The 72,089-nt window shown below is 35.7% G+C and overlaps 5 protein-coding genes and 1 long non-coding RNA gene across 11 annotated transcripts; 3 read left to right on the top strand and 3 right to left on the bottom strand.

Moving 5' to 3' along the window:
* The first annotated feature begins 6,180 nt into the window (after positions 1-6,180).
* LOC139855252 (probable disease resistance protein At1g51480) lies at positions 6,181-10,923 on the top strand. Its single transcript, XM_071844490.1, has 5 exons — positions 6,181-8,832; positions 8,964-9,401; positions 10,201-10,326; positions 10,543-10,746; positions 10,882-10,923. The coding sequence occupies exons 1-5, from the start codon at positions 6,181-6,183 to the stop codon at positions 10,921-10,923; spliced, it is 3,462 nt and encodes a 1,153-aa protein (XP_071700591.1).
* Positions 10,924-22,230: 11,307 nt separating this feature from the next.
* LOC139855251 (uncharacterized) lies at positions 22,231-26,645 on the top strand. The gene is made up of 4 exons (XM_071844488.1): positions 22,231-22,383; positions 24,828-25,529; positions 25,761-26,516; positions 26,607-26,645. The coding sequence occupies exons 1-4, from the start codon at positions 22,231-22,233 to the stop codon at positions 26,643-26,645; spliced, it is 1,650 nt and encodes a 549-aa protein (XP_071700589.1).
* A 479-nt stretch (positions 26,646-27,124) lies between these two features.
* On the bottom strand, positions 27,125-28,080 carry LOC139851806 (uncharacterized). The gene is made up of 3 exons (XR_011760745.1): positions 27,957-28,080; positions 27,594-27,663; positions 27,125-27,300 (listed from the first exon to the last, which is right to left on the bottom strand). It is a non-coding gene; the product is annotated as an uncharacterized lncRNA (long non-coding RNA).
* Positions 28,081-28,148: 68 nt separating this feature from the next.
* LOC139855792 (pentatricopeptide repeat-containing protein At4g31070, mitochondrial-like) lies at positions 28,149-32,199 on the bottom strand. Of its 4 annotated transcripts, none has more exons than XR_011761565.1 (4): positions 30,340-32,199; positions 28,836-28,958; positions 28,553-28,615; positions 28,149-28,234 (listed from the first exon to the last, which is right to left on the bottom strand). XR_011761565.1 is itself a non-coding variant. In XM_071845037.1 (2 exons), the coding sequence occupies exon 1, from the start codon at positions 32,186-32,188 to the stop codon at positions 30,365-30,367; it is 1,824 nt and encodes a 607-aa protein (XP_071701138.1). In that variant the 5' UTR covers positions 32,189-32,199; the 3' UTR covers positions 28,799-28,958; positions 30,340-30,364. The 4 variants fall into 4 exon arrangements, 1 of the variants encoding a protein (XP_071701138.1); XR_011761564.1 differs by having other exon boundaries at positions 28,156-28,237; XR_011761566.1 differs by having other exon boundaries at positions 28,156-28,237; positions 30,387-31,878.
* A 5,766-nt stretch (positions 32,200-37,965) lies between these two features.
* Positions 37,966-44,224, top strand: LOC139852864 (probable disease resistance protein At1g12290). 3 transcript variants are annotated; one of them, XM_071842204.1, is made up of 2 exons: positions 37,966-38,145; positions 42,498-44,224. In XM_071842204.1, exon 2 carries the CDS (start codon positions 42,514-42,516, stop codon positions 43,273-43,275), a length of 762 nt encoding a protein of 253 aa, XP_071698305.1. In that variant the 5' UTR covers positions 37,966-38,145; positions 42,498-42,513; the 3' UTR covers positions 43,276-44,224. The 3 variants fall into 3 exon arrangements, with proteins under 3 accessions (XP_071698305.1, XP_071698306.1, XP_071698307.1); XM_071842205.1 differs by lacking the exon at positions 37,966-38,145 and adding an exon at positions 38,799-38,961; XM_071842206.1 differs by lacking the exon at positions 37,966-38,145 and adding an exon at positions 42,293-42,420.
* A 1,352-nt stretch (positions 44,225-45,576) lies between these two features.
* On the bottom strand, positions 45,577-45,972 carry LOC139855249 (uncharacterized mitochondrial protein AtMg00820-like). The gene has a single exon (XM_071844487.1). The coding sequence runs from the start codon at positions 45,970-45,972 to the stop codon at positions 45,577-45,579; it is 396 nt and encodes a 131-aa protein (XP_071700588.1).
* Positions 45,973-72,089: the final 26,117 nt, after the last annotated feature.

The following is a 72,089-nucleotide window of genomic DNA, read 5'->3' as shown; positions in this document are numbered from 1 at the left end:
GGAACGTGCAATCGTGATTATTATATATTATCATCATCATCATCATCATCATCATCATCATTAATATCATTATTAGTATTATTATTATTATTATTATTATTATTAATATTATATTATTATTATTATTATTATTATTCCTATTATAATTATTATTGTTATTGTTATTATTATAATAATAATAATAATAATAATAATAATTATTATTATTATTATTATTATTATTATTATTATTATAAAAAACTTAAAAGTTTTAAAACTTACAAAAAATTAGTGGGAAGCCTAGAGACAATCTGGGCCCCCACACCTCTAGCAATAGCAAAACCTATCCTAGTAAAAATATGAGCAGCAGCACCGGCACCAATATCTTGCGCCATCGAACTCTTCTGAACCCGCTTTAGCAAAGAAACAGCCTCCTTCTCTAATTCCCCAAGGGAAGAAAATGAGAAAGGAATGAAACCATAACCAATTGCCTGACAACTAGATTCGTACTTGACCCGCTTCCGACGAGCCGCATCAATCACAGCACGTCCAGGGACAAAGTCAGAAAGCCCAGACTGTGTCAAAGGAGATGTGACGATCGCTCCAAATCCATATGGACGAACACGTCATTCATTGATTTCATTGCGAGGTATTTGACCTCTATGTGATACATTTTGTAACATTGTATTCGTTTGAAAAGGTATTTCATAAATGAATATATAAATTCCAGGTTTTTAACATCTGATGATTTCTACGTATAGACAATCACCATTTGATGGTTTACAATAATACATCTGTTGACAATACAGTCAAAATAAGATACATGGTAATGGTTTGGTGAATGCAAGTTTCTTGTATATAGCATGTATGACTCCAAGCACATATCTTGTATCACGTATAAGCAAACAGCGGAAGACTTCTAGAATCCTGAGAATAAACATGCTTCAAGTGTCAACACAAAGGTTGGTGAGTTCATAGTTTTAATATTACACATAATCCGTATATCAATGTGGATTACAAAAGTTCAGTTGTTTTATTCAAAACGTTTATCAATAGGTTTTACATAAAAGGTGGATCACAAGATTTCAGTTGTTTCATCCGAAACGTTTATCAATCGGTTCTACAAAATTGAGCACCCTGGTAACTAAACTTTAATGCTTATATTATTTGTACCCTTTGTATAATCATCTTAATAATACACGCAAACCAACGTGTACGCTTCTCAAATAGCATACGTCCGTTAAAAGGCTAGCGCTCTAGCTCGGACGGGGATATCAAGCCCTATGGATCCATATACAACTATTCGCGCCCACCAGTTCTTATAACTGGCAGTTACTAGTTACCAAAGCTAAGGGATTTTCGGTTCAAACTCAGTGTAGAATTTAGTATGTACTTGTATCAATTGCGTTTAAAATAAAGTGCATATATTCTCAGCCCAAAAATATATTGAGTAAAAGGGATCATATGAAAACTCACACTTTATAATTATTGTAAAACAGTTATTAAAGCATTTGCATGTATTCTCAGCCCAAAAATGTAAAGGGTAAAAGGGATCATATGAAACTCACACTTTATAATTATTGTAAAACAGTTATTAAAGCATTTGCATGTATTCTCAGCCCAAAAATGTAAAGGGTAAAAGGGATCATATGAAACTCACACTTTATAATTATTGTAAAACAGTTATTAAAGCATTTGCATGTATTCTCAGCCCAAAAATGTAAAGGGTAAAAGGGATCATATGAAACTCACACATATAAATATTGTATATACAATATTGTAGGAAAGCACGTAGACGCATCGGAGATGATAAACACGAGGTTCGATTCACAAAAATACCCCTGAACATTACCCATAATTTCCTTGGCAATAACCCATATTTTCCTTAGCTCTAGCTCGCTAGGAAACTCGTTTTGAAAATTACTTGGACAGCACTCCGTCGTAATATTTTTTTGTACATTATTATTTTTGTATCGCAAAAATAATAACACTAATAATAATAATAAAAAAATAATAAGATTAATAATAATCTTATTAATAATAATAATAATAATAATAATAATAATAAATAATAAATAATAAATAATATTACGGAGTATATATATATTTGTGTATGTGTGTGATTTAAATCGAGCGAAAACACTGAAATTTATAGATGTGGCCTGAAATCTGGAGTCATGCGACTCGCATGGAAATGGCCTTCTGGCCATGCGACTCGCATGAGGACCAGGGACAGCTCACATTGTTTTGGCTCCTAGCTTGTCGACATAATATAAAATATATATAAATATATAAATAATTAATATAATTATTTATATATTATATTTTATTCTTGTGCATAGTAGACTAGATATTTTTGGTCCGTTGCGTCGGGCGTTTCTTCTTGACTCGGGTCCCGGTTCCGGATTTTCAGACGTCCTTGCGTACTATTTTATATCGTGTACTTTGCGTTCCGCAACTTGTACTCTTGTCATTTTTAGACGTTCTTCATCAATAATTTGAACCTTTTTAATTGTATCTTGTACATTTGAGCATTTTGGACCTTTCCGTCTTCAATTCTTCGTTTTCGCCTTTTGTCTTCGCACTTATTAAATATAAACGAATATTATTTGAATATGGAACAATTACAACTAAAATCCTGTCTTTCTTGAGGGATAATGCTATGAAATATATGTTCCTTTTTAGCCTTATCAATAGCCTTAAATTATCCCTTAATTATATCACTCAAAGTGTATCTTAAACTTTCGAGTGTTTTGGTCATTTACTTCTATAAATCATCGTCTCGCTATTTGTTAAAATATATTTTTATAATAGCGTTTTACTGTAGCAAAGTTACTGTAGCAAAGTCAAATTTTACTGTAGCAATTCACTGTAGCAAAGTCAATTTCACTGTAGCAAATAGTGATTTTCGAAAACACTGTAGCATTTTGAGTAATGTGGCAATTTGAAAACACTGTAACAAATTAGTGTTTAACTGGTTCATCTTAAACGCTTTAGTTAACTTATCTAAATATCAATTGAATCAATAAACGAATGTTACTATCGTTTATTATATATATGTATATATCTTTTTAATATACATAAATCAGTTTTTAAATACACATTGGAAGTTATTTATAAATAAATTTTAATAATAAATATTTCAACTTATCATATACATTCAAATAGATATTTAAACCAATAAGTTTAATGTACGGTATCAAACAATTAATACATTGTTACCTTTTCATGTTATAGTATATATGTATCTATTTACATATAATTGTTCGCGAATCGTCGAAAACAACCGAAGGGTATTTAAATATATAAAAGTAATTCAAAAATTTTGAGATTCAGTTTTACAGACTTTGCTTATCGTGTCGGAAATGTTAATCATACAAAGATTAAGTTTAAATTTAGTCGAAATTTCTGGGTCATCACAGGAGAAGACCCAGTCAAGTCAACACAAACATCGCGACCACAATCCCAGGAATAAAGTAACACATCTGCAGGTCTGAGGGCCCTGTCGTTCCCTCCAGACAACCCAATGTCAACCTCCTTTCTCGTTGAAATCCCAGATCGATAACAAACATCAACAAGGGAATCCCGAACAATATTATGTCGATGCTTAATACCCGAATGCAGATTTTGGGAATGCAGATAACCCGAGATAGGTTGAATAAAAGGTTATGGCTATCTCAGGAGAAGTATATTGAACGAGTGCTTTCACGTTTCAATATGAACAATGCCAAACCTGTTAGCATTCCATTAGCCAACCATTTCAAGTTAAGCAAGAGTTCTTGTCCCTCGTCCAAGGAAGAGATCGGGGAGATGTCTTCAGTACCATATTCTTTAGCAGTTGGAAGTTTGATGTATGAGATGGTGTGTACAAGGCCCGATATTGCTCATGCAGTGGGAACGGTGAGTCGTTTTCTCTCCAACCCCGGGAAAGAGCATTGGAATGCAGTAAAATGGATTCTCAGATATCTTAAAGGTACAAAGAATCTATGTATTTGTTACGGGGGAGCTGATCCAATCTTGGAAGGCTATACAGATGCGGATATGGCCGGAGATCCTGATAGTAGGAAATCTACTTCAAGATTCATTTACACTTTTGCAGGGGGAGCCGTTTCATGGCAGTCAAGATTACAGAAGTGTGTTGCATTATCCACAACTGAAATAGAGTATATTGCTGCCGCAGAAGCTGGAAAAGAAATGTTGTGGTTAAAGCGTTATCTCCAAGAATTTGGAATCAAGCAAAAGGAGTACAAGGTATATTCTGACAGTCAGAGTGCTCTAGATTTGAGCAAGAACTCCATGTACCATTCCCGTACAAAACATATTGATATTCGCTATCATTGGATACGCGAGGTAATTGATCGACAACTGTTGAGACTAGTGAAGATACATACAAAGGAGAATCCTGCGGATATGTTGACAAAGGTGGTGACTCGAGAGAAATTGGAGTTATGCAGAGACATAACTGGAATGTTCGTGGATTCGGCTAGAGGGGGAGAATTGAAGGTTTCCAGCCTACAATCTAGAAGCCCACCTTCTAGATGTTCAAAGTAGCCTTCTTTGAACACCATGTAGAAGAAGCAAACTTGAACACGATGAAGGCCGCCAACTTCCGCCAACCTTCCTCGTTCACACCATTCACCGGCATAAATTTTTCCCTATAAATAGAGATGCAAACTTTCATTGTAAATCATCCCAAAATCACTCAGAGAAGTGTAATCACAACCTAAATAGTGTGTGTGAGTTTGAGAGTTTTTGTGTAAGAGTTTTGTAATACTCTGTAATCTATTCTTGTGAGTAATAGAGTTATTTTCTCTCAAATTTATATCTCCTAACGTCCAGGCGATCCTCTCTTCCTAACATTTAATGATAGACTTACACAAAATTTAAAAACTTTTTGTTATACTTTATTAAGAGATAGTTTGAAATAAAGTATAAAATGATGATGGAACAAGTAAAATTTATGAGGAAGTGCTTTATAAAAAAAATAATAAGAAGAAGTAAAAAAAATGAGGAAGTGTAAACTCTAAAGGGTGGTCGAGTGGTTCGAAATTTTCACAGGACCCAGGTTCAATTCGCACAAACTTTACTTTATTATCATCTCCCATTCACAAACGGCAAACCCCACTTCTCAATATTCACAAATATCTTTATCTTCTCAATTTCTTCATCTCAATGATACGTTACATTCAAATAAATCACGTGCCGAGCATGTGACCTCTTAAATTGGGCAAAGTGTGCAGTGCACGTGACCTTCTCCTTCAATTCAAGCTACTAGTCGATGCAGTTCAGATCCATTTGTTAATTTTGTTGCAAATGGTCGGTAGTTAGATTGTTAGTAGTTAAATACGAATTGTAACATGAATGTAATTAGTTTTTCAGCAGTTAATCTCATTCTTCCCTCTGTAACAATTTCAATTTCAATCGTTCTTTCTCAAATTATAGAACTTTCAGGTCAATTCGATAGTTAACTCCGGTCAATCGACCTAGGTTAACGTATCACTCAAGGACAAGGTCCCCCAAATCGTAATTCAGTAAATAAGAAACCTAATTTCACCGCACCAAATTCTTTATCGTCAAGCTCGTCGAAGACGACGTACACACACCGCCTTAATTATTAATTTTCTTGTCTTCAAAACGGTGATTTAAGGAACGATCATAATCAATGTATAGTAAGACGGTGACGGTACGGTTTAAGGAAAAAATTGAACGATTTTGGAAAGAATTCTAACATTTATCCTGTATGCTTGAAACATCTTGAAAAACGCTTGTGTTAATAACCAAAGATTTTTCTTCACGAGTTCATCATCTATTACATTACAAGAGTATACAGTTCTCCTCAACTTTATAACTCGTATCTCTAACAAAAAGTAAGGTAGGTAGGTAGGTAGGTAGGTAGGTAGGTAGGTAGGTGTAGGTAGGTAGGTAGGTAGGTAGGTGTCTCAGTAATAAAATAGGATTTTTGATCAAAATCTTCATTCTAGTACGTACGTAAACTGCATCTCAAGCTAATAGTAGGATTTTTGAAGATGACTAGATATGCGCACCAAGATACAGTTTGATCAATTTAGCTTCGACGTAGACCAGTACTTATAATGGACAATGAGAAAATTGTCAACTAATTTGATCAGCATAAGCATGAAAATGCGTACAAAGAGAAAATACTTTTACTCTAATGTTTGTGTAAAACTACAGATTTGGAAAATGGATCTTGCAGCTCCAGTTGTCACACCGGTTGTTGAATCTATAGTGAAAGTCATTAAGCAACACGTGGGTTACATGGTTTCCTCCACAAACAATGTTAATGAAATGCGTACAAATATGGTGGAATTGAATGACATGTCAATTGATATGAAGAATAAGCAGGAGATAAATGGTGCAAACGGTCTTGTAGAACCTGCTCATGTACCAGCTTGGTTAACAGAAGTCGAAAAAATATCCGAAAAAGTGGGAAATATTCCGGCCGGTGGGATTGGATGCTTCAACATGAAGGCGAGATACAAGGCAGGTAAACGGTCATCTGATATCCTCAAGGTTATTAAAATACTCAAGGAAAAAAAAACTGAAATCGAATGGAGTGGTGAAAAAAGGCCACTTGGTAGGGTTTGGAATACGAAGTCTTCCACCTCTGAACCAGTAGTAGCAACTGATACTGATACCCAAAATGTAATCAAGTCCAGTAGAGAGTTGATGTTTGATGAAGCATTAAAAGCACTTGAACCAAATGATAAGAGCCAAATGATGGCTCTGTGTGGGATGGGTGGTGTGGGGAAAAGCACGATGATGGAACAACTGAAAGAAGTTGTGGAGGATAGGAAAATGTTTGATTGGGTTGTGAAGGTGGTTATTGGGAAAAGTAAAAACCAGATAATGATACAAGACGCTGTAGCAGAGTACATCGGTGAACCTTTAACCGAAAAATTTGAAAAATCAAGGGCTGATCGTCTTTATGAAAAATTTAAAGATATATCAAAAGATGGTCAAAAAAAGATATTGATTATATTAGATGATCTTTGGGAGAAGATGGACCTCAAAGATATCGGGTTAAGGGGGGCTCCTTTGCCAAAAGGTTTCAAGTTATTACTTACATCTCGTGATGAAAGAGTTTGCTCTGAAATAGGTGTCGAACCTAATTTTATCTTCAGAATTGATCTCTTAGAAGAACCAGAAGCGAAAAAACTGTTTTGGGAAATTGCAAAAATAGATTCGGAAAGTGATCACGATCTCATTGGGATTGGAGAAGATATTGTAAACAAATGTGGTGGTTTGCCCATGGCCATAAAAACCATTGCTTCTACTCTTAGAGATAATAAAGATAGAGGAATATGGAAAGATGCACTTGATCGTTTCCGTAACAAAAGCTCTCTTTATCTTGAAAATATTTTTGAGATTAGCTACGACAATCTCAAAGATGATGATGAGAAAGCAACTTTTCTTCTTAGTGGCTTGTTCCCTGATGACCATGATATTCATATAGAAGACTTGACGAGGTATGGCTGGGGATTGAAGCTGTTTAAAAATTCGAATAGCATACCGACAGCAAGAACACGGGTGAACGCTTGTGTTAAATTTCTCATACGTTCAAACTTGTTGATTAAAAGTGATATCAGAGGATGTGTCAAGATTCATGATCTCGTACGTGATTTTGTTTTAAGCAACTTTTCGAATGTTAAGCAAGCTTCACTTGTTGTTAACAAGGATGATGATATCTCAGATCAACTTAGAAAAGATTGGTACGAAAGATTATTATTAAAGTGCGGAGGTATGGTTGAGTTTCCTGCAGATTTTAATCAGCCGAACCTTGCACTTCTGAACCTAATGGACGGGGAGAAGCTAACCAAGTTTCCTGAAGATTTCTATACAAGAATGCAGAAGCTTCAAGTGGTGGCTTATGCGGGTATTCATAAACCGTTGCTTCCGCGACACTCAACCACCCTTCGAACACTATGTCTTAAATCATGTAAATTGGTAGGTGATATCTCTTTCCTCGGAGATCTTGTTAGCTTGGAAGTACTGAGTATTGCTTCTTGTGCCATCTCGTATCTACCATCCGCCATCGGGAAGTTAAAAAACCTGAAGTTACTTGATTTGACCAAATGTATGGACCTTTATATTGATGATGGAGTCTTTCAAAGTTTAGAAAAACTTGAAGAGCTCTATATGAGTACTTTATGGGGGATACCTATTAGGTTCACAGAAGATAGTTGTGAAGGGCTCAAAATGATTTCAAGTAAACTCGTTGCATTAGAAGTCGAATTTTTCAAAAATATTCTCCAGCCGAAAAATGTGTCCTTTAAGAAACTTGAAAGGTTCAGGATATCAATGGGTGTTCAACTGGGAGAGTTCACATCTGAAAATACATTAAAACTTTACGCTAGCTGCAAAGAGATTCAAGAATGCAAAATAAATGAGCTGTTTGAGAAAACAGAGGAACTTGAATTAAGTGTGGACGGAATGAGTTCACTTACAGATATTTCCAAGCATCCTTGTCAATATTCCTTTTGCAATTTAACGGTCCTTTTAGTTTATAAATGTGCTGACTTGACATGCATCTTCGCTGTTAATGTTATAAGTAGCCTGACGAAACTTGAGAGACTCACAGTATCAGAGTGTCCTCTTCTTGAATCACTGGTACAGGGTGAGAACAACGGAGCTAAGCCGGTTAGATTTCACAAGCTAAAGTCTTTAACTCTGAAGAATTTACCAGAGTTTGTAAGATTGTGTGATGGTGACGAAATCATGGATTTACCACAACTTATGAAGTTGAGTCTAGATGACCTTCCAAATGCGACTTGTATGTTTTCTGAAAATAATGAAACTTCTTCGACAATCCAACTACTCTTCATGAACACAAAGGTAAATATATTATTTATTATGTTAGTTTTACATAATTTGAATTCAGAAAATCCAACTCGTCTATAAGAGGGAGTTGGTATACAAATCTTGTTTGCTATTTATTGATATCACAAGGGTTAATATTTGTGTAGGTTCTGATTCCGAAGGCGGAGGAAGTTCTGTTGAGAGAGATTCGAGTGGAAAATTGTAATAGTATGGTGAATCTTTTTCCAAAGAATCCAATGCAATTACTTACTCATTTAGAAACTCTTGTAGTTACCCACTGTTGTTCTGTTGAAGTATTATTCAACATAGACCTGCAGAGATGTGTTGGTAAAATTGAGAATGTTAATGGCAGAAGCAGCTTAAGAAGTATTGAAGTTCATGACTTAAAGAACTTAAGAGAGTTGTGGAGGATAAATGGAGATGATAATAATTCTGGTACCATCATCCATGAATTTCAAGGCGTACAATCATTAGTAATATGGAACTGCCCTAAGTTTGGAAGTATATTTACGCCTACAACCATCAATTTTGATATGGCAGCACTGAAATACATCAAAGTTGAGAACTGGTGCCTAAAACAACAGGTATGGCTGTCATATTTCCGTACAATTATTATTTCCTAAATTTCTATTTCTATTTCTATTTAACGAATTGAATTAATTATGATTAAAACACCTAGAGTTATTTTGTTTTCACTACTCTTTTGGACATCTGGTTTGTTTTTTTTTTTGTTTTTTTATTTTTTTATTTTTTATTATTAAATATACAAACCAATTGAACGACGTATTTTATATGATTTTTTGAATCTAAACAATCTTGTACTTTAAAAACATATAAAACCAATTATCTTAAAATTAGAATTAGTTACAAGGATAATTTCTTTGCATCAAATTACTAATAAGGTTCATAAAGTTTATTTTATGTTAATCATCCTTGTAGTTGCGATCTTATGTGATCCTCAATGTAACGTTAAATATACATATTAAAGTACCTTCAACGTAATTTTCAAATTGTATTGAATCAATTTTTAGTTTTTGTAAATGTATTATTCTACACGGGACTATTTTAGTAATTATGTCTTTAAAAAAGTTACATTAATTTTTTTTATTAATGAAATAATCAACAAACATTACACTGGAAAACGACCCGCGTAACATTAGCAACCCACAAGTATTATCAATACAATTTTTTTAGGGGGGCATCTAGTAATTTTGGCCCACATAGATGGTTGTGTGTTTTTTTAATTTCTGCAAATCTAACACTATTCGAAGGATACGATAACTACTATATGTTGGGTTTAATGTGCCAAAAACTTTAAAGTTGAAATGAGAAGATACAAAAATAAAATTAAGTTATTTATTTTGGGTGATTTCTTTTATGCAGATTATTCCTGAAGTTGTAATCCCATCATCTCTCTTACACACTTTCCATCAGCTTCCTAACATTCATTTGACAAATTATGACGTGGAGGTGGTGTTTGACATGAAAAGTCAAAGTAGTAGTGTCTTGGTAAAAACTAACCCCAATCAACTACCATGCGAATTAGATTTGCAGAATATGAAAATGACTCATGTGTGGAAGTGTAACTGGAATGAATTTTTTATTCGTCAAAATCAACACCCAATATCCTTATTCCATAACATCACAACCATAAGGTTATTTAAGTGCGATCGTCTTAAGTACTTGTTTTCACCTCTCATGGCAACACTGCTTTCCAACCTAAAGGTAATCGATATAAGAAATTGTGATGGTATAGAAGAAGTAGTTTCAAACAGAGATGATGAAGATGAAAATGAAAAGATAACACCATGTACTACTTACACCCTCACTACCACAACTTTGTTCCCTTATCTTGATTTACTCATTCTTCGTGACCTTCCAATGCTCAAGCATGTTGGTGGTGGCGTTATCATTCATGATCGCTTCAAGGTATGTCTTCTAAGTGTTCTGTACTTTTATTTAGTAATTAAGCTCTTTTTATTATATACGGAGTAATAAATATATTAAAATATATTAATATATCTGAACAAATATACACCACCAATTTGTTCTAACCAAAAGCAGTGGAGAAGATTCGAATCATACAACTCTTTATCAACACAATAACGAGAACAAAGATCAACAAGAACAATCAAAAATCCAAAATATAAAACTCAAATCTAGCAACATTCGATCACAAGAAATAAATTGAGAGTAACTGAAAACTAAAGAGCAAAATTATAATCTGATTACAAAAAGACTCAATGAAATAAACCCTAGAAAGAATACATATATAAACGCTCCTCTCGATATATACACAGGGACCCTTGGACTGACCAGAATACTACAAATTGGTCCATGGACTATAAATCTAGGTTCAACTACGTTCCAACTGTGTGTCTATAAACCAAACCCCAACCGGGTATTTTGTCTGTGAATAGACACCATCGCGTTCCATCCGTCCCATCTGTCAGTCAAGCCCACTCGACCTTCTACTCAATTAACAGCTAATAGCTAATAGGCCTTTGTTCACTCTCATGGAGAAGAGTGACTAATATGACACAACGAATTACTCGCCCGCATTAACAACACGTCATCATCAACCGCGACCTAGCAAACATATGTCCATAGTCGCCTTACCAATCATCACAACCCACCGAGCTCTTAAGAGCAATAGGATTCACCCGTCTCGTGAGCTCATCAAACACACACAACTCATCACCGCTCCCGGGTTGCGAATAGAAAATGACCATAGTGTTCATTCGCCCTACATCACTTCACATGAAGACTGTACCGAAACTTTATCTAACTTCGACTTTCGCAATCTACGAATCGCGATCACCCAATATTCTCCATTTCCATCACCACAGCACTCAAGGGTCTCTCGCTGATACCCTATGCTCCTCCTGACTAAACCCTCATCGGTATCAATCATTACACTAGCAGGTATAAAAGGGGCACATGTCGCAGTGTCAAACAGACTCCCACTACTGTTAAGTCCAAAATATGATGTGCATTGTAGTCTTTTAAGCATTTGTAATGAGGTGATGTATGGACTATAAATACATCATCATCGCTTAGAATCCTAACCTCTTCTCTCACATTTCACCAATTCCCTTACACTTCCAAAACACACACTTAACCAATTCGCTTCCTAACGCATGTAACCTAATCTTGGCACCTAGTTGAATAACAGTTTCAGATTCAGAATCATCTTCATTACATTGTTCTTCATCATTATATTCATATATATACATATAGATACACACGTATAGATTCTATGATCACATACTAAACACGAATTGAAACGAAATATAGGAATTACACTTGGTATCAGAGCATAATCAACATCTGTTGAGCGATCCAGAGCTTAAATTCGTGTTTAGATTCTTCAAAAACGTAACAGTTGACTTTTTGCAAAAAGTGAACTGAATTAGATCATTAGAGAGATTTAATTGTTCTTAGATCGAAATAAGAGGTGTTTTAAGTTCTTTATCATTCACTTAAGCTATCTGATTCATTAAATTGGATTTAAAACGCCTGTATCAATCCAGATCTTAGGTCAAAGTTATGGTCAACATTTTGATCGAATCAAATTGGAACGAACTAGGTGTTGTTAGCTTTTGTAAGTGATCTTCGAGTGTTTGTTTGGTGATTTCAAACACATTTCGTTCAGTTTTCATTACCTGAAACGGTCTAAATCTCGATTTCAATTTTTGGATTAAAAATGGCGGTTATTCTGAGTTCTTCAAAAAATTTGAGAATTATCTTATGATTTAGAGCCTGAAATCGATTGAATGTTGTTCATTAAAGGTGTAGAAAGCTTCGTTGCAATTTTTAGCTGTTAAAATCGAATTTTGCAGTTAAACGGAGAACTCACCGGAATCTTTATCGGAAACCTGACTACTTCAAGAACAGCAACCGAGTTTCTTCTTGTTTCCGTATCCTTCAATCCGTGTCATATTCCACGGATATCTTTTGCAACCGTTCCAATTCTTGTCCAATAAGATAGCTATCAAACGTGTCCTTTGTAACCGTATCACTCAAACACCACAACCCAGATACATTCTTGCAACCGTATGCATTAACCGGGATACTACTACATAACCGTACAGATACGTATGTCATAATTGCATCCAATTGTCTCGTTATGCTGCCAAAATTTCGACTGAACCGCATCAATTAATTGAAGCTTTTTATATCAATTAGAACTGATTGAAGATTTAGGGTTCATATTTCGTGAGTTTTAGGGTTTTAATTGAGGAAGAAGCTATCGACTTGAATTAGGGGTGAAGATTACAATCTAATTTGGGAAGAAGAAATATCGAGATTTGCTGCAGAAGTCTTGAGCTTGAATTTTACCAATATATAATAAGAAAGGGGTTGTCTGTTCGTGGTTTTATTTTTAGAAGAAACACAAAGCAGAACGTAGGATATAAAGTTCATGCTGCACATTTAACTTCACAATAACTGGTCAGCTCAGTTGGTTCGTACCCTTGTTTGCTTGTCCCACCCCAAGGCATTTTATTTTTGATAAGTACACACTTAAAGCAGCAAGCTCAAGTCTCTAGCCCACTACAAGCATAGCAGGCCAAAAGCCCATTTACCTATTAATTGGTAATCTAGTTCAAGCAAGTGAAATACTAAGCCAAAGTTTTACTACCATCCTGAGACCCATTAACACCTCAAGTTATGCTGGCCCACTTTCAACTTTAGAAGCCCGATTATTCCAACTGTTAACTTCCCCAGTTAACTTTCTAAGAAAGGACTAACAAGACTAAAGAAATTTAACGAATTTCGTTAAATTGTCTAACGAATTTTTCAGAAGTTAAGTTTCTTGCGTTCACAAACAACTTCAAATGACGAGTACTTCGGTTATAACTCCGATACCCGATGAGCTTCTAAAAGATCTTGATGAATAAGTTGTACTTCTTCTTAAAGAAATACAATTGGCTTCAAAACGATTCAGTTCACAATATATGGAACTTCGTATGCTTAAAGAACAAAATAAGAAACTCCAACGTGAGAATGATCAGCTCAAATCAGAAAATGATTTTGTAACTCATACAATTCACTATTCAAGCTGAAAATAATCATCTCAAGTCTGAACGTGAGCTTGATTCTAAGATCATTCTACAACTTCAAACTGATTTTGATCGTATTCAAGATTTTAACCGACAATTAACTCATGACTTTAAAAAGCGCATTTTTGAATTGCAACATGAGTTAGTTGTTAAGTCAACACCAACTCCGAAACCAACAATGGTATCAATGGGTACACAAGTCACAATTCCAGAATGCACCAAGCCACATATTCTACAGATGAGAAGACTGTTCATTCACCCGAAACCTCCAAGGTTTCTAAACCTAACAAATTTGTTTCCCACGGACAACGACTTTACTCTTGTTACCGGACCAAAACTAAACAACCATTATTGAAACCAACTTATGGGAGAAATGGAGAACTCACCGGATTTTGTGATCAATATGGGTGGTTTGCTCATACACAAAAGAAACCAAGTTCAAAGAAACCAAATCAAGTTCAAACTAAATCTCCAAACCCTTCTCCATTGAATACAGAATCTGAACAACGCACACCAAGGGGGACAAAGTCATTTGAACCAAAGTATGATGTGCATTGTAATCAAGACCTAGCCAACAACTTCATCAATAACCAACAACAAAACCAGCAACGAAGAACCTTTCAAAATAAGAAGTTTCTCCATTTCATGTCAACAAAAAACTATGCTTATTTCAAGGGGGAGAGTTTGAATAATTCAATGACATCCTCAGCTTATTCCAAGAGAAAGAGTTCAAATAATTCAATGAAATCCTCATCTTATCTCCGGGGGGGGGGGGGGGGGGGGGGGGGAATTCAAGATTTCAAAGATCATCAAACACAACGCACATCAAGGGGGAGAATGTTAAGTCCAAAATATGATGTGCATTGTAGTCTTTTAAGCATTTGTAATGAGGTGATGTATGGACTATAAATACATCATCCTCACTTAGAATCCTAACCTTTCCCCCACATTTCACCAATTCCCTTACACCTCCAAAACACACACTTAACCAATTCTCTCCCTAACACATGTAACCAAATCTTGGCACCTAGTTGAATAACAGTTTTAGATTCGGAATCATCTTCATTACATTTTTCTTCATCACTATATTCATATATATACATATAGATACACACATATACATTCTCTGATCACAGACTAAACACGAATTGAAACGAAATATAGGAATTACAACTACCCTTTATCGAGGTTTGGAATCTCGGTCCTTAAGGTTCCATACATCCGACGTCGCCCAATACGCAACTAAATGACCCGAGGTTATACCTACCCGACGAACCTTACGGTTCATTACACTACCAACCTTCCTAGCGTACACACGCCGCAACGAACATGCCTAAGCTAAGCAATATAGCCTAGCTAAACCCTTCACAACAAACCAGGGAATTGCTTGAAAACACCAAGGCTTACACTCCACCGCACATTGTTACAACCATTAATACAACGAAAATTTCCATAAGGAACTATTCCTAATTCTATAAACTAACACCAACCATCATCATAAGGGCCTCACTCCCGTGAGTTTAACGACCCAAGCACACTCAAGTACATCATCGGAGACAACCTACAATCAGAATCTCTACCGGAGTCACTAACTACGTACTCAACCAAGTACCAACACAAAACGCACCCAAGAAATCTATTTCATCCTGATCAAACCAAAATCATAATTGTTAAATAGATTTCGGGTTTGAGTGCTTGATTTGGGAAAAAGAGTGGATCGAATGTTTTAACTCGAATAATTGTGCGAACCCCGATTTAAAATTTGGATTTCAAGGGCGTAAAACAATCGATGAGATCAACCTTACTTGATTAGGATCGAGTAAGTTGATATCTTAATGAAGATTAACTCCGATGGTGACCGGAATCTTGATCGGAGTTGTATTATCATCTGGAGAAATGTTATCGTAATTAATTTGGGCAGAGTAACATTAATGCATCCAGTGTTCGTGGTTGAATGATTTTGATCGTGTATTTATAGGTGTTATGAGGGAATGGTGACGTGGCACATGTCCCTTTCATTGTTGTAACGAACTTTGCTAATTCCAAGAACTCACGTGGCCCATGTCCCTTTCATAGGAGTAACGAGCAGATCCTAACAAACTTTCCTAGATTCGTGGGCTGACGTGGCGTGCAGTTTGTTTGTTTGTTTGCTTGCTCCGGGATCAAGTACTCGTTACGGAACAGTGCACTTATTCTGGGATGAAGCATTGGTTCCGGGAGTATGGATGATCCGACTAGGATACGACGGATGGATGTCTTGTTCAACCAAGAAGGTTCTAACTGATGTTTTATTCCAAGTTTTTCTTCACGGTAGTGTTATGACCGGGAGAGACGTAGCCGGTTTGAAAGTAACCTTGTAGAGGTTATCGGGTGCCTGATATTCATGATCTAGCAGGCCTTTTATGTGATGACATGGTTCCGGCTTCTTAATGCCCTTGCATTCTTGTCCGAGCCGGGACTTCTTGTGGCTACCAATAGTGTACCTTGTGGAGATGGATTATTATGCGTATCATCACATCCCAATACAGAATCAAAGTCTCCGTTACACACTCAAGTCAATCCTCCTAGTTACGGTAGATATTACACCACAGTCAATCTCAATAGTACACCCACTACTTTAGGTGACCACGCACACGTAAACTCGTGAGTCCACCTACTCACCTTAACTAACCGTATCCACCGTAACACTCTTCAACCAACGATAGACCCGATGTAACAACGAGCACATCACCCGAGACCACCATAACCTAGGAACCAATACATGATTCCTAAATCGTCCCCGAACCTGCCTCAACCATGTCACGTTTGTCCGTTCGGTACTCGACATGTCATGTTTGGTGCCAAGATACACGGTTGTAATAATGATGATCAAGCATTAATAGAATTGCGTACATTACCATTTCCACATGTTCATATAAAGTACTTTACCCGGCCTAGTGCGACATGCACACAAAACAAAACACGCGACAAATCCTAGTGCACCAATATGATCAAAGTCTTTACGGTGAACTTGATCATTCAAAATCGCCAAATAATCGAATCTCTCCAATAGATCCGTCCTTAGGACACCGCACCAAACAGATATATATATATATATATATATATATATATATAGTCAAAAGTTCAAACGAGAACCACAAAAAGGGCGATAACTGTGAGAACTTTTAATTTTACAAAGATTTTCACATTTGAGTACATTGAATCACCTATAAATGTTGATGGAGAGTAAGAAGTAACATAAAATAGTTAGAAAAAACTTATATTTTACTTATATAATCTAATATATAGTTTTTCTTGTTCACATGTGCATATTTGTTTGTGAACATGTGAATAGTATATATAATTAACAATTTAACATGTAATTTGTGGTAATGAACATATGTTTGTTAATAAATGTGCATTAATTAACATTTTCATATAATTTGTTGCATTTAAATGCATAAAATTTGGGGGATAAGTGATTTTGCTTTTTTATATCTTTAGTTCTAGAGCTCTAATTTAAAATAGAAAAATTTCCGGGAATATCATTCATTGTGTAGATTCAGAAAAAAAAGTTTTTTTTTTTAAATTTTGAACGCAGCTTAACCTACGTGTGATGTATGTTAACTTGTTTTGAGGTTTTTTTTTTTTAAATTTAGCCCGATTTAGAGTTTAGGGTTCAGGGGTTAGGGCTTAGTCTCCAAAACACTAAACCCTAAACCCTAACCCATAAACCCTAACTCTAAACCATTCGTATTAAAAACTCATTCTAAACCCTAAATTTGAACCCTAAACCCTAATTTTTAAACCCTAATAATTAAACGTTTTTCATTAGTCAAAAGTCATTTTTCTCTTCTTTTTTATTAACATACATTTGATGCATGAACAGCAGCTAACATGCTTCAGATGTATGTTAACGGGCTTTTATTCAAAAATAAAAAAATTATTTATTTTATGAATCTACACATTAAAAATAGATACCAACAATTTTTTTTTTAAAATCGGATCTGTAGAACTAAATATATAAAAATCATAAAATCACTTATTCCCTTGTCCCAAAATATGAGCTTAGCGTGGGATCCTTCCCCTATATATATATATATATATATATATATATATATATATATATATATATATATATATATATATATATATATATATATATATATATATATATATATATATATATATATATATATATATATATATATATATATATATATATATATATATATATATATATATATATATATATATATATATATATATATATATATATATATATATATATATATATATATATAGGGGCAGGATCAATGGGGAAGTAACCAATCGGGGGGAAGCGGGGGGAAGCAAAAAAAAAAAATTTCGTTTTCTTTTGGAATTTTTTTTTTCGGCATCAAGATCACACGGAAATTTGAACATTTAGAAGAGACACTTCGTGATGAATGTTATTATTTATGCGGGAAAACGATCGACAAAAATAACATTCAAGATAATATTGTTCGTGAAGAATATGAACGTTTTTTTTTTCTTCATGTTTTGTGAAGTAAAATTTAGCCTGATTTAGAGTTTAGGGTTTAGGGTTTGGTGTTTTGGGTTTATTCCATAAACCCAAAACAGCAAACCCTAAACCCTAAACCCTAAACCCTAAACTCTAAACCATTCGTGTTAAAAACTCAATTTAAATCCTAAATCTAAACCCTAAACCCTAAATTTCTAAACCATAATATCTAAACCCTATAAACCCTAATATCTAAACCCTAATATCGAAACCCCAATGGCTAAAACCTCAACATACGCTCGAAAAACACGATAATTGTTATATATTACTTCTTCGAGCGTTTTCCCGCCAAAATAAAAACATTTATCACAAAGTGTCTCTACTAAATGTTCATATTTTCATCCCATCTATAATGTTCGTGAACAAAGTTTTTTCAAAAAACGAAAAAAAAAGTTTTTGCTTCCCCCCGATTGGTTACTTCCCTCTTGATCCTACCACTATATATATATATATATATATATATATATATATATATATATATATATATATATATATATATATATATATATATATATATATATATATATATATATATATAGGGTGAGGATCCATGGAGAACCAAAGGTAGTAGAGAACCCATGGAACTCGTGCAGATTCAGTAAATATGCGTGCAGATTCACACACACACATATATATATATATATATATATATATATATATATATATATATATATATATATATATATATATATATTTTGCAGATTTTTTTTTCTGTGCAGATTTTTTTTTTGTTGCAGATTGACGAATTTTTTTTTTTTTACAGATCGACTTTTTTTCTGTTTTTTATGCAGATTGAGTCAATCTGCGTTTTTTTGCAGTGTTTTTTTTTTGCAGATCGACTTTTTTCTGTGCATATTTGACTTTTTTTTGTGCAGATTGAGTCAATCTGTGTGCAGATTGAGTCAATCTGTGTGCAGATTGATGTTCTTTTGCAGAATTTTTTTTTTTTTTTTTTTTTTTTTGCAAATTCACTTTTTTTTTTCTGTGCAGATTGACTGTTTTTTTTTTTTGTGCATATTGTATTTTTTTTTCTTCATAGATTGAAGCTCAATCTCCACATAGATTGAAGTTCAATCTATGAGTTATATGGGTTCTCTACATACTCTAGTTCTCTAGGGATCCTTTCAATATATATATATATATATATATATATATATATATATATATATATATATATATATATATATATATATATATATATATTTATAATGATAATGCACATATATCATATCTGCATGGCATCCTATTACTTAAGGATTTATCACCGAAAGCAACCTCCTAGTCAACCTAATTACTTTAGGGGACTATCTATCTAAGGCACAAGAGCAAGCACCAATTAAGGCCCCACATATCTTCATGTCCTAATTAGTGTACCTACACTAAGGCACTAACTATTCTCGATCCGACCCGTATTTCTACAAGTCACGCATACACTTTCACATCATTGAGTCTAAGTCTAGGCACCTATCGAAAAGTTACCTAGAACCCTTAGACCATGCTCTGATACCACTTGAAACGAACCAAACCTGTTTACCGAAAAACAACAAGTTTTTTTTTTTTGAAACAGTCCCAGTTACAGTACATTGGCGCGGCGCGCACCACAACAGAATTTCACTGTCGAAGCTTATTTCAACACCTGATTCCAGACTCAGTTATACTGCGCGGCGCGCCAAGTTCTGCGCGGCGTGCAAGAACACACAAAACAGACTTGCAGTTTTAAGTTAAGCATTGACCCATTTCCAAAATGTCAAGGTATTCGAATACGACCCATTTCCGGATAGCACCGCCACATACACACGAATGTGATCGCCGAAAAGTGAAACCGTTAGGTGACACTTTCCACATTCCAACGCACCGTGTGGCCGTCGAAGAGTGAATAACACTCACCACACTTCAAACCGCCAAACGTGGTCACCGAATAGTGAAACCTTACAGATATCACTCACCACTTTGCATCAAGGGGCCAACGAAGAGTGAACCCTTACGCCCGGATGTCACTCGCCACATACCATGTGGCCAACGAAGAGTGATCCTTACGCCCAGTGACTCGCCACTTCACCTACAAGCAAGCAACTTATATACATGCACATATAAATACTCCACTCACCTTGGAACGCAAGCACAAGCCATGTATATAATACCATCGTCACCGCATCCAAGCAAGAAATCACCTATATAAATATAGGCATACAAACACATAAACAACCATTCTCTATAAGAGAATTTAGCACCAACACCCTTAACCAAGGGTTTTCACCTTGCTCACTAAACCCGCCCATTTAGTCACCTAAATGGACATAACTAAATTACCACTACGGGTGGTAATTTCAACCCACACACAAACAAGTGCCATTTAACCAAATTGCACTTGACCCAAAAAGACTCAACCCATCACCACTACCTGTGGTAATTCAAGCCCAACAACACCTTAAGTTTTTTGACACTTATACCAAGCCCAAAATCCCAAACAATAACATTTGTACAAAAATTTGCCCATTTTGACCATTCGGACAGCCCCCTCTTTACAGCAGATTTTGACCAACTTAAATCCACTTTCAGTAAAGACATATTTATTCATTTGAAAGTATACTCGGAGACCTTTCTGAAAAGTACTCACACGCCCTAAACGGAGTGACGATTTGCATGATATGACCTTCACAAAATCACACTCCGAATCTGTCCAAAATACGAATTTCTCCAAAATGACACAATTTCAACTCAAAATGAACCATAACACTTTTATTTGCTCAACATCAGTTTATACACACTTAAAGGACTCATTTCAACCAAAAATATCATCATAAACAACAACAATTTCTAGTTGGGGCATTTCATCAAACAATTAGTGTGCATGACCCATTTTCTTGACAATTTAACACCCAAAACATGTTCTTATGAACATCTAATTTACCAAAACACAATTTATCTGGTGATTAACACCCAACCCATGACCAAATTCGTCATCAAACCCTAAACCTGCAACCTTAGGGTTTACATACACAAATCAACTCAAATCCTAACTCTAACTCAAGATTAAACACTTAAAATTCGAAATAGGGTTTTACCTTAGCATCAAAATGATGCTAGATATCAGTAACACCATGGAGGAGCTCCAATTTGGGCATGCATCACCATCTTCTTCACAAATTTTGAGCTTCCTCTCTCTAATTTAAGCTTTCTCTCACTAATTGGGGATTTTTCTTGAAGGTGAAATGAGGAAATGAAGTCCCCATATCTGCTCTTTAGTCCCCAAAGTCGCCCATGCAAAATTGCATACAAGTCCTTAACTTATTTTTAAAATTGCAAAACAGCCCTTCTTCCCGCTCACCCGCGCGGCGCGTACGGACATGGCGCGGCCCGCCATTTCACTGTTTCAGAAATCAGTTTGTTACACAGGCTCAAGAGTTTTATTTAGAACATAAGTAAAACAAAATTGATTTTTATCAAGCTTGGCATACCTTAAGTATCTATCAGTCCCATATGATCAGTCCCACTTCTTTCTTTGTAATTTCTGTTTTCCTTTCTTTTGTATTCTTTATTTTTTCTAGCAGCCTGCTAGTTTATTACTAAAATTTCAGTCGTTCGAAAAAAAAATCAGTCCCATATTTGACTTTTCCATTTAAAACAAACTCATCTAATCTTTTAGCTAAAAATTTTTGCATATTAGACCTTCTCAGACTGTTGCAAGGCACTAGTCCCATTACCCTCAGATTCATGAGAATTACTTAGTCTTATCAACAGATCTATCTTCTATCTGGGGACTTCTCATTATCAGTTTGATCACCCAGTGTTGCTTTGTCACCATCTATGTTGTCAACAACGTGTGGTACTATCTATTCCCTTGTTATCAAAAGGGTTATTTGGATCCCTGTTAGTGTGCCTACTGCTAGTATCATAAGTGGTATCCCTGTTAGTGTGCCTGTTAGTGTGCCTACTGCTATTATCATAAGTGGTATCCCTGTTAGTGTGCCTACTGCTATTATGAACCAAAGAGGCATTTATGCCATCACTGGTGTCTTTTGAATTATTATTATTATCATATCATCATTGGGTAAGTTTGAGTAGACATCATAGGAATATTTTTTGAACACCAATTTGTTCCAACCAAAATCAGTATGACATGATTTTCTTTAAACCAATTGAACATCAATAATGGTGGTATATATTGACCCTATAGAGAGGTTTTACTGGATTCGTTCACGGACCTCTACCCGGAACCACTGCCCGAATGGATGTGTTCCCGGGTACCATCGATCGGGTTCGGGTTTCCGCCCGAACGTGTGTGTTACGTGCAAATGATGAGGGTCGTTGAAATAAATGATCTACTGATGCCAAAAAATCGCCGTTCAAAAAAAAATCACAAGAACAAAGATGAACAAGACAATCAAAACTCCACAATATAAAACTCAATCTATCCACATTCAATTACAATAAATGAATTGAGAGAGTAACTGAAAACTAGAGAGCAAAACTATAATCTGATTACAAAAAGACCGAATGAAATAAACTCTAAATAGAATACAAAATATAAACCTCCTCTCAATATTTACACAGGGACCCTTGGACTGTCCAGAATGTTAGAGAATGATCCCTGGACTATGAATGTAGGTTCAACTACGTCTCAAGTGTGTGTACTATAAACCAAACCTCATACGTTATTTGTGAATAGACTACATATAATCCACAAAGAACCTAGAATCTTCAACACCTGACTAAATCACAACCAACATAAACTGCAACTTTGACAAACACCAACTTAGACTGCAGGCAAACAAATCAAGTTAGAATGGATCATGAAAGATTTTGTCTTCAATTGCCGATAAGAAATAGCCAATTATAGAAGTGGCAGGGAATGAAAGCAATGAAAGCACTCATGTGCTATCAAAGTAGAGATATTAGTCTCTTTCTCCCTCCATTTTTCTCCCCCTTTAACGTCCGGCGCATAGTAGCTTAGTTGCGCTTAATAGGCCGGTTTGCGTTCCTCTCTGGCAGCCTCCTTACCTTACCCCCGCTACACTCTCACTCTAAGCTACGCCTGCTGAGCAAGATGCATTGCGATTTCCTCTTCTATGGACGCATCTATGACCTGGGACGGGAAGAGAAATACTTTTTTCTACGGCGATCTTTCTCTCGTAAAGCCAAAGACACCCCAAGACAAGTTCCAACTGTTGGGAAGGGGACATGATCAATAGAACCTCGATGGATCCTCAATTCCCTAATGAAATCAACTACTTGTCTAAGAATATGAAACCATAACTAAGATTGCATATTAAAACATAACTTAAACTGCATGCAACACGCGAATCCTTCCTGCTTGTTAGTATTATTATCACCAAATCAAGTATTACAGCACAGATCGCAAGAGGCGATCCATTGAACTAATACATTGATACACCAAAATAGCTCCAAAACAGCTACTTTAAACTAACACATATATGTGAGTTAAACTCCAAATCGCCAATTGCTGTCTTCTATACACCTGCAATCTTGATCAATCCCCATTAATCCAATACTCCTTTAAGCTTCCGACTTCTGTTTAATCAATATCCATAGTGGGGAGAGAGCATGAGTGTTTGCGAAAACATCTTCATTTAGAATAGCGTTTCTGCATGCTTGCACCTTGTGAACTACCTTTTTACGCCACTTCCAAATTAGCCAAAGCATAACATAACGATCAGCCAAGCATACTGTATTCGCCTCTGTTGAACCATAATCATAGTTAGCTCCACTAATCGCATTTAGACCTCATTAGGCAAGGTACCACTAATGTTCCACCAAAAGGCAAAAATATCTCTCTCTTACCTCCACACACACCACCAGTGGCGAAACCAGAAAACTTTTTCGCCAGGAGCGAATTTTATTTTTAAAATCATTAGCATTCAATACAACCTTTTGGGCATGAGCTTTTGTGTTGGGAGCAAAATATGGAGGCTTTTGGACAAAATATGGAGGCTTTTGGACAATATATGGAGACTTTTGGGGCAAAATATGCAGGCTTTTGAGCAAAATATGAAGTTTTTTAGGGCAAAATATAGTCGTTTGGGGCAAAATAAAAAATTCCAAACTTTAGGTTTGAAAATTTCAAATCCACTGGGGCGGGCGCCCCACCTCACCCCACTCTAGTTCCACCCCTGCAAACCACCAAACTTTTCTTGTAAGGAGTAGGAGGAAGTTCTAGTGTTTTAAGATAAGTTAAATTTGTGGTAAAAATAATGCGTTCATATTGCATTACATGAGTTAACATGAATATTAAAAGTTAATTGTAAAATCAAATGACCGACCGCAATTTTTGAATAGATGTATATTAATTTTGTGTCGTTGAGAGATTAAATAGTTAATTTTATTTCCATGGGTAACAACCAATAGTTAAGCTTTAATGATATAATTAGCCTTTTTGGTTACAGGTTCCTCGAGTGGGTGTCGTTTACTGGTCCTTATGTCTATACTCTCGAGAGATACGTATAATGGAATGTGATGCTTTGTCAAGTGTGATTCCGTCGTATACAGCAGGTCAAAGGCTAAAGGTTGAAGAGATGCTGATATACAAATGCAACAATATGAAGGAGGTATTTGCATCTACAGTAGAGAACGATAATGTGTGTCATAGTACTATCTTTGACGATGGAAGTCGCGCTACTGATACTTCTAGTTCAATTCCAAGACTTGGAAATGTTACTTCTCATAATTTATCAATCCTAAAGGAAATATGTATCAGTAATTGTGATAATTTGGAATATATATTCACATTTTCCACACTTGAAAGCCTTAAGAAACTCGAAGTGATAAGAATAAAATGGTGCAAGGGAATGAAAGTGATTGTTAAGGAAGAAGGAGAACAAACTACATCACCTAATAAGGTTGTGGACTTTCCACGTTTGAAAGTAATTAAACTGGTCTATCTATCAAATCTTGAAGGTTTCTTCTTGGGGAGAAATGAATTCCAATGGCCACTATTGAATGATGTTATCATTAAAGGATGCCACAAAATGATGGCTTTCACAGGTAGTAAGTCAATAGCTCGGAGGCTCAAGTACGTGGAGCATGCAACCTTCGGAAAATTAAGTCCTGAAGTTTATAACTTCTATTCGACGACCGCTTCATCTCAGGTACATTTTTATTTGTAGGGAATATGTAATTATGAGATCGTCCAATCAAAGGTTATGTGATGTTTGGAGTTGCATTATAGATATTGATTCTTATACCAAAATGATAATATACATTAACGATGTTTCAATTTGATTTGTTTGCAAATTTAATAACAACAAAAAATTTAGTTGAAGACTTGGATTTTTAATTAAAATCTTTATTGGTTAATCATTAATTGTATGGCTTTACAGACCTCGTCTCCAAGTTTAGATCGTACAACAGCATGCCTTGCTATTTCGAATGATGTGCAACCTCGCTCATTACAGGATATCAATGAATTATATGTGGAAAACGCTTACAAAGGTGAAGTGATTATTGCATCCAATGAGTTGTTACAACTGCAAAATCTTGAAAAGATTCATGCAAAGAGGTGTGAATTTGTAGAGAAGATGTTTGAAATAGCATTGGAAGTGACACATAATGAATTTAAGAACGAATCACAAATTGTTGTGAAACTTCCGAAGCTAAGAGAACTAGACCTGGAAGAGCTGAGCAGTTTGAAGTATTTATGGGTAAGCAATCAGTGGGGACAATTGGAGTTACCTAACTTAACAAGACTTTGTATTCATAATTGCAAAAGTTTGGAATATGTATTTACAACTTCGATGGTTGGTAGTCTTACGCAACTTCAAGAGCTACATGTAACACATTGTTTTCTTATGAGGGAAATTGTTAAGAAAGATGATGACTGTGAGCAAATTGTGTTACCTTGTCTAAAGTCCTTAAAACTTGAATATCTTCGAAGGTTAAATGGATTTTGCTTATGGAAGAAGGACTTTTCGTTGCCACTATTGAGTACCTTGGTAATCAAACAATGCCCCCTACTATCAGTTTTCACCAACGGATTTGTTGTTGCTCCAGAGCTAAAAGAAATAGAATCAAATGAAGGCTTGATTGATGTAGGGGAACAAGACATCAACTCCTTTATAATCACCAATAAAAAAAAGGTATTTATTGAAGTTGAAATTTTTTCATTGATATTTATTGAGTTCCAACGGTTCCTTTGTAAAATTTTAATTTTTACTAATTTTCCATAGGGACGTCGAACCTATAGAAGGATGAATGACGCCAAATGATTAAGTGTAACTGAAATTCAGTGTTTAACACCGAAAGACATAAAGCAAGGTTACTTTATCTATGGTGAATCTCTACGTGTAACCATCTATAAGTATTGTAAGACTCATTTCTGTACTGGAGCTTTTTTTTTTTTTTAATCTGTCGTGAATCTCATCGTCTTACTATTACATTTGTATGCTTACATAATTAAATGCCCATCAGGCGTTTGATATAATTTCCTTCATCAGGCGTGTTCGTACTCAAATTTTTTAGTAGAAGTGATCGGAATGATATTAGTTGGTACTCAAATTTTGGTGTATTGCTGTATTTTCGGAGGGATGATTTGTTTATTTAATTGTCTTGCTTTGCAAAAGAAAATGAATAATGAAATTAGTTGGTCAAAATCTTTTTTGTGCTTGAGTATGTACCCAAAACAATTTCACGGTTGCAAATCTATGACTTTTAACTCTTAAAGAAAATAGATTGTGGTAAAGCATTATTTTATAATAGGTCATTATTAAAACAGGATGTCCAATACTGAAAGATAATTTTTTTTTTTAATTATTAAAATGATCACAAGACTGACCTCATTTTGAGTATCCCCGAAGGTTGGCCATACCATAGTGAACAATGTATTACAGCATCCACAACCCCAACGTTTCTGGTTCTCTCTCCCTATCAAAATAACTTTTAATGTTATGAACAAATAGAGCAGTATATATAGAATGGGGCATGGAACCTTAAATCATCATTTCTACGTCAATGGTCAAGTGTGGTCAAAATAATCAGTATACTGAATTTAGTGACGTTTTTTGAAGTCCGGTCACCAAATTGGAAATGATGTGAAAATTTGATGGTATTGCAATTCACCTTTTTGAATATTGTTATCCAAATCAGGCGATAAAGTACTTGAAATTACTGATGTTTACATGTGTAACATTAGTAAATTATTAGCTTTGAAACCTTACTCAGTGCAGGGAGGATATTCAGTTGTCCAGTCACATCCGTGCTTGCTATTACTAGGATTAACCCACCCTTCTAAAGATGCAAAAAATCATTATTATTTACAAATCACCCACGTGAATAAATAATAGTATGCACATTTCTTTAAAATCCGGTTGAGTGTCTGAAAATGGTATCGAATTTTATCCAAATTCGGCTGTATGTATCCAACTATATAACTCACTTGTAGGGTTTCTTGATGAAAAAGTAATCAGATACATACAATAACAATAATTGGAAGTTCAATACATATAGTTGAACTTTTAAAGTTGAATACACTTAACCCTTTCAAATTATATATACAAACATCAAACAGCTATGGAGAGAACCTGTGAATAGTTGAGTTAGTCCATTTGTGCAGTAATTGTATGATGAACCTGTGACATAGTTTTATCTCAAGTGCCGGTTGTGAGATCTCAAGCCCTTCATCTTTCACTATTGATAGATATATCTGCAAACATAAAACACCTAAAAAGTATATAATTTCAGAACCATCACCGGAACTGCATATGTCTCGGTATTGCAGTGGTTACAGATGAGGTCGGATAGCTGGCTGCGCCTGCGGTTGCGGTTCTGGTTGTAGAGGTGGAGATGGTTGCGGTTGCAACTTCTGGACGAAACGAAAGTTTTCAGTATATTTACTAATCAAATGAGTGTGCATTGAACTTTAATTATTTCTCTGATCAAAACTCATTACTTCTATCCAATCTATAAAAAAAAAAAAAAAAAAAAAAAAGAGAGAGAGAGAGGTTTAGAATGTTAAGTGACAACAAATGAATACACACTTCAAAAGTATATATTCATTGTGACTTGTTGTAATACACAGTTGGAAATCAATAAGAACATATCTCCATCTTTTTTTATATTAAACAAAATGATTCACAAATAGTTGAGCGATTGATAAAGACATGAAAGGAAAACAAACCTCACTTGTTATTTTTGAATATCCAGAGCCTCGCATAACGTCTATGCCCCATCTTAAAGATTTCTAAACGGAAACACCCAATTTTGTTAAAATATGCAACCAATCCAACAATCCCAATAGAGAAAAAAAAAAAAAAAAAAAAAAAAAAAAGTTGTGAAGAATCTCAAGATTATAATTAAATATCAACAACGGTACCTTATCCTAGGTAACTACTCAGTATGCAGTTTTTAATTGTAGGCAGTAAAATAGATATGAGATGACATAAAATTTAATAAGTACGTACCTCTGTTTGATCTTTACCAACAAATATAGTGCCTATGAATAATGCTAGGCAGAGTAGAAAAGCAGCGGGTAGAAAGAAGCCATAATACGCTCCTCTACTTCTTGGATTTTTCAGCCACAAGATCTAATAAACAAGAATAAAAGAGTAATGTGTATCAAGCAATTAAGTATATATAAATTTGTATTAATCCAAAAAAAGAAAAATAAAAAAAAATACATGAGCCTTCAAGTGTTATATGAGTGCATATGTGCAATACTAAGTGTTTTTGAACATCAATTAACAACCATTGTCCTGCAGTGTACCGAAATCATATACTGTAATAGTTTAAAGGTCCACATTGAACTTTTAAGCAAAAAATTATCAAACTCTACCAAACTAATAGAATATGGACTACCTTTCTATGTTTCTTTTCTTATAACTAAATTAAGATTTGAAAGTAACCTTCCAAGCATAATACAGTTTACAGTTTGGTGTTTGAGATCAAAGCCTATCTCTTCATAGAGCATATATCTTATTTGGTCATTTCAAAAATAATTTACTACCAACATTGGATTTCAAGTTTCTCAAAAGACTTCACAAAATTTGCATTAATTGTAAGATATGATAATCATTCATATATATCCTTAGGAGGATAGATGTTTCTAGGTTTTTTTTTTCTTCATAAAACTATATGAAATCATAAAAAATAAGCATATTAACATTTTTCCAATGAAATCCATAATCCAAAATATCAAGTATCGATTTGTTCATGTATCTATCTAGTGATAGAGATTGTTCTTACAAATCTTGTAGACATTCTCTTTCATTGATATCAAAATGATCGGTTTCATGTAAAGTTATGCTAGGATTATGGATGTAATGGTCAAATAATAATTCAAACATGAGACACCCTACGCAGAGAAGGATAGAATATTATGAAATTGATTTAAAAAACAAACAAACCCCATTCTACTGCATATTCAATCAAGGACAAATAAAAGATGAAGGATCTGCCTATTTCAAAGGAGATATACAGGAAACAAATGAAGGGTTCTCAGAATCAGTGTTTGGTCTTTTAATACATTTGGTTATATTTATTTATTTATTATTATTATTATTATTTTTTTTTTATTTATTATTTTTTTTTTTTTTTTTTTTTTTGGTGACGGGAGGGGGTGTAAGGTCCTTTTTGTAAGTTTGTTGAAGGAGCAAATTTTAAGTAAAATACACAAGTCCTTGTGCTATAGAACAAGTTTATTCTTTTGACTTATGCTTAAACTACACAAATAGCCTCTGTGGTTCCTAAGGATGTTATGTTTAATCCATGAATATGTCATATATTTACCTTATATGATACGTCTTATAAAACACACAAAAAATAATATAACATTTTAGTAAGGATTTTTAAATTTCTTTCCATTTTGCCATCACGACTTGTGATGTTGCAGGGGCAACAAACTTGCAATCAGTTACCCAACCCACCCATTTGGCACATGTAATAAACATCATTAATCTAACATCTAACCTCAATACATCAGAAAAAGTCTGGACTAAGATTCAAGTCTACTGTACCCATAATTCTTTTTCAAACCACTCAGTTTCATATCCTTCTGTATACCCTCCACGTTCAACCATTTTCCAAATTCAGCATAAATCATACTCAACAACGTATGGTTAGCCGCATTACCAGGTTCTGATTCAATAAACCAACTTAACAAACTTTCCACATAATCCAATCTTCCATGAATCTTGCAAGCAGACACTAATGAACTCATAATCTTAGGACTAGGTTTCATAGGCATTGTTCTCAACACATCAATAGCTAATTCAATCTTCCCTGCCTTTCCAAGAAGATCAATATAACAAGCGTAATGATCCAAATTTATTATTTCATTTTCACTTTTTATAGCTTCAGAAAATAATCTGCACCCTTCTTCGATTAATCCAGAATGGTTACATGCTGATAACACAGAAAGAAATGTAATTGAATCACACTGTATACCTTTTTCTTTCATCTCACTAAACAGTTGTAAGGCTTCTTCACCACAACCATGAACACCATATGCATTAATTAGTGCACTCCAAGAAATACAATCTGGTTTAGACATTTCTAGAAAAACTTCATGTGATTCTTTAAGTGAACCGCACTTTGAGTACATATTACAAAGAGAGTTTGTTATGGACATATCATAATCTAAACCTGACTTAACCACATAGCCATGTAGTCCACATCCAAGGGCTAATGATGGTATATTAGTACAAGCAGTAAGTACTAATAATATGGTTACAGAGTTTGGTTGAATCCCATCTTTTCGCATTTGATTCAACAGTGCTATCGACTTATTGGCTGTTTGTTTAAACTGAGAGCAACCTGCGATTATTGCACTCCAGAGTACAACATCTTTCTGCGTTGACTTTTCAAATAGTAGTTCTGCAAGAAGAAATGAATCTGTGTGCTTTGAATATAAATGAACCAAAGATGATATTACACGTATGTCTGAATTCAACCCGTAACGAAAAGCATACGCGTGAATTTCTTTGCCAAGACTAACTGTACCTAATTCGACACATGCGGGTAAAACACTAATTAGTGTCACTCTATTAGGCTTAAAACCATTCCTCTGCATTAGTCTAAAACAATCAAGTGCTGTGAAATAATCATTAGTTGAAACATATCCTGGAATCATGGTAGTCCAAGAGACCTCGTTTTTATCCGTCATATCATCAAAAACACGAAATGCCATCACAGAATCCTCGGACCTCCAATACAAGTTCACAAGTGCTGTTGATAGAAACACTGATTGTTTCTCAAATCTCTCATCAACTATAGAAAGAGCATGAATCATTTTCCCTACACTTGCACACCCATAATGGGCCCATACAGAAACAATGCTAGCAACCAATTCAGGTTTTGCAACGAACCCACTTTTATACATTTCTTTAAAAATCTCCAACGCTTCCACACAATCCCCATTTCTTACGAAACAATTTATCATTGAATTCCATGATATGAAATCTCTTTGAGGCATTTCATCGAACACCTTACGTGCTGATTTAACATCACAGAATTTACCATAAAAGGAGATTACTGAATTTGAAACTACAGGTTCTGAATCAAGACCCAATTTAAGGGAATGGGAATGAAGCTGAAGTCCAAGGCCATAATGAATATGAGAAAAGGAACAAGCTTTAATGAGTGAAGGAAGAACATAAGTGAAAGAGTGAAGATGAAAATGGGGCTGTTGGTTTTTGTAAAGATGAAGAGCCTCGACATGTAATCCTTGTAACATCAAATCTTTGCATTTTTTCAGAAGTTTGAAATCTGACTGTGCAATTGAAGTGGATGTAAATCTTCTAACAAAATAATTAGTCATTGTTTAAATGAGATATCATCAACCGTCTTCTAAAGATTTATCTACCAATGAACCGTAACATTATTATTAGTTATTAACATTGCAGTTGGCTGAATGAAACGAAGTGCTGAAAACTGAGAAGTGAGTAACAATTTGGTGGTTGCGAGCATTTATATTTAAATTAAGAAAATAGAGGGCTAGAGCGGATAAAAGAGAGTATTTATATTCGTCTGTTTATAAGGGGGTGTTTGGTTGGTTGGATTTCATGGGATTTGTATTTGAAATCCCAGGAAAATATGTGTTTGGTTGGAGTTTTTAAAGATGGGATTTGTATTTCAAATGCCAAGTACAAGGGATTTTAAATCCTTGGAGTTGATGGAGGATTTCAAATCCCACCCACAAATCCCACCCGCCTCGGCTCATCTCTTCTTCTCTCTTCACAAATATATTTCTTCCCCATCAAAACCCACCAACATTATCTTCTTTCCCATCAAGTTCTATACAAAATCCATCTTCGTGCTTATCAAACCCATATATGTGCTCAGCTCCATTATTTCAATATTTTATTTTACAAACCAAATTCGTTTGGGTTCGAATATCTCGGCCATGGTGGTAGTTGTTGAAGATCTCGGCCATGGTGGTAGTTGTTGAAGATCTCGGCCATGGCGATGGTTGAAGATCTCGGCCATGGCGGTGGTGGTGGCTGAAGATGTCGGTGCGATAGTGGTGGTTGTAACTGATGTTCATAAATCATGTTTGGGTTTGAATCAAATTCAGCAACGATTTTATTATTTGATGATTTTGGAGCTAAACAATGATTTTGTTTCTAGAGACTAATTAGATTTTGTTTATAAATTTGCTGGTTCTCATTATACAAATTAACTTGTACTATATTAATTTTTTTTCTATTGATGGAGAAGTAAGAAGAAAGAAGAGATATTTTAGACACTTTTTTGAAATCCTTTGAGTTAAAAACGTGAACCAAACTGAGGATAGGATTTTAAATACAAGCATTTTAAATCCTATGGGATTTGAAATCCCCGAACCAAAGTGAGCAGATTATCACATAAATCTTTTAATTTTGGATTTTTTTCCCGAAAAACAAAACTTTATAACAAGACTCTCTAAAACCGACGAATAAAACCTACACATAAAATACAACCAAGCAACTAACTCGAAACAAGAAAACTACACAAAGCATGAAGCTAAGACTAAATGCTATCTAAAACCGAGCCAAACCTGGATGATACACCAACCCCAACAAGTACATAAACTAAATGAAGCACCCTAAACAAAAAACTAAACGAAATGAAACGAACCAACTACAACCAAAAAAACAAGAAATACAATAACAAACAAATCAAACTAGCTTAAACAACCCACGTATCAAAAAACGACCGACAAAACCGAAGCGACCAAAATCAGACGAAGCTAATTTTTCCAATGTGGATGAATCTTTTTGACTTTTAGAACTTGACCAAGCCTTCCCATCAACCTTATCAACTTGAGTTGTCTTACCCGATCGAGAGTTAAAAAGAATAGGCCACTAATAATAGTGCCCGATGATGAAGAAAGAATATTGCGCTCCATCAGGCCCTCGAAGAAACCTTGAGCTTTATTACCCGAAACATTTGAGGGTAGTTCCAGGTGGTTCAATTGCAAGTGTTAAAGTACAATTATCTCAATGGTTTATGTTAATTTCCTATATTTCAATATTCTATATGATGATGTTTATCATTTTTGTAACTTCATTCTTTTTTTTTTCATATTATATTTTTCACCCAAAAAAATGTTATTGTGATGATGAAGACATACAAGTCCAAGTTGACTAATCGTATAATTTAAAACCCAATATCAATTAGAACAGACCAAAATCCCTATTTTTTGGTAATTTAGCTTCACATCTTCACGATAAGAGAGTTGTTCGTATCATATACAATTCCGCCTTTATTGTTGCTAATTCATACACGGATTCAAAACAATGTTTAACACTGCTTGATTGAAAGAACATGAAAGAGTTCTGGTAGTTGTGTTTGAGTTTAAGGTGTTCAATTTGGGGAACCCTTTTAACTCCGTATAGAGGAAACGTGATTATTGAAAATGACGTAATTAACCTCACGTGTTGTGCACGTGTTGTAACTTAACGGTCACTTTTGACGGCCATTTGAAATAGGAACCACCCACGTAACATTCGTAAATCACAATCACCACTCATGTCGAAAACAAAATACGGGGATGCCCTGTGAAATACATTGTAAAACACATGGACCACCCAGGTAATTATTTCTTATACGAATATATAATAAAAATTAGGGAGATAATATTTCCAATAATATTTTTAATAGCTTCACTCAAATTAATTTTGTAACAACCTCAAAGGGTCTAGCGGTAAATGACCATTTTGTCCTTATGTGTTCTTTAGTGTGAATTTCATAATTATATGTTTATGATTATTTAACTATTTGATTGAGACCAGTTAGTGACAAGGGTCACAGAACAGGTTTATTTATTTCAATTGGACCTCGTTTAGACCATTTAATGAGGTGTTTCGTATTTCTGACAACTTGTAAATACTCGTGTGATACACGGAGTAGGTTTCCCTCACAAGAAGGAAGCCCTTCTTGCTTAAAACCCCTGACTTTATTTGCTTTCCTCTTTTGGAAACTCTCCACACACAAAAACACATACGTTCCTGAATTCCTTCAAACCCTATTTCCTAAAACTTGTTCTTGATCTCGTTTTTAAACTAGAACTCGTGTCTCGTGATTTCAGTAACCTTACAAGGTAATTTGAAACGGATTTCATGTGTTAAATTAGAAGTAATCTTTAGTTTATATAAATTTTTGTGTTAAATGGGTTTTTGGATCAAAACTAGCATTTGGAGTGCTGTTTGCGTCAAATTGATGTTAGTAAACGTTTGTATATGAGTTATATATGTTTCCTAAGTGATTTCTAGTGTCAAAATAGTGTGAAAACGAGATTTGGGGCTTAAAACCACGAAAACAGCGACCTGGTACTGATGAAAAGCATCCGTACGGGTACCGGGTGCATCTGTACGGATAAGGGTCGTATCCGGACCATTTTTGGTGCATAAATTGATGTTAGTAAACATTTGTATATGAGTTATATATGTTTCCTAAGTGATTTCTAGTGTCAAAATAGTGTAAAAACGAGATTTGGGGCTTAAAACCACGAAAACAGCGACCTGGTACTGACGAAAAGCATCCGTACGGGTACCGGGTGCATCTGTACGGATAAGGGTCGTATCCGGACCATTTTTGGTGCATAAATTGATGTTAGTAAACATTTGTATATGAGTTATATATGTTTCCTAAGTGATTTCTAGTGTCAAAATAGTGTAAAAACGAGATTTGGGGCTTAAAACCACGAAAACAGCGACCTGGTACTGATGAACAGCATCCGTAAGGATACTGGGTGCATCTGTACGGATAAGGGTCGTATCCGGACCATTTTTGGTGCATTCGTACGAATACGGGTGCATCCGTATGGTTACTGTTGCATCCATGCGGATGCAGGTTGGCCGTAACTTTCAAACCGTAACTCCATTTTTTATGAATGAAATACCGTTGGAAACGTTTTAAGCTCTAGTTTCCAATGGTAAGGTTTAAAATACTAAATTAAACTTTAATTTAGGTCAAAATGATTCGATAGCGTGTATGCCTCGTTTTACATGCGTGTGATAGTTGCAATTGAATGGGAAACCATGTAAACATGTCATATATATATATATATATATATATATATATATATATATATATATATATATATATATATATATATATATATATATATATATATATATATATATATATATATATATATATATATATATATATATATATATATATATATATGATGTTGTTTAGAGTATGAATTGATCATGTTATTGATTTGATATGTACTAACTCTAGATATGATATTCTCAGGTGATAAGGAAATAAAGAAGACTCAGTAATATAAGACTTTCGAGTTCTTGCTGTGTATCAGGTGAGTGGGACTATTCTAATGTTTATGAGTATTTAGTAGCGGGTTATGCTATTGTTGCCTTGTCTTGATTACGTGAATTGTTAGTATATGATATACTGTGATATAATATATGACTTGTTGTGGCCACCCTTAATACCGGCCATTGGTTTTGTAGTCTGATAGTTCGATATTGCCGTCTATGGTTTAGCTCGGCAACTAGCTTACATGTAGGGCAGCTATGTATGTAGTTATGCCAAATTTGTAAGTTGGGCAAGAGGTAGGAATGAGTCTTTCTGGTTCGGGAGGTTACTATTCGTGTAGTATAGTTGAATGATGCATGCCTTGCATCCGGATACTATATGAGGGAGACAGTAACTGGGAACTATCGGTAGACTCTAGCCCGATCAGCTAGGGTCGTGTGCTCGTACAAGCCGTCGATCCTCTTGTTATCATGACCTGGTTTTGTATTGGCTAGCTTGATGCTAATTGCTTGTACTTGTTAGGATTATGCTATTCACTTAGCCTTGTGCTAACTCCCTCACTTCCTCCTATGCAGGTTAGAGGTTTATGTTAGGTTTTGGGGGAAGCTTGCAGCTGCTGGATATGTTTGACGAGTCTAACTCTGATGTCTCTTTTATTACATGTTTATATTAAGAAAGTTTGCTTAACTTAACACCAGTTGTACTGTAATATTAAATGATGGTTTTGTAATAGTAATGTATTAATGAGTTCCGCTGTGTATGTATATATTATATAAAAAATGTACGGTGTTACAAGTTTACTAAAGTACCATTAAATGATATGATGTCTTTTAGTAAGAGTTTGTTTATTTTTCAATTAATGATATATTTCGAACTTGCGGGCATAGCCCAACGGTTCCCCCATGTCTCATGGAATAGGTAGAGGTCATGGGTTCGATCCTTAGGGATGACATGATTTTCTTTAAACCAATTGAACACCAATAAAGGTGGTATATATTGACCGTATAGGGAGGTTTTACCGGATTCGTTCACGGACCTCTACCCAGAACATTGCCCGAATGGATGTGTTCCCGGGTACCGTCGATCGGGTTCGGGTTTTCGCCCGAACGTGTGTGTTACGCGCAAATGATGAGGGTCGTTAAAATAAATCATCTATTGATGCAAAAAATATCGCCGTTCAAAAAAAAATTAATGATATATTTCTTTGTTAATGTTAATCTGTCACTTCATACATAAAAAAAAGTAAATAGTCACTAGATATACTGGGTAGAGTGTTGTAAATCTCCTTATTTCTCTCTGAGATCTCGTTTTTAGAAGGCAACCGAGACGATTCCCTGTCAACGGGGTCAAAGTTGGTCAAAGCCACGATTTCTCGAATTTTCTTACTCATTTCTCAGATTTCCTCGTAAAATCTCGTAATTTCTTGAATTTTCTCACTAATTTCTTGGATTTTTTGTAAAATCATATATATATATATATATATATATATATATATATATATATATATATATATATATATATATATATATATATGAATTTATACTAAAAAAAAAACTAAAAAGTCAACGTCCGAGATTTCTCCGATATTTTTCCGAGATGCCGAGATCTTTCTAGAAATGTCGAAACGAGATGTTCCCGAGATGTGAATTCTCCTGTATATGTTAAGTAGATATTTAAGGAAATTTTTGGAAGATTACGTCACTAGCGGATATATCAAAGTTGAGTTCAGACATATCACGTAATTACTAATACTAATTAGTTGTCTTCAGAATCTTGACTGAACCACTTCCCATACTATAACTAACATACGTTCAAGATGAACAGTGAACAGTGAACCGTGAACAGTGACAAACTGCCTTCCCTCCTAATATCTCTCATCAGTTCAACATTCGCTAGAAACTGTGTATTCCAAATCATTCGCTCAAAACTGAAATTCATCGTTTGAAACCGAAATAAAGCACCGGTACTATAGCTATGGTGAATCTATGCGTCTAACCATCTCTAAGTATTGTAAGTCTCATTTAAGTACTGAAATTTTCTTCCTTCGTTTAATTGTTTCATAGTTTAATACTCATCTTCTTGTGATTGAAATTTGTATCCTCACATAATTATATGCCTATAAGGTGTTTGATACAATGTCCGTCATATAGGTATGACTTTATCACTTTAGTTGGTGTGAACATTCTGATTATTATGACTTCAAACTCATTTTCTTGAAGGCTTCTATCTTATTTTGTAATGTATAGAATTTGAGAAATGGAACAAGCTTTAATGACTAATTAAGGATGAGCTTCAACATGTGATTATTGTAACATCAAATCTTTGACTCTTTTTAGAAGTTTGAAATCTGACTGTGCAATTGAAGTTTATGTATTTACTTCTAACAGAAAAAAGTTACTCATCGTTAAGATGAATTTTCTTTAACCGCCTTCTATTAGAGATCTATCTACCAATGAACTGTAACATTATTACTATTGCAGGCGGCTGCTCTAATCTGAAAAGTCAGTTATTAGTGGGGCCCTGTCTTTGAATTCCGTCCACAAACTCACACACCCACTTTAATTAATTTAATAAGTTATCCTATGATTTTTTTTTTTTTGGCGAAAAAACGATAGAAATATTATAACAGAAAGAAGGCTCATCAAAAATGAAACCTCCTTCGAACATACAACCAATGAAAACCGAGCTAACTAAACTAAAAACAAAAACTAAGCTCGATAACCAACAATAACAATCTAAGTTATCCTATGATAGTGATATGACATTGGTTCTAATGTTTTACAAAAGATTTCATTTAATATTACTCATCCTCAACACCTAACACAGGTAATGCTAAATGCTATTTTCATATAATTATACGTATATATATTCGTGGATATATAGATAGATAGATAGATATAGACATTTCCTGTTGTTAGACATCAGTTTATGATTTACATATCTTTTATAGTTTTATACTATATGTGCAATGATATTTACTACTTGATTTTTGATAGCATATCTATCTGAGTTTTTTTTTTTTTTTTTTTTTTTAAACTATACAAATCAGACTGTACATATATATATTTTTGGGCTGGAAGGAACTTGTGGATATATATAAAAGTACAGGGACTAGTTCTGCCAATATCTAGAACTGGTGTTCTTAGGGTCTAATTTATAATTGTATAAACTTCGAGGGTCAAAGTGTACATTAGTTTGTTAACAGACGGTTAGGGCTACAGTTTTGGTTAGTTAGTGAGTTTGTTAGTAGTTAAATACATGGTTGTAATTGATCTGATTTAGTTATGTGAAATGAATGTGAGAAAGTTTTTCTCTCAATTGATATCCTCTTGTATCCATTGATAAATTCTTTATGGTATCAGAGCGTATCAATGGAGTAATTAGGTCAATTGTTCGCGTAATTTGATTCTGGCTTTGATTCGTTTGTTATGCGAATTGATTGCATCAAATTCGAATTGATTGTTACCTGATTGCATTTTTCTTGCTTCCGCATGGCTATGGATCAACAATTGTTTCAAAATCCGTTGTACTTGCATCCTTCTGATGGTCCAGGATCACTTTCTGTCCAAGAGAAGCTAACTGGAGCTTCAAACTACAGATCATGGAGGCGATCGCTTGAAATTGCTCTCTCTACTAAACGCAAGCTAGGTTTCGTGACAGGTACTGTTACTAGACCTATTAATGATGATAATAAGGCAGAAATGTGGGATACTTGCAATAATATGGTGATTAGCTGGATTATGTCATCTGTATGTGAGTCTATAGCTAAGTCTATCATGTTCATTGGTACTGCAAGTGAAATATGGTCTCAGTTAGAAAAAAGGTTTGCTCTAAGTAATGGATCTAGGAAATACAAGTTACATAAGGAATCGTATGCTTGTGATCAACAAGGTATACAGATTCATGAGTACTATACTAAGTTGAAATGTATTTGGGAAGAATTAGATTCAATGAATGAATTGCCTAGGATTACTACACTTAATCCTGAGATTGTGACTTTTCTGAATGCTTGGAACAAGCAGAAGGAAGAACAACATTTGTTTCAGTTTTTGAATGGATTAGATGAGAAATTTAGTGCTATAAGATCTCAGCTTCTACTGATGAATCCTCTTCCTACTGTTGAAACTGCTTGTTCTATGCTTCAAAAAGAAGAATCACAGAGGGAGGTGTTGTCTGTGATTGAACCTACTGCTTTGTTTAGTAAAGGAAATCAGCAAGATAAGTGTAGCATTTGTGGTAATAAATGGCATTCATCTGATAAATGTTGGGAGAAGATAGGGTATCCACCTTGGCATTACAAATATAAGCAATCAAAACAAGGTTCTCAAGTCAAGAATGCTAAGTCCAAGACTTTTGTTCCTATGAATGCTTCTAAGAAAACTGCTGCTAGTGCTAGTGTGCAAGGAAACAATGTTATCTTTACATCTGAACAATTTGAGCAGTTGTTAAAATGCTTACCACAAATGACACAAGGTGATGTTCAAGATACCTTGTCCACTTCTGATGATGAACTTGATCCTCATTTTGCAGCAGGTATATCAAAAAATCTCGTTTCATCTTGTGAATGGATTTTAGATACTGGTGCCACAGATCATATGACACCTAGCTATGATGATTTAATTGAAGCCAAGTCTTTATTTCTTAAACCACACATTAGGTTACCAAATGGCAATACTTCATTAATTACTCATATTGGAAAACTGAAGTTGAACAATAAATTGGAACTAAAAGATGTGTTGGTAGTCCCTTCATTTAAATTTAGCTTGTTATCTGTTCCTAAGTTGACTAAGGATAACAACTGTGTAGTTTTCTTCTACTCACAGTTTTGTGTTATCCAGGACTTGATAACAAGGAATGTAATGGGACTGGGTGAAAGGAGAAATGACCTGTACTATCTTGTCAATATGCCATTTCATCAAATTGACAAGAAGCTGGCTGATCTTGTTGCTTCCACAGTATCTTCTAGAAGTTTATTTTCAATAAGGCAAGGCTGTGCAAATGCTAGTAAACTTGTACTGAGTTTTAGTCTTTGGCACAGTAGGTTAGGGCATGCATCCATTTCTAAAATGAAACACATCTCAGCTATTCCTTCAAACATTGTAAAGAATGTTTCAGATGTTTGTATGACTTGTCCTATGGCAAAATTTACAAAGTTACCTTTTCCTTTAAGTGAATCACATTCTAATGATGTTTTTGATATGGTGCACATGGATATTTGGGGACCATATAAGGTGTTGTTTGAAGGAAAGTACAGGTATTTTCTAACACTTGTAGATGATTGTAGCAGAGTTACTTGGGTGTATTTGTTAGCTAACAAAGATGATTGTTTTACTGTTTTCAAGAATTTTGTTAAGTTTGTTAAGAATCAATTTGATAAGATGATAAAGGTGTTGAGATCTGATAATGCCTTAGAATTTGTAAAAGGCAAACTGGGTAGCTTTCTTTCTGATATGGGCATTATTCACCAAACTTCCTGTCCAGATAGGCCTCAACAAAATGGTAGAGCAGAGAGAAAACACAGGCACATTTTAGAGGTTGCTAGAGCTCTCAGATTTCAAGCTAGTTTACCTCTAAAGTTCTGGGGAGATTGTGTAATTACTGCTACTTATCTTATCAATAGATATCCTTCCTCTGTTCTTCACAATAAAACTCCTTATGAAGTTTTATTGAAGAAATTACCCAGCTATGATCATCTCAGGGTATTTGGATGTTTAACTATGTCAAGTAATCCAACTAGAAATGTTGATAAGTTTCAAGAAAGAGGTGTTCCTTGTGTTTTCTTGGGCTATCCTCAGCATCAAAAGGGATATAAATTGTATAATCTCTTAACACATTCTTCTTTTGTGTCAAGAGATGTGGTGTTCTATGAACACATATTTCCTTTTTCACCTGCTTGTGTATCACAGTTGGTCAAGCCTGTACCTACTGTTATATCAAGTATTCATCCTAGTGTTTATGATGAATATGTTACTAGTAATGCACCAGCTACTCAACATCAACCTATTGAAGAACCTATAATTGATCAACCACCTGATCCTCCTGTTGTGCATGTAATGAATCAAACTGAACCCAGGAAGTCATCTAGGTCTTCAAAACCACCTGTTTGGCATCAGGATTATATCATTTCATCTAGTTCTGCCACTTTGTCTCAATGTTGGAGGTGTGCAACGGCTAAAACTGGAATCGGTTACTTTAAAATATGGAAATCAAATCAGACTATGACCATGGCTAAACTTTTCATTCAATCCTATAATTTTAAATAGTACACGAGTTACTGGCTCACTGGTAATTATTATGGGTATATATGTCACTTCCTTTTTGTTAGAAAATACTTCTACTCAGCTGTTTGTATGAAATTACAGATACATAATTGGAAAAATGGATCTTGTAGCTCCAGTTGTCACACCCGTTGTTGAATCTATAATTGAAGTCATTAAGCGACACGTAGGTTACCTGGTTTCCTCCACAAACAATGTTAATGAAATGCGTACAAATATGGAGGAATTGAATGCCATGTCACGTGATATGAAGACGAAGAAGGAGACGAATGTTGCAAACGATCTTTTGATACCTCATTATGTACCAGCTTGGTTGGCAGAAGTCGAAGAACTATCTGAAAAAGTGGAAGATATTCCAACCGGTGGAATTGGATGCTTCAACGTGAAGGCGAGATACAGAGCAGGTAAGCGATCATCCGATATCATCAAGGATATTGACAGTCTCAAGAAACGAAATTCTGAAATAAAATGGAGTGATGAACCAAGGCTTCTTGGTATGGTTCGCACTACAAAGCCTTACACCTCTGAACCACCAGTTGCTAGTGATATTGATACCCAAAATGTTATCAAGTCAAGTAGAGAGTTGATTTTCGATGATGCATTGAAAGCATTTGAACCAAATAATAAGAGCCAAATGATGGCCCTGTGTGGGATGGGTGGTGTGGGGAAAAGTAGGATGATGGAACAACTAAAAAAGGTTGCGGAGGATAGGAAAATGTTTGATTGGGTTGTTAAGGTGGTTATTGGGAAAAGCAAAAGCAAAATAATGATACAGGACGCTGTAGCAGAGAACATCGGTCGATCTGTAACTGAAACTGACGAAGATAATAGGGCTGTGCGTCTTGTAATAAAAGGTTTTTAGGGATATCAGAAGATGGTAACAAGAAGATACTGGTAATATTAGATGATCTTTGGAAGATGATGGATCTTGAAGATATCGGGTTAGTGACTCCTTTGCCAAAAGGTTTCAAGTTGTTAATCACATCACGTGATGAAAGAGTTTGCACTCAAATGGGTGTTGAACCTAGTTGTATCTTCAGAATTGCTCTTTTAGAAGAACTTGAAGCGAAAAAATTGTTCTGGGAAATTGCAGGAATAGTTTCGGATAGTGATCATGAGCTCATTAGGATCGGAGAAGATATGGTACAGAAATGCGGTGGTTTGCCCATTGCCATAAAAACCATTGCCACTACTCTTAGAGATAATAAAGACAAGGAAACATGGAAAGATGCTCTCTTTACCTTGATAATATTTTTGAGATTAGCCTTGACAATCTCAAAGATAATTATGAGAAAGCAACTTTTCTTCTTAGTGGCTTGTTTCCAGATGACTATGATATACCTATAGAGGACTTGACGAGGTATGGATGGGGTTTGAAGCTTTTTAAGAATTCAAACAGTATATCAAAAGCAAGGCGTTGGGTGAAAGCTTGTGTTGGTTATCTCATACGTTCAAACTTGTTGATTGAAAGTGATAGAAAAGGTTATGTCAATATTCATGATCTCCTGCGTGATTTTGTTTTAAGCAACTTTTCAAATGTTAAGCAAGCTTCGCTTGTTGTTAACAAGGATGATGATATCTCAGATCAACTTAGAGAAGATTCTTACGAAAGATTATTGTTAAAGTGCGGAGGTCTGGTCGAGTTTGTTATAATTGAAGAATTGATATGTAAAATTGTAAGAATTGATCGTTTGTATTGATTGAACTATATTGATACAAGCTGAATTGGTTTTTACAATGATATGCTAATCTATTTATGATGAAAAGATGTAACAGCTAATTCCTTATTTGGAACGGAGCTTTGTTACTTTTGAAGGAATCTGCTTTTTGACTAAATGGGAAACTAGCCGTTGGTCAACCCTTGGTCAACTCTGGTCAACTCTAGTCAACTGTCTTTACAGGAAATGATGAGCTTATTAAGTTCCGATCCTTTATTTCAACACTCCCCCTCAAGTTGAATAGTGGGATCTCCAAAATTCAACTTGACCAATACTTCGTTAAATAATCTTCCATTAACTGATTTGGTTAGGATGTCTGCGAGCTGGTCTTCTGATCTCACAAATGGTAGTGAGATGATTTCTGTTTCAAGCTTCTCCTTGATAAAGTGTCTGTCGATTTCAACATGTTTTGTCCGATCATGTTGAACTGGGTTTTCTGAAATAGCAATGGGTGCTTCGTTGTTGCAAAAAATTTGACTAGTGTCTTCTGGTCGAAATCCGATCTCTGTTAGTAACTTGCGGATCCATAACGCTTCTTGTACTCCTCGTGCTATTCCTCTGAATTCAGCTTCAGCACTTGAAAGAGCTACAACCTTTTGTTTTTTACTTTTCCATGTAACCAGGTTCCCGCCAACCGAGGAAAAATACCCTGATGTGGATTTTCTGTCTCCTTTTTCACCTCCCCAGCTTGCATCTGTATATATCTGAGTTTTGAGGTGTCCGTTGTTTTTGAATACAACTCCATGTCCAGCTGTTCTTTTGAGGTATCTGATGATTCTCCACACAGCTTCCATGTGATGTACTTGAGGATGATGCATAAACTGGCTAACAACTCCTACTGCATATGCTATATCCGGGCGAGTATGAGCAAGGTAGATGAGCTTTCCAACGATCCTTTGGTATTGTTCTTTATTTGCAAGTTCAGCTCCTTCTTCGATAAACAACTTCTGGTTTGGAATTGCAGGGGTCTCAGCTGGTTTGCAGTCGATCATCCCTGTTTCAGCTAGTAGATCAAGAACATATTTCTTTTGACATATAAAAATTCCTTGTTGAGATCTAAGAACTTCGATTCCCAAAAAATATTTTAACATTCCAAGATCTTTCATTTCAAATTCGTTTGATAAATTTGCTTTTAAGTTGAAAAATTCATCTCTGTCATTTCCTGTAATTATCATATCATCGACATAGATAATTAAGCAAGTAATTAGTTGATTTCTTTGTTTGAAAAATAGTGTGTGATCGGAGTTACTTTGTTTATAGCCATATTTTTTCATTGCTAAGGTAAATTTCCCAAACCAAGCCCGAGGGCATTATTTTAGCCCATATAAAGATTTTTTAAGGCGACAAACTTCCCTATTTTTGAAGTTTTCCAAGAATCCTGGTGGAGCTTGCATATAAACCTCTTCCTTGAGTTCACCATGTAGAAAAGCATTTTTCACATCAAATTAGTGAAGGGGCCATCCTTTATTTGCGGCAACAGAGAAGAGAACTCTAACGGTGTCAATTTTAGCCACCGGTGAGAAAGTTTCGGAATAGTCTATCCTATAAGTCTGAGTATATCCCTTGGCAACTAGCCGGACTTTGTATCTTTCAATTGTGCCATCTGGTTTGTGTTTTATTGTAAACACCCATCGACATCCTACTGGCTTCTTCTCTTGGGGAAGAATACATTTTTCCCATGTATCACTTTTCTTCAAAGCTTCCATTTCAACTTCCATTGCCTTTCTCCAGTTTTTTGATTTCAGCGCTTGTTCTATGGTAGTTGGTATTTCTTCAGAGTATATCGCGGAATTGAATTTCTTTGTTTCTTCTGATAAATTTCCTTTGGCAATATTCGCCATCGGATATCTCGATCTAAGAGCTTCTTTCTTGGGATCATATCTTTTAGGTGGAACTTGTGATGCCCCGTACTAAATCAACATGTACGGACCATCAACAACAGGATCATTACAAGGTTAAGTACTATATGCGATTTCAAAAAGAGTTTGCATTCATAATAAAAGTGACGTCATAACCAACGTCGAATGTTTTACATCAAAAGTATGCTTCACTAAGTAGAAGCAATTAATAAATGTATGTGACCCCAATGGTCGTTACAAATCATCGTTTCAAAAGTACTAAAGTTTGAATGCAAAAGTAAGCGTTCATGCAGTGACATCTCTAAAGCACCGGGTGTCTACAGCAAGACTAGTATAACAGCGGAAGCAAGCAAACCTTAAGCACCTGGGAAAAACATGCTTAAAAACGTCAACACAAAGGTTGGTGAGCTATAGTTTAAGTATAACAGTAATGTAAGGTAGGCCACGAGATTTCAGTGCTACAAAGAGCGTTTCAAAACAGTAATCCAAATCAGTATGATAAAGTATATGTTTAACCGTGGGCACTCGGCAACTAACTTAACGTTTAATAATATATCACCCCTGAAAGTACACTTGGCAAGTGCGTATGTTTACGAAGTATTAAACACTCGTTGACTGCTAGCGCAACTAGCCCGAGTGGGGATGTCAAACCCTATGGATCCATATCTAAGATTCGCGTTCACCGGTTCAAAAACCAATGACTAAACGTTACCGTGCTAAAGGGAATATTTATGCCGTTATATAACCCACATACATACAAAGTTTAAGTACTCGTGCCTAGCATGTAAAACGTAAAAAGCGCATGTATTCTCAGTCCCAAAAATAGTAAAAGTAGTAAAAAGGGATGCTATAACTCACAATGATAAAGTAGCGGTAAAGTATGAGTCGGGAAATAAGCAAGTATGTAGGTTGTCCAAACGGGTCCTCAACCTAAGTCAAATATCACTAAGTCAGTATATCGTCCCAATAGGTCTATAAGTATGTAAAATAGGTTTTAAAGGTCATCATCATTCATCATCAAACGAAAGGTACAAAGTAAGTTTAGTTCAAGGAAAGAGTTTAAAACAAGGGCTGACTTCGGTCAGTCGCCACGGCCTCTACACAAATCGAACAGAGGTGAGACTAGTGGCCATGACTCCGTATATGAGTCCTTTAGTTGTGGTAAAATTTACAGAAGCAAACTCGTCTTAGTTTGACCGTGGCGACGGTCTAAGTGCGAGTAGGTCAGAATTTTCAGCACAACGTTAAAAGGACATAGTGACACTCGGAGTGCCATAAATCCTAAACTGTAACTCGGATGAAGACGAGTCTTAAACGAAAAATTATCTACTCGAACAGAGCTAATTGAATATGATAATTACAGTAGCCCAGGTTCTACTGATCAGACCCAGAAAACAGAAAACAGTAGGTTCCGGTGGTTCTTGGTGCTTGATGTTCATCACGGTTCTCATCCTTGATGCATATAGCTTCAAGTGTACAACTCGTTGATGGGTTTACATCATCTTTACCAAGTTTTGACCATCATAACACTTGTGTAAGTCTAAGACATGTAGCACAACTCACTTAAGTGTTGCAAATGTTTTGATGAACCAAAGTTACATCAAGGTCTTAGATTTAACACATACATGAAATATAAAGGTAATATTGGACTACAAACTTGAAAGTAAACTAACTAATCAAGATCTTAAGTTGTAGAAAATAGTTCTTAGTTTGATCTTGAAGATCCAAGACTCAAAAGTCTAGATCTAAAGTTATTAAGTTAAATCCTAAGTATTAACACTTGAATCTTTACTTTAATGAAACCATAAGCTACAAAACTTAGATTATCATCTTGTAAAGTGTATGTAAGCTCATAAGCTCTTGATTATGACAAAGTTAGAAGACCATAAGCTATATATACTTAGATCTTACATAAGTATTTGAAGTTATAACTAGAAAGTTATACTTCTATGTTCTTGAACTTTTAAAGTTAACTTTAGTTCAAGATTAATGAGATCAAAGTTAACTAGTAACACTTGACCAATCATAACCAACAAACATGAATTTAAAGTGCATAATATGAAGTAATAAACTAAGTAAACAAGTTAATAAGTCATGGTTGTTCATACTTTAAAGATTCAAGCCAAGGTCTTGATCTTTAGGAAGTAAACTTTTAAGTTTACAACATGAGCTTCAAGTATGATTTTAACAACACATGAGCTTTAATCTTTTGAAAATAACAAGTGTAGAACATAGCTAGAAAGTTTATGTTCTTGTTTGTCTTGTAAGAACAAGATGTTATGAAGAATCAAACTAACAAGTTTGATTCTTAATAATTAGTAAGTAAACAACAACAACTAACAACTACAAGAGATTAAACAACAACAAAGAACAAAAGATGATGATGATATGGATGCTCTTGGGTTCGGTTTTGTTGGAAGAAAAAGAGAGAAACAAAGCCTTTATTACTTACAAGTTTTTGAGAGAAGAATGAGAGAAAAGGTTGAGAGAAAAGTGGTGTATGTGTGTGTGAAGAAATGAGGAAATAATACACTAATAATAAGTAACAAAAAAATTTTGAACTCCCCATTTACCAAGGGGTGGCCGACGGTTTTGGCTAGGAAAGGGGGGAAGGAAAAGCACACTAGTCACTTGCATGTTTATGGCTTAAAAGATGGATATAAGGTGTGTTGTTATGGGAAAGAGTTGTAACTAGATTCCAAATGCACTAAGCTAACTAGTTAAACCTTAATGATGATACTTACATGAAAGTAATGGGCTTAATTAATCCATTAAAGATGTAGGGTGGGCTTCTAAGTCCACTAACCATAAGCCCAAGTCCAATTAAGTAATAATCCAAGTAAAAGCCCAAGTAATTAACTAGTAACCATAGTTAATTAAAAATGATTAATAAAAATTAATCATGAATGTAAATAATATTCAAAAATATTATTCTTGTAAAGTTTGTGTGTCACAAAGACGAATCGGGCATTTAAAAGTCATGTATGGTAACAAGTAAATGTATAACAATACATTCATTAAATCTCAAATATTAATAATAACCATTATTAATTAAGGATGGAAAAACCAGGGTCGTTACATTACCCACCTGTTAAAGAAAATTTCGTTCCGAAATTTTAAGGAGTGACCAACAGTGGTACCGTATTCGAACAAGAAGGGGCGTATCAAAGTTTCGTGAGACTCGAGGGCTCAGAAGTAAGTTATTTACCCTGAAAGGTACTTCGGCGTATAAGAATAGGTATATGCCATTAATTAAGTCTCTTGTCCTAAGAGGTCAACAATTTGATTTCGTTTCTGATTAACAGGAGTATGTCATCTGAATGTATATCCACAAAAGGAAAGATGGTGTGTTTAGCCTTACAGGCACTTTCAGTAAGCTGGATGCGTGAAATGCATCATGAATGATTCTAAGCTCATCTAAAACATTGAGCGTGTATGTCGTAATATAGGCTGACAGGTAGAATGGAAAACATGGTGATCACAACCATGCGTTTTGATGTCTGGATTGTGCTAGCCACGGATTTACTAACCCCATTAATTTTGGAGGGAGGCCATAGGCATGAAGTGAAGGTATTTCATATGCCCGAGAGACATATTAAATTAATGTGGCTAATATGTTATGATCCAAGTCGGGTCATACCCAATAACAAGCTTACCGACACCTTAAACGTATTTAGTCTTGACGATTGGCTCATTAAATAAATACGCGACACTTGAACTTTAGAAAATCGGTTTTCTAAAATATTATCACTTGAAATAAATTATTTGGATAATTTATATTTAATTATTTATAGGTTTAAATAATTATGTTGTGTTGTATTTTATAAATTGGTTTATAAAATATGTAAGTAACAAATGCATGGTGTATTTTGTGACAAGGTTTATATATATTGCAAGTTTATAAAATTGTCCCAATTTTATATAAACCCACTCAAAGTGCAGATTTTGAGAGTCAAACCAAGGGAACAATCCATGCTAGAATATTGCTACTTTTGAGATGCACAATTTCACATAAGCATGGGCAAAAGACCAAGGATTGTGGGACTTAATACTAGTGCACAACACAACATTCGATAGAAAAAAAAAACTGATTCATTTCTGCTGAAAATTGGGGCTGCTGTGCCGTGAATTTTAGAGGAGAAAAAAGGGTTATCAAGTTTGTTTTGCAAGTGATATTTAAGTGCATTCAAAATCCTAACCAAAGGCTAGGTTGTTGGTAACAAGCTTGGGGTATAATCCCTTGAGGTTTCACCATTAGAAGCTAGCATTCATCATCATCTTTCATTGTTGCTGCTGGCCGAAATTTCCAGCAGATAGAAGTGGGTTTCAAACTACTTTAACAAGGTGGTTAAGGTTCTAGAGTCTAGTCACAATCAAGGGTGGTGTTGGAGCATCAAAGGCTTGGAGTTTAACACACTTGAAGCTTCAACTTGGAGGCCATTTTCACCATCATCTTCATCAACTTTCTGCACTTTTGAGCAGCCCTCAAACTTGGTTTTGAGGAGGTATAAATCACTTCCTTTCTTGTTAATTTGTAAGCATGATTTCACAACTTGATCCTATTGGGATTTAGCTTTAAATTGGTTTAAAGATTAACAAGTTTAATTGGTAATTACACGCTTCCGCTTTGAATGATTCTTAAAAGGTTTTAAGTATTATGAACTTGTTAAATCCCAACAATGGTATCTAGAGCCGAAGTTGTTGAAATATGCTTCGAGATGGTTATTAAACCCACTATAATTTTGCATTCTATGAACATGCATGAAGTAGAATGTAAAATTTTCGGTTTTGGGTGGTTTGTCATTTTGGCCAAAATCACTTGTGATCCTGCATTCAGTATTGCCAATCACTTGTGATTCTGTATTGCCAATCACTTGTGATTCTGTACTGCCAATCACTTGTGATTCTGTACTGCCAATCATTTGTGATTCTGTATTGCCAATCAATTGTGATTCTGTGTTGCAGATCACTTGTGATTCTATGTTTCCAATCACTTGTGATTCTGTATTGCCTATCACTTATGTTGATGATGTTCACAATCTAAGCATTGACCTTGTGTTTGGTTGCATGTTTGGTTGATTTAATATTTATTCATTTGGTATGTAATAATATTATTTTGGTTATGTAATTTATTTTATATTTGGTATGTAAAATAGATTAGGTTGTAATTTCACTTTTTTAGACAAAATGTATTAGGATATATTTTGTAAAAAGATGAAGATGATGAAGACTTGAAGAACACAAGAAGAAGCATTTGGATGCAAGATTAAGTGGGAGATTTAAAATCTCCTACTTTGTGTTATAACCCCTTATCCGGTGGCATTTGTTTTCGGCTAAACAAATGTCTACCAAAATGGCTTGATTGTGAACATATTTGTTTTGCATGCATGGTTGTTTATTGTATGATTGTGGATTGTATGTTTGTATGCTACAAGTTAATCACACAAGTTAACAACAAGCAAAACGACAATTTAATTGGTTAAATTAAAAATGGCTAAAAGGACATTAATAAACGGTTATTAAGAACATGATTAGGATCATATATATAAAATGGTTTATAGACATGAAAATGGATTTCAAATGAACCATACACTAAATGCATGTTGGTGTATGGCATAAAAGTTTTCTCAAACTAGAAATAATGAAAACTTAAAATCCCTTTTAAACAAGGCAAACAAGTTAAACGCCATCCTTTTGTGCAACACTTAAAAATATTAGGGAACTCATAATGGGATAAAGGTCACCTAACCGTTATGAACAAACTAATATGATTAAGGTGAATTTCGCACACTTGTGGGATAAAGGTCACCTAACCACTTGTATGTTAAATGTACACGTTTACACAAGTAGGACGACTTGATTTGGGAATCATGAACTTAGGGTCACCGAAGCATGAGGATCAAATAGGCGTTGATGGGATAAATATGCCATGCAAAAGGATCGCATGATCCCATAACTTAGAAGTTGCAAAAGGATTGCAATTGTCATACAATGACTACCTAGCTAAATCAAATGACAGGATAAAGGACACCTAACCGAAATTTGATTTACCGTTGGATTCTAAAATTTAATAAATATCAATTGGATTTAAAGGGTATTGATCGTTAAATTAAAATTGATACTTAAACAACTTTGTTAAATTTTGTAGATGGCCGCCAATAACAACAACATTCCGAACGCACCAATAAACTTTAACAACCTATCGTTAAGGTCAATCCTCGAAAAGAAAAAACTCAACCATACGAACTTCATGGATTGGTTCCGCAATCTAAGAATTGTCCTCAAACTAGAGGACAGGGCGTATGTGTTGGAAGACCCCATTCCCGATCAACCGGACGAGGATGATACGGAAGGCATGGCTTATTGAGAGAAATATTGCACCGATTCGTTGCAAGTTTTTTGCCTCATGCTTGGGACTATGATACCCGAACTCCAAAAGGATTTCGAGCATCATAGTGCATATGACATGATCACACAGTTGAAGGAGATGTTCCTTCAACAAGCTCGTGTCGAGCGCTTTGAAACGGTCCGGGCGCTTCATGCATGTCGGATGGACGACTCCCAATCCGTTTCATCTTATGTCCTTAAGATGAAAAGCCTAATTGATCGAGCGAACCGTCTAAACTGCAACGTGTCTAATGAATTAGCCACGGACCTTATCCTTAATTCCTTGTCAAAGAGGTTTGACACATTTGTAATGAATTACAACATGAATGGATGGGATAAGAGCATTGGCGAATTACATGCCATGCTTAAGACGGCCGAAGCGAGCATGGGTAAAAGGGCTTCACCCATGTTTATGATCAATGAAGGCGGGTCCAAAAACCATAACACTTCTAAGCCGAAGGCGGCTAAGAGGAAAGGACCCGCCTACCAAGGCAAGGGCAAGGGAAATGGGAAGATGGTTACCCCAACCAATAATAACAAGAAGCAAAAGGTTGCCGGTAAAGCTAACCCCAAGGAAGATCCGTGCTTCGGTTGCGGTGAAATCGGTCACTGGAAACGAAATTGCCCGGTCTACCTTAAGGAGTTGAAGGAAAAGAGGGATGCAGGGCAAACCTCAGGTAATGTATATATGGTATACATTGAGCTTAGTATTACTCCTTCTAATACATGGATATTAGACACAGGATGTGGAACTCATATTTGCAATTCTTTGCAGGGGTTCAAAAGAAGTGATCAAGAAGCGGGGACAACAAGTCTCTTCATGGGAAATGGAGCAAGGGTGCAAGTTAAAGCTCAAGGAGACTTTGTTTTGAAGCTACCAAGTGGTTTGGAGCTTATTTTGAAAAATGTTTTGTATGCACCCGATTTATCACGAAACATTATTTCTGTATCCCGTTTGAAACAATATGATTTTAATCTTAATTTCATTAATGATGATATCCATGTTTCTTTAGATAATGTGTTCTATTTTAAGGCTTCGCCTTCGAATGGTATTTATGAATTGGTTCATGATGACACATCATACAATAGCTCAATATACCATGCGAACACCAAGAAACTCAAAAGGGATTTGAGTGATTCCTACTTATGGCATTGTCGCCTTGGTCACATAAACAAGAATCGAATGCATACACTTCGAAAGAATGGACTTTTGAAATCAAATGAACTAGACTCGTTTGATGTATGTGAATCTTGTTTACAAGGCAAAATGACTAAAGCACCTTTCAAAGGGACCTATGAAAGGGCTAAAGACTTATTGGGATTAATACATTCGGATGTATGTGGACCCTTTAAGTCCATAGCTAGGAATGGTGAAAGATACTTCGTTACTTTCATTGATGACTTCAGTCGTTTCGGATATGTCTACTTATTAAGACACAAGGACGAAACTTTTGAAGCATTCAAAGAATATCAAAAACGAAGTACAAAATCAACTCAATAAGACAATCAAGGTACTTCGTACCGATAGAGGAGGTGAATACCTAAGCGATGCTTTCCAAGATCATCTTAGAAGTTGTGGGATTATCTCGCAACTCACTCCTCCTGGAACACCCCAACTGAATGGAGTTTCCGAAAGGAGGAACCGAACCCTAATGGATATGGTTCGATCTATGATGGCTAGAAGCTCGTTACCTCTATCATTTTGGGGTTATTGTCTATGCTCCGCGGCTCGTATTTTAAATATGGCCCCAACCAAGAAAGTGGAACGAACACCTCATGAGATGTGGTTTGGAAAGCCTCCATCTCTATCATACTTAAAGGTATGGGGATGTGAAGCTTACCCTAAGCGTTACGTCCCTAATAAGTTGAATGCTCGATCCACAAAGTGTATCTTCATAGGATATCCCAAGGATAATATGGGATATTATTTCTATGATCCTTCCGAACAGAATGTATTTGTTGCTCGGAAGGCTGAATTCCTTGAAACTAAGTTCCTAATGGAAGGTGATAGTGAAAGGAAGATAGATCTTGAGGAGGTTCGAGAACAAGTAGATGATACACAATTGGTTGATACTAGCACTCAACATGAAAATGTTGAAAGTGATCAAATGGATGATCAAAATACACAAGACGTTCGCAAATCTGGTAGGATTAGTAATCCTCCTGAGAGATATGGGTTTCTCATGGATGGTTGCTATGTGGTTGATTTGGATGAACCAACAAACTACCAAGATGCTTTATCAAGGATTGATAAGGATAAATGGCAGGAAGCCATGAACGCTGAGATGCAATCCATGTATGACAACCAAGTTTGGGAACTGGTTGTACAACCTACTGGCTCAAGGCTAGTTGATTGTAAATGGCTTTTCAAAATGAAAACTGACATACATGGAAACTTGGATACATATAAAGCTAGACTTGTAGCAAAGGGTTTCACTCAAACTCAAGGGGTTGACTATGATGAAACTTTTTCGCCTTTGGCAATGCTAAAGTCTATTAGGATATTATTTGCCATTGCCGCTCATTATGATTACGAAATATGGCAAATGGATGTCAAGACCGCTTTCCTAAATGGATATCTTGTGGAAGATGTCTATATGGTTCAGCCTGAAGGTTTTGTTGATCCGAAATATCCTAAAAAGGTATGCAAGTTAAAGAAGTCAATCTACGGATTGAAACAAGCATCTAGAATGTGGAATCATCGTTTTAATGAGGAAGCCGAGAAATTTGGCTTCATTAAAAATGGTGATGAAGCTTGTGTATACAAGAAAGCTAGTGGGAACACTATCATGTTCCTTGTATTATATGTGGATGATATATTATTATTTGGAAATGATATTCCGGCAATGCAAGGCGTTAAAACTTGGCTAAGTAAATGCTTCTCCATTAAGGATCTTGGAGAAGCACAATACGTTTTGGGATTGGGATCTACAGGAATAGATCCAAGAAACTGATAGGTTTGAATCAAAGTGCATACATTGAAAAGATCTTGAAAAGGTTCAAGATGGAGAACTCTAAGAAAGGTTTGGTACCTATTCAAAAGGGAACACTTCTCAGTTCATCTCAGTGCCCCACCACGAAAGATGAACAGGAGATAATGAAGAAAGTCCCATATGCGTCTGCCATTGGGTCAATCATGTATGCAATGATATGCACGAGACCGGATGTGTCATGCGCTCTAAGCCTGACAAGTAGATACCAAAATAACCCAGGCAACAGTCATTGGATTGCTGTCAAAAGTATATTGAAATACCTTAGGAGGACTAAGGATATATTTCTAATATATGGGTCTGGTGAGGAGAAACTCGCTGTAAAAGGTTACGTGGATGCAAGTTTCCAAACTAATCGAGATGATTCTCGGTCACAGTCCGGTTATGTCTTCACGTTAAATGGAGGTGCGGTCTCTTGGAAGAGTTCAAAACAGGATGTTGTTGCTTTATCCACTACAGAGTCGGAGTACATCGCCGCATCATTGGCAGCTCAGGAAGCTGCATGGATGAAGAAATTCATCGACGACTTAGGAGTAGTCCCTTCCATTCAGGACCCTCTTGAGATCTTTTGTGACAACGAGGGTGCGATTGCTCAAATCAAGGAACCTCGTGCTCACCAAAAGACCCGTCACATTGAGCGGAGATTCAACTACATAAGGGATGAAGTTGAAAAGGGAAAGATATGTATTCGCAAAGTTCACACAGATCTTAATATAGCGGATCCACTCACGAAGCTCTTACATGGTGCGAAACATCAAGGGCATGTTAGTGCATTAGGGCTTCGATATTCTAGTGATTGGTTGTGATCTGTTTTAAGTATTGTAACGGAACGAAATTGTTCAAACTCATTAATATAATTATGGCATTAATTTATTTTGAGTTATGTTCCTATTTTGCATATTTTATCCATGAATAAGTAATTATTCTAAATTCCGTAGTCGATCACATTTGTGGGAACAAGTGTGAGGTTTAGACTATTATGAACTTGGATTGGTATACATTCACGGGATGAATGTGGGGCAAGGTTGCTACCAAGGTTCATAGATATTTGTGGGATACAAATATTGGAAGACCCGCCCTCAAGATTTACTAAATGGAGCCTTTGTGGTTGATCACATGTAATCTTGAGTAAAGGCGAATATCATTGTATCCTCTGACCTGATATACATATTGGGTTCGGATATTCACTTAGTATTCTGCCTTGATTCTTTCCTTCACTATTCTGAAATATGGTAGTTCATAAGGAAGAGCTCAGGTGTGATACAAAGTATATATCTAGGACGTATGTAGTCAAGATGGAATTTGTCCCTCTTATTCGTTGAGAGTCAGATGTCTAAGGCCTGATAAAGTTAAATCTAAAAGAGAGTGATCACTCTGTATCTCTTGGATTTAACATGACATCTAGGATGAAAGGATATAATGAAAAGATTCACCTAATCATATTCGAGATGGGAACTCGAAAAGGATGATGTTATTGAATGGCACAAAGTCATAACATATTGGGGGTGATGGACGGTCGTTAGGTGGTATCCGTCACTTGCATTAATTTCTTATGTTTCTCGTGCAAGTGGGAGATTGAAGGTATTTCATATGCCCGAGAGACATATTAAATTAATGTGGCTAATATGTTATGAACCAAGTCGGGTCATATCCAATAACAAGCTTACCGACACCTTAAACGTATTTAGTCTTGACGATTGGCTCGTTAAATAAATACGCGACACTTGAACTTTAGAAAATCGGTTTTCTAAAATATTATCACTTGAAATAAATTATTTGGATAATTTATATTTAATTATTTATAGGTTTAAATAATTATGTTGTGTTGTATTTTATAAATTGGTTTATAAAATATGTAAGTAACAAATGCATGATGTATTTTGTGACAAGGTTTATATATATTGCAAGTTTATAAAATTGTCCCAATTTTATATAAACCCACTCAAAGTGCAGATTTTGAGAGTCAAACCAAGGGAACAATCCATGCTAGAATATTGCTACTTTTGAGATGCACAAGTTCACATAAGCATGGGCAAAAGACCAAGGATTGTGGGACTTAATACTAGTGCACAACACAATATTCGATAGAAAAAAAAAACTGATTCATTTCTGCTGAAAATTAGGGCTGCTGTGCCGTGAATTTTAAAGGAGAAAAAAGGGTTATCAAGTTTGTTTTGCAAGTGATATTTAAGTGCATTTAAAATCCTAACCAAAGGCTAGGTTGTTGGTAACAAGCTTGGGGTATAATCCCTTGAGGTTTCACCATTAGAAGCTAGCATTCATCATCATCTTTCATTGTTGCTGCTGGCCGAAATTTCCAGCAGATAGAAGTGGGTTTCAAACTACTTTAACAAGGTGGTTAAGGTTCTAGAGTCTAGTCACAATCAAGGGTGGTGTTGGAGCATCAAAGGCTTGGAGTTTAACACACTTGAAGCTTCAACTTGGAGGCCATTTTCACCATCATCTTCATCAACTTTCTGCACTTTTGAGCAGCCCTCAAAAGCCTTTGATGTTTAACACACTTGAAGCTTCAACTTGGAGGCCATTTTCACCATCATCTTCATCAACTTTCTGCACTTTTGAGCAGCCCTCAAACTTGGTTTTGAGGAGGTATAAATCACTTCCTTTCTTGTTAATTTGTAAGCATGATTTCACAACTTGATCCTATTGGAATTTAGCTTTAAATTGATTTAAAGATTAACAAGTTTAATTGGTAATTACACGCTTCCGCTTTGAATGATTCTTAAAAGGTTTTAAGTATTATGAACTTGTTAAATCCCAACATGAAGAACCCGATTCTTAAGAATGTTTGCAATCCATAATTATTTATGGTGTCTTCAGAACGGTCTGAACGAATAACAAAAGACATCACCCAGTTTACCATAGTGAACTTATCCTTAGATGAAATGAAAGCACAGTTCTGTGTTGTAACTTCATCCTTTCAGTTACATGTTGAAGTTAGGGTTAACATTAACTAGGACAACGGATAGTTGCAACCAACAAAGGGAGAAATATATAGAGTATCCACATCAGTGCCGTAAATGTTTTAAGCAGTCCCCTCCCAAAGGGATAGCAAGATTCATAGGTTCTCAAGGTATCTTATATTATATTTTCGAAAGAAAGTCGTACGAAAGGTGTTGTCTTTGAACGAGAGTGAACTTCTTTGAGCGGTTCGTTCTGAATTTATCCGTGTACTTAAGGGGGTGTGCGGATGAGAAGATACGTGAACCCTTGGTCCTAACGAATGGTTTACTCCGAGTGAAAAGAATCTCCAAAAATGATTCTTGTGTCTCAACATACTAATTCATAGAGATGAGGTTTACGAGGGTGTTGTGATTTGCCGTGAAGTATTGAGAACAGTAACTCACCTAGTATCTTTCCTACAATAGGGTGACCAATGAGTGTACCTCAGAAAACTGATTTATCGGCCCGCGTTTTTGTCATGTCTAGCTTTTAAAAGAACATTTTATGGGTGCAAAGATTTTCTAACAAATTCTATAAAACCGCCATCCAAAGTGGCTCAAGAGTTTTTAACAAAGATCTTAATAGTGAGTTTCATCTCTAACAGAGGGCGAGAAAAAGTGTGATCCATACATGGTGTAGTCTAATATGAAAACCTTTAATTAAATCAACCAAGGGAGTTTTGAAAAACAAAACCTTTAACCGTTTGTTGTGACAACGTAAACGAAACGAAGTTCCCAGTAAATTTAGAAGTAGGTACAACGTGTACCATTTTGCACAAAACTATTTGACTTAAGTTGAATAACTCGGTAAAGGAGCGGTTTTTAAATAATTTGAAGGTATAACTTAGTATCAAAATAAGTAAGTATAAATTTGTACATATATGATTTTATAAATCGTATAAGTGACAGAAAAGTTTTTAGTACTTTCATTGTCTGTAAATCTTGTGAGGACCGCACAAATAAACAACGTGTAAAAATTTCGATAAACATAGTTTTTCGTATTTCAAAGGTTACGAGTTGGAAAAAAAATTGAGTGGAAAAGCTTTGAATCATCGGGTGACCAGTTACTAGGTAATGAAAACTAATGACATAAATGTAGTTTTGGTAATTATCAGGACACAAGTCTTTGGGCCAAAAATATTTACGTGCGAAGCCGTTGCTAAAAGTGAGGTACGAAGGATAGAGCATGAGGATGAGAAGTTAATTGCTTCTTGAATTTGCAAAGTGCCAAACATGTTATGACTAGTATTAAAGTCGGAATAATGATGGTATTAATACCACTAAATGAGAATCCCTTGGAATAAGTCAGTACTTAGAGTTATGTAAGAAAGAGCATTGTTCCAACAGGCGTGGCAAATAAGGTTCTTGGGGTAATGCAATGATTTTTAAATGGTTTAAGTGTCAGTGGATGCCCAAAGGCTCTGAATGACGTGGCAGAAGTGTCTTCAACACATACACACATGAATCTCTCGATTCTGACGGTTATAAGTCTTCATGATGACTTGGATACGGATAAGCAACAAAAATTTTATATAATAAGCAACGAAGGTTTTATAGAAATCGTTTATGGTGACAATGTAAGAGAAGAAACGAAATTCTTAGTAAATTAGGGTTATGTACAACACGTGCCGTTCAAAGTATAATATCTTTTGAATAAAAGATTTGGTTTGTAAAAGTGAAGGTAAAGTTTCATATGTAGTTGTCAAAAATAAGTAATCATTTACTTATTTTATATAATAGATAGGATTTCAAAAATTTGCATGAATGGCAAACAAAATAAATTTATTGTTATAAAGCTTTGAGAGGATAGCACAGTAAAATAATGTGTGTAAAATTTTGGTAAACAAAATTTTCATATTTCGAAGGTTACAAGTTGGAAAAAGATTGATGAGGATTGAGTAAAAGATTTTTTTTTTGAAAAAATTCGGGTGATATTTGAGCAAAAATGTTGCGAGGTAATGAAAACTGTTGAATTTAAATGTGGTTGATGACTATTAGTAGGGCACAAGTCCTTTAACCAAAAATGCTTAAGTGTGAAGTTGTTGCTTATAAGTGAGTTACGAATGAGAGAGTATGAGGATGAGAATTAACCACTCGTTAATTTTAGGAAAATTTCAAACTGGTATGACTAATATCGAAGTAAGAAGGATGATGTTGTGATTATCATCGAATAAGTAATCTCTCGGAATAAGCGAGGATTTAGAGTTGCTTAAGAATTAGTATCAAATAAGATTCTTGGGTAGTCTTTAATATAGAATCTGAATCGTTGAAGTGACGGGATACAATTTCCTTTATGTATCGTTGTGCAAGTTTGTCCATTGTATCGGTTTCTCTTATGGCTAGAAAGTGAGTAGATTTGGTGAGATGGTCAACAATAACCCAGATGATGTCCTAACCGTCTTACCGTCTCTGGTAGTTAGTGATGAATTTCTTCCCATTTTCATTGTGGGATTTCGGGTTGTTGTCATGTAACTAATAAGGTTCAATTTTCGGGCTATATCTCTTCCCATAATAGTTTCACCATTCTTGCGAGGTATACGAATAAATTTTCCCATTATAAATAAATTCCGCTTTCATCCTTGAAAGTCAGTTCGTTCCAACTATTTCATCAAGTTTCCTAACTTGAGGAGTATTAAGTTAATCTTAAAGTTCATACCAACTATTGCATCCAATTTCCCAAATGGATGGGTGTTAGGTTAATCTTAAGGTTCATTCCAACCAATCTTATTATACTGCCGTGAATTTTTTTTTTTTTTTTTATTTATCAATCTTCTCAAATAACATATGCATGTGCGTAGGTAACTAATCCTTTTCGACTACTACATTAAAACTTCCAAGTTTGGTTAATATGAGGTCATTTCCAAATGACCCACCTGTTAATCTTAAAGTACTACCTTAAACTATTCCTCTATCTTTCTCAGCTTACCTTTTGCTTGTCCTATAGAGTACTTAACCCTCATGGTTGTTAATGGCTTATTATTCCTAACGCTAAGGTTCTTAAATATAAGGTTTCTATCGTTCTGGTATCAAACAACCCCGAAACAATAAAACGTTGTGACAAAACGTACCCTAACTAAGATCAAGATCCATGCAAGTCTCCATAACGATCGCTTTACCGCAGGTAAGTTTAAAGTTTTTCCTATATGAGAACTTTTTCCTTAAATATCCACGGTGTCGATATCTATAACAAATTTTCGGGTTTTCAATTCTGCAATCAAGGCCCTTCTTGTACAGTATATAGGCTACGTGGTTATTCTTTCCCTACCTTTAACAGGCTATAATGTGTATGTTCAAGTGATCCCAGCCAAAATTTTCGTGGATCACCTCATATTCCTCATGTAGTAACATTGGAATTTCTGCATGATTTACCTCAATATAATCACGCTGGCCTGGCGTCATTATATTGCACTAAATCGTACGATCATTCCAATATCATTCCATATGGTCAATGTAACATGATCACTTCCAGTTCTACTCAATTCCATCTAACGGTGCTTCATCTTTGTTGTCTCAAAACAAAATCTACATAACTAATCTCACAGTTTCTCGGTGTGGGTGCGTATGTTCCATAGGTCATGCACCAATGCTTAAATGCCTCGTAATTTCTTCAAAATATTCGGGTTCAAGTAATGTCGTTAGATTCCTTTCTAGAAATTCAATCTGGGTCTCGTGTCGAGTTGTACGTGTAGCAAGTAGTGATACGATGTGTCTCGAGGCGACTCCCAAGTCTTTGGGTATGGCTGAGCATCAGTAGAAGACACTACGACCTTGTTAAAGGGAATGCCTTCCCGACTTCTCCAATGTCTAGGAGTGTTAGGGACCTAAGTCCACAGGTGTCGTTAGATCGTCGAGCAGTGGTGAAAAATGAAAGAGTTAAGTGACGGTCATGAAAGCGTACAGGGTATGTGTCAACTGAACAATCTTCTAGATTGCGTGAAGTAATGTTTCGATCTCTAGAACGGTGGAGCAGTAGTAACAGGTGGATTACACCACTAGTTCTTAGGGTTAGACGAGTAGGAAAAGTAGTTCAGGAAAACATCTGAACTGGGAAGGATAAGTTCTCCACGTCGGTATAGCGAATAATGGGCATGTAGCAAGCGCGTAATCAGGCATAACAACTACAGCAGCCTAGATTGTTTACAACAGCACGTAGCATGGCAATAGTAACAGTATCATACCGAAGTAACATGCTAAAAGCAGATAGCAGCATGCAGTAGCGAGAGTAAACAAAAGCATACAGCGAGTTTACATAGTAGTAAAAGGAAACGGTAGCATGCAGTAAGTTCATACAGCAGTAGAAGTAAGCAGTGGCATGCATTAGTATAACAGTAGCATGCAGCAGGTTCCGCAGAAACAAGTAAACTAGCAAGTTGTAGATTAGTCCTATTAGTGAATCCTACTCGGGTCGGTCTTAGACTCACTAATGCAACCTAATTCCCTACAACCAATGCTCCGATACCAAATGTGATGCCCCGTACTAAATCAACATGTACGGACCATCAATAACAGGATCATTACAAGGTTAAGTACTATATGCGATTTCAAAAAGAGTTTGCATTCATAATAAAAGTGACGTCATAACCAACGTCGAATGTTTTACATCAAAAGTATGCTTCACTAAGTAGAAGCAATTAATAAATGTATGTGACCCCAATGGTCGTTACAAATCATCGTTTCAAAAGTAATAAAGTTTGAATGCAAAAGTAAGCGTTCATGCAGTGACATCTCTAAAGCAGCGGGTGTCTACAGCAAGACTAGTATAACAGCGGAAGCAAGCAAACCTTAAGCACCTGAGAAAAACATGCTTAAAAACGTCAACACAAAAGTTGGTGAGCTATAGTTTAAGTATAACAGTAATGTAAGGTAGGCCACGAGATTTCAGTGCTACAAAGAGCGTTTCAAAACAGTAATTCAAATAAGTATGATAAAGTATATGTTTAACCGTGGGCACTCGGTAACTAACTTAACGTTTAATAATATATCACCCCCTGAAAGTACACTTGGCAAGTGCGTATGTTTACGAAGTATTAAACACTCGTTGACTGCTAGCGCGACTAGCCCGAGTGGGGATGTCAAACCCTATGGATCCATATCTAAGATTCGCGTTCACCGGTTCAAAAACCAATGACTAAACGTTACCGTGCTAAAGGGAATATTTATGCCATTATATAACCCACATACATACAAAGTTTAAGTACTCGTGCCTAGCATGTAAAACGTAAAAAGCGCATGTATTCTCAGTCCCAAAAATAGTAAAAGTAGTAAAAAGGGATGCTATAACTCATAATGATAAAGTAGCGGTAAAGTATGAGTCGGGAAATAAGCAAGTATGTAGGTTGTCCAAACGGGTCCTCAACCTAAGTCAAATATCACTAAGTCAGTATATCGTCCCAATAGGTCTATAAGTATGTAAAATAGGTTTTAAAGGTCATCATCATTCATCATCAAACGAAAGGTACAAAGTAAGTTTAGTTCAAGGAAAGAGTTTAAAACAAGGGCTGACTTCGGTCAGTCGCCACGGCCTCTACACAAACCGAACAGAGGTGAGACTAGTGGCCATGACTCCGTATATGAGTCCTTTAGTTGTGGTAAAATTTCCAGAAGCAAACTCGTCTTAGTTTGACCGTGGCGACGGTTTAAGTGCGAGTAGGTCAGAATTTTCAGCACAACGTTAAAAGGACATAGTGACACTCGGAGGGCCATAAATCCTAAACCGTAACTCGGATGAAGACGAGTCTTACACAAAAAAATTATCTACTCAAACAGAGATAACTGAATATCATAATTACAGTAGCCCAGGTTCTAAACAGTAGGTTCCGGTGGTTCTTGGTGCTTGATGTTCATCACGGTTCTCATCCTTGATGCATATAGCTTCAAGTGTACAACTCGTTGTTGGGTTTACATCATCTTTACCAAGTTTTGACCATCATAACACTTGTGTAAGTCTAAGACATGTAGAACAACTCACTTAAATGTTGCAAGTGTTTTGATGAACCAAAGTTACATCAAAGTCTTAGATTTAACACATACATGAAATATAAAGGTAATATTGGACTACAAACTTGAAAGTAAACTAACTAATCAAGATCTTAAGTTGTAGAACATAGTTCTTAGTTTGATCTTGAAGATCCAAGACTCAAAAGTCTAGATCTAAAGTTATTAAGTTAAATCCTAAGTATTAACACTTGAATCTTTACTTTAATGAAACCATAAGCTACAAAACTTAGATTATCATCTTGTAAAGTGTATGTAAGCCCATAAGCTCTTGATTATGACAAAGTTAGAAGACCATAAGCTATATAAACTTAGATCTTACATAAGTATTTGAAGTTATAACTAGAAAGTTATACTTCTATGTTCTTGAACTTTTAAAGTTAATTTTAGTTCAAGATTAATGAGATCAAAGTTAACTAGTAACACTTGACCAATCATAACCAACAAACATGAATTTAAAGTGCATAATATGAAGTAATAAACTAAGTAAACAAGTTAATAAGTCATGGTTGTTCATACTTTAAAGATTCAAGCCAAGGTCTTGATCTTTAGGAAGTAAACTTTTAAGTTTACAACATGAGCTTCAAGTATGATTTTAACAACACATGAGCTTTAATCTTTTGAAAATAACAAGTGTAGAACATAGCTAGAAAGTTTATGTTCTTGTTTGTCTTGTAAGAACAAGATGTTATGAAGAATCAAACTAACAAGTTTGATTCTTAATAATTAGTAAGTAAACAACAACAACTAACAACTACAAGAGATTAAACAACAACAAAGAACAAAAGATGATGATGATATGGATGCTCTTGGGTTCGGTTTTGTTGGAAGAAAAAGAGAGAAACAAAGCCTTTATTACTTACAAGTTTTTGAGAGAAGAATGAGAGAAAAGGTTGAGAGAAAAGTGTTGTATGTGTGTGTGAAGAAATGAGAAAATAATACACTAATAATAAGTAACAAAAAAATTTTGAACTCCCCATTTACCAAGGGGTGGCCGACGGTTTTGGCTAGGAAAGGGGGGAAGGAAAAGCACACTAGTCGCTTGCATGTTTATGGCTTAAAAGATGGATATAAGGTGTGTTGTTATGGGAAAGAGTTGTAACTAGATTCCAAATGCACTAAGCTAACTAGTTAAACCTTAATGATGATACTTACATGAAAGTAATGGGCTTAATTAATCCATTAAAAATGTAGGGTGGGCTTCTAAGTCCACTAACCATAAGCCCAAGTCCAATTAAGTAATAATCCAAGTAAAAGCCCAAGTAATTAACTAGTAACCATAGTTAATTAAAAATGATTAATAAAAATTAATCATGAATGTAAATAATATTCAAAAATATTATTCGTGTAAAATTTGTGTGTCACAAAGACGAATCGGGCATTTAAAAGTCATGTATGGTAACAAGTAAATGTATAACAATACATTCATTAAATCTCAAATATTAATAATAACCATCATTAATTAAGGATGGAAAAACCAGGGTCGTTACAGAACTCCCTTGTTAGCTCTTGAAGGAAGTACATAACCTTCATTTGATTCATTCTGACTTGCAACATGTTCAACTGGAATTTGTTCACTTGATTCGTGACTTGAACTTTGTGGTTCGTCAGGAATTTGTTGAGTTGATCCACTTTGATTTGAACATTTTGGTTCGTCTTGAATTTGTTGAGTTGAACATTCTGGTTCTTCAGGAATTTGTTGAGTTGATCCACTTTGATCTGAACATTCTGGTTCGTCTGAAACTTTTTGAGTTGAACATTCTGGTTCTACAGGAATTTCTTGCTCTTTTTCTGTATCTTGCGAAACTTTTGCAACGAAACTTTTGCACCAGTAGCTCGACTAGACACTATAAGAGCACTTGTGGCATTAGCAGCTCAACGAAGGTGGAAGATTCACCAACTAGATGTAAAATCAGCCTTTCTAAATGGATTTCTCGAAGAAGAAATATACGTCGAGCAACCACAAGGGTTCATTCAGAAAGGAAAAGAAGACCAAGTCCTGAAGCTAAAGAAAGCTCTATATGGACTTAAACAAGCACCACGTGCTTGGTATAGCCGCATTGACAGCTACTTCACAAGTACAGGATTCAGGAGGAGTCAAAGTGAGCCCACACTCTATATCAAAACCCAAGGTAACTCTGACACTCTCATTATTTCCTTGTATGTTGATGATCTTATATATACGGGAAACAATGAGAGAATGATACAAGAGTTTAAGGAAGACATGATGAAAACGTTCGAGATGAGCGACCTTGGTTTGATGCGCTATTTTCTTGGCATCAAAATCAGTCAAGAAAATGAAGGCATATTCATATGCCAAAAGAAATACACAGAAAATCTCCTGAAAAAGTTTAAACTATATGGTTGTAAAACTGTCGCGACGCCACTAGTTGCCAATGAGAAGATGAGACAAGAAGATGGATCGGAGAAAGCAGACGCTTCAAGATTCAGAAGTCTCATCGGAAGTCTACTTTATCTGACAGCAACAAGACCAGATATTATGTACGCAACGAGTCTATTATCCAGGTACATGAAAAACCCTACTCAAATACATTACGGAGCTTCTAAAAGAATTTTAAAATACTTACAAGGTACCATGGACTATGGAATATGGTACAATCCCACTATAGACTCGAAGCTTCATGGATACACTGATAGTGATTGGGCCGGATCAGTAGATGACATGAGAAGTACTTCAGGATACACATTCACACTTGGATCTGGTGTATTCTCATGGACATCAAAGAAACAAGAAATGGTGGCACAATCGTCAGCTGAAGCCGAGTACGTCGCAGCCGCAAACTCAGCTAATCAAGCTATATGGCTAAGAAGAATACTAGAAGACATGGGCGAGAAACAAGATGAAGCTACAAAAATATTATGCGACAACAAGTCTGCAATTGCAATAGCAAAGAATCCTGTGTTTCATGGAAGAACAAAACACATTGATATCAAATATCACTTCTTACGAGAAGTCACCGCCAAGAAAGATATTGAATTAAAATACTGCAAGACCGAAGAACAAATTGCAGACATATTCACTAAAGCACTCCCAAGATCAAAGTTCGAGTTCTTACGCAATATGCTCGGAGTAATGCCAAAAACATTAAGGAGGAGTGTTAAAATAATAATGTTTTTCTAGAGTAATCTAAAATTAACTACTAGTAATCTAGAATTAACTAGTGGTACTAGATATTTAGTAGTAGATATTTAAGTGGTATTGACTAGAAATTACTAGATAGTTAACTAGTCAAAAATATCAAAGAATGCTAGAAACATCTAGCCACTATTTTGGAGCCTATAAATAGGCTAGTGGTCTTGCAAAATTGTACTCAACACAACAAAACACAAACAAATTGAAGTAATAAAACAACTTTCTAAAAACTCTTTTCCATTCTAATTTCTAAAACACCCCCTCAACATTATAAACACTATAATACTTCATACTAATCTATCACTTCTAAAAAATCTAAACCTACACTAAATCTAACATACATATACATTTAATGTATCATCGACTAATTCAACCGTTCTTAACTCTGTAAACTGAACTTGTCTTTAACTAATTTGTATTGATTAAATTATTAAGATTATTTGATAGTTTTGTTGTAAAAGTTTGTACTTTAGATACTATTATCCAACATTGGTTTTTGTATAGTTGAAGAAATTTAACATGCAATCCTTGTAACATCAAATCTTTGACTCTTTTTAGAAGTTATAGATCTTTAACTCTTTGTAAACTTGAATTGGATGTAAATCTTCTAATCATATTTAGTCATATGTAATATTTTGTAACCGTCTTCTGTTAAAGATTTTTCTTGAGAAAAGGAACAAGCATTGATTCCAACTTTTATTAATGAGTGAAGGAAGAACATAAGTGAAAGAGTGAAGAGGATGAACACATTGATTCTTTATAAAAGAAGAAAAAGAAAAGTAAAGCATTGATACTTTAATCATCAGTGAAGAGGAAGAATAGCAATTATCCCTGTCTTTAAAGTTCAACCACAAACTCTCACATCAACTTTTATCTTCTTAAGATAAACATTGGTTCTGAATTATTATTTGATTGTGCAGTTCAAAAAGTTTCATCTCATATTTCTCTTACTCGACACCTAACACAGGCAGGTAATGCTATATTTTATTTGTATATATTTCCTAAATTTATGATACGCCTATATTTTATTTGTATATGTTTCCTAAATTTATGATTTACAACTTAGATTTTTGATAAATGCATAAATAAAAATAGTGTAATAAAAAACATATACTCAATGCATAAAAAGTTTAAATGTTTAGTGGATGATGTAAAACGATGTAATAAATATTACCTCTATTATTATTAGTATATTTAGTATGTATATATATATATATATATATATATATATATATATATATATATATATATATATATATATATATATATATATATATATATATATATATACACACATACATAGATATATATAGGGGTAGGATCAATGAAGATATATATATATATATATATATATATATATATATATATATATATATATATATATATTATATATATATATATATATATATATATATATATATATATATATATATATATATATATATATATATATATATTATTATTTAGGCGGGAAAACGATCGACAAAAATAACATTCAAGATAATATTGTTCGTGAAGAATATGAACGTTTTTTTTCATGTTTTGTGAAGTAAAATTTAGCCCGATTTAGAGTTTAGGGTTTAGGGTATAGGGTTTGGTGTTTTAGGTTTATTCCATAAACCCAAAACATCAAACCCTAAACCCTAAACCCTAATCCCTAAACTCTAAACCGTTCGTGTTAAAAACTCAATCTAAATCCTAAATCTAAACCCTAAACCCTAAATTTCTGAACCCTAATATCCAAACCCTATAAACCCTAATATCTAAACCCTAATATCTAAACCCAAATAGCTAAAACCTCAACATACGCTCGAAAAACACGATAACTGTTATATATTACTTCTTCGAGGGTTTTCCCGCCAAAATAAAACATTTATCACAAAGTGTCTCTACTAAATGTTCATATTTTCATCTCATCTATAATGTTCGTGAACAAAGTTTTTTCAAAAAACAAAAAAAAAGTTTTTGCTTCCCCCCGCTTCCCCCCGATTGGTTACTTCCATCTTGATCCTGCCACTATATATATATATATATATATATATATATATATATATATATATATATATATGAGTTAATTACACTGATGGTCCTTGTGGTCTTGGTTAAATTACGTCGCTAGTCCCTAACTCTTAAAAATTTAATGCTGCGTCCCTATGTTACGTCGTAATTTTAAGTCCCTAACTCTTAAAAATTATATGCTTCGTCTCTGTGGTTTTGATTTTAAACGACGGTGGTCCTTTTTTAAACTTCCGACAAACGTCTTTGTTACATAGTCTGTAAACGTTTTAAATTTCCATGAAAATTTGTTCATCGCTTAGCTCACAATTGTCTAACATTCTCAGATTTTTTCAAATTACTATGCTTGTGTGAGATTATGTATGAACGGAATTTTTTGTAAACTACAACATTTAACAAAGATCACAGGGACGTAACATAATTTTTAAGAGTTAGGGACTAGCGACGTAATTTAACAAAGATCACAGGGACCATCGGTGTAATTATCTCTCTCTCTCTCTCTCTCTCTCTCTATATATATATATATATATATATATATATATATATATATATATATATATATATATATATATATATATATATATATATATATATATATATATATATATATATGGCACGATCCGTGGCTAATCTTAAAACGAGTACAAATCGGATAAGCAAATGTGAACCACAAAATATCATAAAACTTCATTTTAGCTTAAAATGCATGGAAGGGTAAAATAGTCATTTTAATAACTATGATTAAGAAAAATAATTATACAAAAGTTAACATATTATGAACCACCTTCACCAACCACCACCACCACCCACCACCACCACCACCCACCACCACCCACCACCACCACCCACCACCACCAACACACCACCACCAACCACCACCCCCCGCAACCAACCACCACACCAACAACACCCAACCAACCACCACACACCACCACCAACCACCACCACAACCCACCACCAACCACCACCACAACCCACCACCACCCACCAACCACCACCACCTACCACCACCACCACCACCTACCACCACCACCTACCACCACCACCACCACCAACCACCACCACCACCAACCACCAACAACCACCACCTACCACCCACCACCACCCACCACCACCCACCACCACCCACCACCACCCACCACCAACCACCACCACCAACCACCACCACCCACCACCCACCACCCACCACCACCACCACCACCCACCACCAACGACCACCAACCACCCCCAACGACCACCCCACCACCCGCCACCACACACCACCACCAACCAACCAGCCACCACCAACCACCAACCACCACCAACCACCAACCAACCACCACCACCAACCACCCACCACCAACCGCCACCCACCACCACCACCACCACCACTACACACCACCACCAACCAACCAGCCACCACCAACCAACACCACCACCACCACCAACCACCACCAACAACCACCACAACCAACCACCACCTACCTCCAACCACCACCACCAACCACCACCACCACCAACAACCACCCACCACCACCACCACCACCAACTACCATCACCTCCCACCACCACCAACCACCAACCAACCACCACCAACCACCACCAACAACCACCACCACCACCAACCATCACCACTAACCATCATCACCACCAACCACCACCTACCACCACCAACCACCCCCAACCACCACCCACCACCACCACCACACACCACCATCACCAACAACCACCACCATCCACACCACCACCAACCACCATCCACACCACCACCAACCACCACCACCAACCACCATCACCAACCACCACCATCAACCACAACCACCCACCAACCACCACCACCACCACCACCCACACCAACCACACCAACCACCACCACCACCAACACCAACCACCACCACCATCCACCATCCACCACCATCCAACCACCACCACCATCCAACACCACCAACCACCACCACCAACACCAACCATCAACAACCGCCACCCACCACCACCACCACCACCATCCACCACCACCACCATCCACCACAACCAACCACCACCGACCACGACCAACCATCACCATCATCACCACTAACCACCACCACCATCAACACCAACCACTACCACGCACCAACACCAACCACCAACCACTACCACCCGCCAACACCAACCACCACCACCACCACCACCCGCAACCACCCGAAACCACCATCCACCACCACCCACCACCACAACTAACCACCACCACCACCCACCACCATCACTACCAATAACCACCACCACCCACCACCACCAACCACCAACACACACCACCACCCACCACAACCAACCACTACCACCACCAACTACCACCACAACCAACCACCACTACTACCACCACCTACCACCAAGTACTACCACCATCCATCACCACCCACCACCACCACCCACCACCACCTACCACCACCAACCACCACCACCCACCATCACCACCAACAACAACCACCACCACCACCCCCCACCACCACCACCAACCACCACCACCCCCCGTTACTACCAACCACCACCATCACGAACCACCACCACCACTCCCACCACTCCCACCACCACCACCAGCCACCACTAACACCAGCCACCACCATCCACCACCACCCA

This window comes from Rutidosis leptorrhynchoides, chromosome 6 (assembly GCF_046630445.1).
Source record: "Rutidosis leptorrhynchoides isolate AG116_Rl617_1_P2 chromosome 6, CSIRO_AGI_Rlap_v1, whole genome shotgun sequence".
NCBI classification, from domain to species: domain Eukaryota; kingdom Viridiplantae; phylum Streptophyta; class Magnoliopsida; order Asterales; family Asteraceae; genus Rutidosis; species Rutidosis leptorrhynchoides.
Note: the sequence above shows the minus strand (reverse complement) of the source record. Positions and strands in the feature narration are given on the sequence as shown.

Coding starts and splice junctions, on each gene's coding strand:
- LOC139855252 (XM_071844490.1), top strand. CDS start 6,181: ATGGATCTTGCAGCTCCAGTTGTCACACCGGTTGTTGAATCTATAGTG. Junction 8,833..8,963: donor TACTCTTCATGAACACAAAG/GTAAATATATTA, acceptor ATATTTGTGTAG/GTTCTGATTCCGAAGGCGGA. Junction 9,402..10,200: donor ACTGGTGCCTAAAACAACAG/GTATGGCTGTCA, acceptor TCTTTTATGCAG/ATTATTCCTGAAGTTGTAAT.
- LOC139855251 (XM_071844488.1), top strand. CDS start 22,231: ATGTTGTCAACAACGTGTGGTACTATCTATTCCCTTGTTATCAAAAGG. Junction 25,530..25,760: donor CGACGACCGCTTCATCTCAG/GTACATTTTTAT, acceptor ATGGCTTTACAG/ACCTCGTCTCCAAGTTTAGA. Junction 26,517..26,606: donor TAATCACCAATAAAAAAAAG/GTATTTATTGAA, acceptor AATTTTCCATAG/GGACGTCGAACCTATAGAAG.
- LOC139855792 (XM_071845037.1), bottom strand. CDS start 32,188: ATGACTAATTATTTTGTTAGAAGATTTACATCCACTTCAATTGCACAG.
- LOC139852864 (XM_071842204.1), top strand. CDS start 42,514: ATGGATCTTGTAGCTCCAGTTGTCACACCCGTTGTTGAATCTATAATT.
- LOC139855249 (XM_071844487.1), bottom strand. CDS start 45,972: ATGGCGAATATTGCCAAAGGAAATTTATCAGAAGAAACAAAGAAATTC.